We start from the raw sequence: 72,089 nt of genomic DNA, 5'->3' as shown, positions 1-72,089 counted from the left end.
AGCGTGGATAACCGCTTGTATTCCATCAGAGTGGGGAATATTGGTATATAGTGACGTGACGTCCATGGTGACAAGCAGACAGCCACTGGGAATCTCAAGGTCTAATATTTCAGAGAGAAAGTGGTTGGTATCTCGTATGTATGAAGGAAAGTTAGGGGGAATTTTGTTGATTAAGTTGTCGACATAGAGGGAAATATTTTCGGTAACCGTGTCTATGCCAGATACGATTGGGCGACCAGGGACATGTGCCTTGTGAATTTTGGGCAAAAGGTAGAACCTGCCTGCTATTGGGCTGAGTGGTATCAGAGAACGCACCGTTGTTTTGTCTATTTCTTTGGCCTCCAGTAGTGCTTCGAGGTTTTCCTTGACAATTTCTTTATATTCAAAAGTTGGATCAGATTGAAGAATTTTGTAAAAGGATGTTTCGGATAATTGTCGGTCTGCTTCTTTGATGTAATCATCTCGATTCATTATCACTATTGCTCCACCTTTATCAGCGGGCTTGATTACAATTTCGTGGCGACATGCCAACTTCTCAAGTGATTCTTTCTCTTTAATTGAAAGGTTGGGTCTAAAAGGCGTCTGCTTTTTATAGGCTTCAAGCACGTCGTGTTGTACTGCTCTAATATATAGATCTAGACATTTATCGCGCTGAGTCGGTGGCGTCCAGGGCTTGGAGCTGGGTAAAGAGCCGACATTGTCCCTGTTAGGGCGCCCATGAAAGAATTCACGCAATCTCATGTTGCGAGCGAAATTGTCTAAATCTTTAAGAAGCTGGAATTCGCTGAAACCTCCCGTTGCTGGACAAAAACTTAGGCCTTTGGATAGTGTGCGAACTTCGATCTCTGTCAGCACAACACTGGACAAGTTCACTAAATTACTGGTGGGGACGTCACTCTTCTCGGTCATTTTAGAGGATGATGGCATAGGAGGGGGTAATTGAAATTGCTTCGGAGGAGGGACCATGTCGCGAGACATTTTTTTAAACTTCATCGTGGCTATTGAAGACTTTTTCTTGAGTTCAAAGACAGCTAGAGAATCAGATTCATGTTTGGTGAGAAGAGGCACCAAAGTGGATTCTTGCTCATGCACAGATTTAACTTCCGATTTGTAGTGATCTAGAACAATACTGGTTAATTCTAGAGATGCAGAAGTTAGGACATTTTTCCATCAAGCTTGGTTATGAGGGGACAATTCAGACGTAGCGGGTTCTAATTTCAACATGAGACCTTTCGGAACAGCAGATTCATTCAAATAGTGGGTGAGTGAGGTTACGTGCAATTTAAAGCGAATGCGTTTTTCTGCCAATTTTCTAGCATTTTGGAAGTTCCTAGACACGGTTAAAGGAGCAGATTTACCAGTGTCTAAGGTGGGAAGTCAATTTTGGCGGTTGCTTGTTGAGGGCTCAGCATCGCTGCTCCGAAGGTTGTAGCGGCGGGGGCTTGGCTGGGGTATGTGCGGAGCCGACGGCTGGGGTAGACGGCCCATGGCTGGAGCCGATGGCGTGTGTCTCTGTGGAACCGATGGCGTCCTATTATGTCGGGGGGAGTCCTGGGTTGTCTGGCTCCGTGGATCAGCTGAAGCGAAGCTGCACCACGTAGTATCATCGCTGGGTCTTCGAAGACACAGGCGCCGGATATGACTGGCCATGATGGCGACTCCCTCAAAACTGTCGTGAAGTCCGTCGGCAGCTGGTACCCGTGCCGCCGGGAGCCACTCCAAGCCATGGTCCAGGTAGAATGTAGTCCGGGAACGGCGGCAGAAGTTACGGAGCAGTTGATTGAAGCGGCAAGCTTCCTGATTGCAGTAGGTCACCAGGGAACGGTTTCGGCCGCCACGACGGCGATCAGTGCTCCTAGGGAGAATTAGGCTGGCGTACACGCGCGACACTTGGGGCCGCTTCCTGGTGATCGCGTCAAGCAGGGAGCGGTATTCTTCGAACACGGCCGTCGCTTTTTTTGAAGGAAGGTCATTGGTGCCCACATTTAGAATAACAGTCTTGGCACTGTCTGGGTTGGAGTCTAGAAGGTAGTGCACATCGCTGACGCATGCACCACACTGTGTCACGAAGGCAGGGGTTCCTATGCGGTTGGGATCAAAATGCCGGAAGAGGTGCTTCGTTTGCGAGTCGCCGATGATTACTGTTATATATATACAGGGTGTCCCAGCTATCATGCACCAAGTTTTAAAAAAAGAGTAATGGCGTAACTCGAAGAAAACCTAGCGGATAATGTTTGCAGTACTGTGAAGACGCGGTGACTAATTTTTTCGTTAATGATACTTAACTAAATATTTGTAATTAATTATCTACCTCAATAATTACTGTCCTATTTACAGAAGTGTCAATGAGGCATTTGTAGGTATCGATGAGGGGCATTTTAATGCGGTATTTTCAGCGACGAAATAATTGCTTACTCATTTATTCTGACTGATAAAGAAAACCCGCCAAATATGAAAAATACCACGTGAGGGCGCATCCCCGCGCATTGTAAAGCAGCGTCCCCAAATAAGCTGATTGAAAGCAACTGCTTCTATTGTTACCCGCCTGAAGAGACAGCGCATCACCTTGATAAGCGCGTGTGCAGATAAGGCACAAACTCGGTGGCGATTTCTTCTTTCTTTGTTTTGTTTATTTCATTCTGGCTAACCCAGAGGCAGCCTGTTTGAGGGCGTTGCTTTACGATGCGCGCGGACGCGCCGTCACGTGGTATTTTTCATATTTCGTGGGTTTTCTTTATCAGTCAGAATAAATGTGTGCGCAATTAGTTCGTCGCTGAAAATACCGCAGTTAGATGCTTCTCGTGGGTACCTACAAGTGCCTCATTGACACTTTAGTGATTAGGACAGTACTTCGCGAGTTAGATAATTAATTCAAATTATCTATAAGTCTCATTAACGAAAAAAATGCTGTCCGGTTCTCCACAGTACTGCAAACATCATCCACTAGGTTTTCTTCGAGTTACGCCATTACTCTTTTTTAAAATCTTGGTGCATGATAGCTGGGACACCCTGTATATATATATATATATATATATACATATATATATATATATATTACTTTTATCTCTTATTCATTAGTGTTTTTCTCGGCTGTGTGTCGTTACTTACCTTATTTTCTCGCGCTGTGTGTGAGGTTTTTTTGCCATACTGCTTTTGCATATATATATATATATATATATATATATATATATATATATATATATATATATTTTGTAAGGGGGATTATAGCTGGGGACCGGCAACAAGACGCTTGGAAAGAGGCAGAGACCAGAGACGGGTAAGGCAGCGCAGACCGATGTCTCGGTACGTTCTCTTAGAGCGAGCCACGCGATGCTGACCGTGCCTCTTCTTCTCTCGCGCAGCACCTTGCACCTGCCATCATCATGAGGCCCATAATAGTCCTTCCTCCGGTACATACCCCGTCGGTTGTACAGGGGAATTGGCGCACACTAACCGCAAGGTAGGTCGTCGTGTCGGAAACTACTATCTCCAGTACAATCACCCCCCGCCAAAAAGAGGAGCCATCCTGGCGACTTAAGGGGAAGAAACCACGAAGGGATCGTAGTAGGGCTTCAAACGTTCAACGTGCACTATTTCACGACCTCGACGACGAAGGTCTCAGGTGGGAGTCACGGGCTCGACGAGGTAGTTCAAGGGCGATGTTTGTTCGAGAATCCTATATGGGCCGTGGTATTTAGCAAGGAATTTCCCCGAAAGACCAGGATTGGGGCATTGCACACGAAGCCATGCAAGGGATCCAGGTTCAAACGTTGGTGCAGCGGCGGAGCTGTCATGTCGAGACTTCAGGCGTCCTTGGTCGTCTGATGTGAACTTGCGAGCGAGCTGTCGACATTCCTCAGCGTACCTCGACGTCTCGGAAACTGGGGCACATTCAGAGGCGTCGGGGCGATAGGGCAGAATAGTGTCGATCAGGCAAGACGGCTCACGTCCATATAGAAGAAAAAACGGTGAAAACTTGTGGTCGCTTGCGTGGCGGTGTTATATGCGTACGTGACGAAAGGTAGCACCATGTCCCAATTGGAATGGTCGGATTGATATGTACATGGAGAGCATATCACCAAGGGTGCGGTTGAACCTTTCAGTAAGGCCATTTGTCTGGGGGTGGTATGAAGTCGTGGTTCTGTGGACAATCTGGCATTGCTTTAGCAGCGCCTCCACGACGTCAGAGAGAAATACGCGGCCTCGGTCGCTGAGCAGCTCTCGGGGCGCACCGTGGCGTAAGACGAAACGCCGGAGTAGAAAAATGGCGGCGGCGCGTGCAGTTGCGGTGGCCAGGGCGGCTGTTTCGGCGTATCGAGTGAGGTGATCCACCGCGACGATGATCCAACGGTTGCGTGATGGAGTGCTTGGAAGGGGTCTGTAGAGGTCAATCCCAATCCCGTCGAAAGGCCGTTCCGGGCATGGTAGCGGCCGCAGCTCTCCAGTGGGGTGTCGTGAAGGGGTCTTACGACGCTGGCAGTCAGTGCAGGAGCGAATGTACTTCGCGACGAACGTGTACATGCCTCGCCAGTAGTAGCGTAGGCGTAGGCGCTGATATGTCTTTAGTGTGCCAGCATGCCCACACTGGGCGTCAGCATGAAACAATGCGCATATCTGGGAGCGCAAGGGACGCGGTATTACTAGCAACCATTTGCGGCCTTCTGCGGAATAGTTACGCCGGTATAGGAGCTCCTCCCGAATGGCAAAATGCGCTGCTTGGCGCCGCAGTGTGCGAGATGCGGAAGGCGTGTGTAGGGTTTGCAAGGAAATCTAGTACCGAAGCTATCCAAGGGTCCTTCCGCTGCTCGGTTGCCATGTCGTCAATTTGTAGCGACGACACCTCGATGTGCGACACCAGCGCTGACGTAGTAGCTTCCGGTGGCAATGGCGAACGAGAAAGGGCGTCTGCGTCGGTGTGTCTTCTTCCTGAGCGGTAAACAACACGAACGTCGTACTCGTGGAGTCGAAGTGACCAGCGGGCAAGACGTCCGGACGGGTCCTTCAGCGATGCCAACCAGCATAAAGCATGGTGGTCCGTGACTACTTCGAAAGGGCGGCCATAGAGGTAGGGTCGAAATTTACTAATTGCCCAAACGATTGCAAGGCACTCTTTTTCTGTGACGGAGTAGTTGTACTCGGCTTTTGTCAGAGTGCGACTTGCGTACGCCACGACATACTCGTCAAAACCAGCCTTGCGTTGAGCCAGGACAGCGCCGAGACCGGTACCACTGGCGTCCGTGTGAAGTTCAGTGGGCGCGGTAGGATCGAAATGGCGCAATATCGGCGGTCATGTGAGAAGCCTTCGTAAGGTCTCGAACGCTCTCTCGGAAGCCGTTGACCAGTTTAAAACTTCTTTGGCGTCACCGATAAGCTGCGTCAATGGTGCGATGATAGACGCGAAGTTCCGGACAAATCGCCGAAAGTAGGTGCAAAGCCCAATAACGCTTCGAAGCTCCTTCATTGTGGTGGGTTTAGGGAACTCACGGACCGCACGCAGCTTGGCTGGATCTGGTAGGATGCCGTCTTTAGATACCACATGACCTAATATAGTAAGTCTGCGGGCAGCAAAACGGCATTTCTTGAGGTTCATTTGCAGGCCAGCCGAAGTAAGGCACGTAAGGACTTGGTCTCGCTGGAGGTGGGTCGTAAAGTCCGGTGAAAACACGACAATGTCGTCCAAGTAGCATAAACAGATACGCCACTTCAGCCCACGCAGAACATTGTCCATCATTCGTTCGAATGTCGCTGGCGCATTACACAGTCCAAAGGGCATGACGTTGAATTCGTAGAGCCCATCCGGTGTCACAAACACTGTTTTCGGTCGGTCAGCCTCAGCCATGGGTACTTGCCAGTAACCCGAGCGCAGATCTAATGAAGAAAAGAACTCGGCACCTTGCAAGCAGTCCAGCGCGTCATCTATTCGAGGTAGCGGGTACACGTCCTTCCGTGTAATCTTGTTTAGACGTCTATAGTCCACGCAAAATCTAATAGACCCATCCTTCTTGCTGACGAGCACGACTGGAGAAGCCCAGGGACTCGTGGAGGGTCTAATAACGTCCTGGGACAGCATATCGCCTACATGCTCCTCGATAACGCGGCGTTCCTTGGGTGACACGCGGTATGGTCGCTGGCGCAGTGGTGCGTGGTTCCCGGTATCAACCTGATGACAGACAGTTGACGTGCGCCCTAGGGTTGTTTGGTGGGAGTCGAAGGACGTGCGGAATCGTTGTAGAAGAACCACGAGCTCGTCTGTTTGCTCCGCGGTGAGGCCAGTATCTATGGAAGGCAGAAAAACTGCCGGATCAAAAGTGGTGTCGGGGCTTAGCGCGTCGAGATGGCCTGTGGCTGACTCGTTCGGGATGTCGACAACGAGGTGTGGCGCAACAACTTCGACGTACCCAAGACATTCGCCGCGAAGCACTCGAGAAGGACAAGGAGACGGGTTAGAAATTGACATGATGCTCGAACCGCATTTGATGTCCAGGACAGAGAACGGCAAGAGTAGGTTTGTGCGCGACGAAAACAGACTGGATGGTGTGAAGAGAACGGTGGCGTCCGGAACATCAGGTGACGATACAGGTACAAGAACGGAAGAGGATGGGGGAATGGAAGCATCTTCGGCAGCAACCAATTTCACGCTTCTAGTTTCCGCCGCACCATCATTAGGTGAAAACAGTTCAACTTCTGCACGGAAGCAGTCGATGACAGCGCGGTTATGTGACAAAAAATCCCACCCGAGGATGACGTCGTGAGAGCATGAGCGTAGGACGACCAGTTCAACGATGTGGGGAATGGCTTGAATGGTAACGCGAGCAGTGCACATGGCTAGCGGTTGAACGGGCTGTGCGTTGGCAGTACGAAGAGTAAATCCTGAAAGCGGCGTCATCACTTTGCGAATTTTGCGGCAAAAAGTCTCATGAATCACAGATACGGCTGCTCCAGTGTCAATAAGCGCGAATGCCGGGGTACCATCCACAATCACATCAATGACATTAGAAGGCGAAATATGAGGACTTAGCACGTTCGACAGTTTCGCAGCTCGTGCCTCAGGAACTGCGGCTGCTAGTTTCCCTCGGCTGCAGGGTTCACTCGGGGGCGCATCGGGGAAATGGAACGGAGGCGTGGGGAAGGAGAACGGCGGCCAGAATAGGGAAACCCGTCGGGTGAATACGAAGCAGGCGTTGAGCCAGAAGGAACGGACGCTGAGTGGGTCGGAGAGCCAAAGGCGGGCGCTCGAGGAACGTCAGTCGTCTGAAGCGGTCGGCGTCGTCTTAAACGTGCGACATGTCCGGGAACGTTACACGCGAAACATATGGGGCGATTATCGGGCGTGCGCCATGGGTTAGGGGCTTGAGCTGCCGCACGAGGATATGGGAGCACCCGCTGACTTGTGGCGTACTGCAGCGGCTGAAATATTGCGGGCGGTGGCTGCGCACAAATCGTAGCATACGTGTAAGGCCCTGGCACCGGGGTAGCAAAGGGTGCCGCCATGGTGGAAGGAATAGGTGCTGCCATAGCCGAAAAGAGAGTCGCCGCCACAGGTGCGGCTGGGGGCGCAGCCATGGGCGAGTCGAGGTGAGCAGCAACGGCCGGGACCAGGTGCGCACTCGAGGATGTAGGCTGGTGGTCTAACGGCAGCGCTTCGGCAACTCGGTCTTGAATTACGCGGCGTACTGTCGTAGGTAACGGGCATGAGGGCGTGGATGCCAATGGCTGAAGGTTAAGTGGACGCGCAACCTCCTCGCGCACGAATTGTTCAATGTGGTCCCCCGTACAAAATGCTCTGCTGCATTTTGTACGGGGGGCCATCTCTTCTGAAGCCATCCGCATCATCCAGAAAAACCCGCCTCAAAAGATGGTGGAGTTGGTGTGGGCCCCGGCTCACACTGGCCTGCCGGGAAACGAACTTGCCCATACCATTGCCCGCGATCTCACACTCCAGGCTGGCGTGAGCATCGTCCACCGACATGGCGCGCGCTCCTCCAAAGAACGCCTCATCACGTTCAACGACATCGTGGAGCACTACCGACTCTCTCGTCGTACTTTATCCCCCGCCCATTCCTCCCTCACACCTCACCAAACCCGCTATTGGCGACTCTTGCAGACAGACTCTTTCCCATGCAGAGCTCGTCTGCACCACATCCACCCCTCATCATCCCCGTCTCCCAACTGTCCCCAATGCGGCCAACGTGCCACTCTGGAGCATTCCATGTGGGTTGCCCTTACGACCCCTTCCATCAAATCTCCAGCAGCGAGCTATGGAGAGAGGCGTTGGGTAGCTCTAGCCAGGAGATTCAAGAGGCCCTGGTACGCAGAGCTACCGAAGTCGCGGCTGGCCTCCGCCCAGCCGCCACCAACCCACAGTAACCATGGTTCAAATAAAAGTTTCTCTCTCTCTCTCAATGTGTGGAAGAGGAGGCGCAAGATCAGATGAGACTGCAAGTGCTGAAAGTGAGGCCCGATGCCGTTCGTCATTCGGGAAGCACTGGCGGGTAGAAATGCGCTGCTTCCTGAGCTCGTCGTAGCTAAGACACCATTTGATTATGTCTCCAACCGACTGGGGGTCCTTGCTGAGCAACATCTGAAACGCGCCGTCTTCGATGCCTTTCAAGACGTGCTTGATCTTCTCGGGCTCGGGCATAGCAGGACTTACGCGCCTACAGAGGTCGACGACATCCTCAATATAGCTCGTTTAAGTTTTGTCGGCATGCTGCACGCGCCCACGTAAGCTCTGTTCAGCCTTAAGCTTGCGGACGGCGGGGCGACCGAACACTTCTAAGAATCTCGTTTTGAAGGCAGACCAGGTTGTCATGTCGGCATCGTTGTTGAGGAACCACCGTTCGGCTATTTGAGTAAGGCTATAGCCGACGTTAGCACGCTTCGTCGGGTCAGCCCAGCGGTTGTAGGCACTCACTCTTTCGAAGGATGACAGCCAGTCTTCTGCGTCATGGTCGTCGGCGCCGGAGAACTTGGCAGGGTCGCGTCGAGGAAGAGATCCGGAGCACATGATGGGTTCATGCTGCGGAGGCGCCATTTCACGATGGATTTGTTGTAATACTGGTCGAATTATGCGCTTGCTCCGTAGTTCCAGGCTGGTAAGGCAAAGGGGAACTGCACCTCCACCACACTGTAAGGGGGATTATAGCTGGGGACCGGCAAGACGCTTGGAAAAAGGCAGAGACCAGAGACGGGTAAGGCCGCGCAGACCGATGTCTCGGTACGTTCTCTTAGAGCGAGCCACGCGATGCTGACCGTACCTCTTCTTCTCTCGCGCAGCACCTTGCACCTGCCATCATCATGCGGCCCATAGTAGTCCTTCCTCCGGTACATACCCCGTCGGTTGTACAGGGGAGATTGGCGCACACTAACCGCAAGGTGTGTCGTCGTGCCGGAGACTACTATCTCCAGTACAATATATATATATATTCTGGAAAGATAAAAACTCACACAGAGCGCGAAAAATTAAGGTTAGTAGAGACAGAGACACATGAGAAAGACGTAGAAAAAAAATAAGTTTACTGACGTTTCAGGGAGAGGACTCCCTTTCTCGAGAGTACAAAATACGTTCGTTTCAGGGTTATATATATATACGGAAAATGTAGCAAGGGCAAGGGCAAGTTAAGAGGATGGAGAGTTTGTACAAATGGATCATAGCTGGTGGGTAGCAAAAGGATCATGAAACATGGTTGGTGGGTTGCAAAAAAAATGAAGAGAGTGCGGGAAAAATTATAAAAAGGATAATGAGAACACACAGTCACGCGGTACGAACATAGAAATAAACATTAACACGGTAATCTTCCTTTTCCCTGGGAATATGGGTGAAAGAGGGGTCAAAACAAGATATCCCCATGCACGTGTTTGACTTGGGCAAAAAGATTAGTCACGCGGAAGGAAGAAGGCCCAAGGAAGATGTTCAAATGTACACAAAGGGCGAACGTTGCCCATACACACCCGTTCTAATAATTCGGGTAGCGTCATACGTGGATTCTGTGGGAGTTAAGGGTCGCGCCCAAAATAGTAGGACAGGCAGTTTCGACAGGAAATGGGTTCTCGGAACAGCGCAAAGGGACGAGGACAAGGCGCAGACGGGACACTGCGCTGCTACTCGGCCACGCCTCACCCCCCCCCCTCCGCGCTGTTCCGAGAATGCTATACGAGCACGCCCAAGCTTACACTTAAGGAAATGGGTGTACAGTGGTATACAAAAAGCGGTATTAGCTTGAACGTGTATATATATATGTATATATATATGATGATGGTTGGATGTTTATGGCGCAAGGCCAACTGGGGCAAAGAGCGCCAAAATAATAGTCATATATGGGGGGTGAAACCTTAAACACTAAGTAAAGTCAGTAAAAACAAAAGCGAAATCACAATACGACAATGAGCATGGCTGGTGTATAGGGCCAGGATTCATGATGCGTGATAGAAAATGAGGTTTAAAAACTTGACGCCTGACAAATACTCAAACACACGTTTCACAGAAACAATGGCATCGTCACCTAGAAAAAACGATGGATGTAGGGGTATATGTCGTCTGTAGAGTTCTCTGAAGTGTTTGTGTCGTGTTGTGTGAAGTGCCTTGCTTGTTATTAGAATGTGGACTACGGATAGGGCCTCTCCGCACCTGCTGCACTGGGGTCTAGAAGATCCCCTCAGCAGATACAAGTGCGTTGCATGGGTGTCCCTATCCGCAGCCTACCCAAGGCGACTTCCGTGTGTCTGTTGCGTGAGTCAGCTGTGTACCGTCCCAAGTGTGGCTTTATTACATGTAGTTTGTTGTCTGTCTGTTCGTCCCAGTGTGTTTGCCATGTTCTGCGCAGGTGTTGTCTTATGTGTGACTTGAGGTCTGTGTAGGGTACGGTTGTTATTTCTACAGTGTTCCTGAGTGCAGCAGCAGCGGTCCTCTCGTCTGCCAACTCATTTCCAGCGATCCCTGCGTGTCCTGGAACCCAGCAGAGGAGCAGCTGATGCTTCTTTGCATACACAGACCTGATAGTGTTAAATACAAGATTAACTATGTGGTTTCGAAGGGGGTGTATGCGATGACAGTGCGCGAACAACACTCAAGGAATCTGTGTAGATGATAGACTTCGGAATTTGATTTTCAAGTATGTGTCGTACAATCAGCAAAATCCCATAGGCTTCTGCTGAAAAAATTGTCGTGTGAACGCTCATGGTTTTGGCTGCACTGCAATTCGGACCATGAGCACCGCAGGAGACCATAGTCGAGGTTTTAGACGCGTCACTGTAAAATTCTGCAAGTGGGTATTTAAACTGCACAGACAGAAAGTGATGCAGTATTGCAGCTCGCGGTACCCAATTTTTGTCAAGTTACATAAAAGAAAGGTCGGAAGACACAGGACGAACTTTCCAAGTAGGTAAAATGTCTGAAAATGTTGATCTGTACACATCTAAAAACGAAGCGCTCAGATCCGAGGCTCGCTCTCTCACTCTAAGTTAAAAGGGCAGAGGAACGGATGGGCGATTTACAAAGAGCAGAGATGTTGATGTATCGTTAAAGACAGGATAAAAAGGATGATTATTCAGCGATGAAATTTTAAAAGCATAAAGCAAGTCCATGTATGTTCGTTGGTTCTCAAGGCTCCACTTATTACACTCAACATAAAGACTCTCAGCAGAGCTAGTGCGAAAAGCACCCGACGAAAGACGAAGGCCCAAGTGTAGCACTGGGTCAAGAATTCGCAAGGCTGTCTTAGTCGCCCACCCATACACCACACTGGCATAGTCCAAACGAGACCCAATCAAAGCACTATACAAGCGAAGCAAGAGTTCTTTGTTGGAACCATAGGATTGGTGGGAGAGAACCTTAAGTATATTCATTGTTTTGAGACATTTATTTTTAGGTTCCTTGATGTGGGGAATGAATGTGAGTTTGTGATCAAACACCACACCTAAGAGCTTGTGCTCCTTGTAAACAGGAAGCGACACGCCATTAAGACGAATGTCTGGGTCTGGATGGACCGCACGCTTCCTGGAGAACACAACGCAGGAACTTATTGCAGGATTCAATTTAAAACCATTCTTGTCAGCCCAGCCGGCAAGTTTCTTGACACCAAGCTGGACTTGACGTTCGCAGATTGACATATTGCATGATTTATAGGATATCTGGACATCATCTACATACATTGAATAAGAGATTGTGGGTGGTAGTGCCTTACCAAGAGAGTTCATTTTTACTATGAAGAGAGTGCAGCTTAACACACCAACTTGTGGCACGCCATTTTCTTGCACGTGAACCCTTGAGAGTGTACCACCGACTCTCACTCAAAACGTTCTTTCTGAGGTAACTGACAAGAGTGTTTAACATGTTATCCGAGACACCGAATGACTTTAGGTCACTGAGGATCCCTTACCGCCAAGCGGTGTCGTAGGCCTTCTCGAGGTCGAAAAACACAGTTACACAATACTGTTTATGAACGAAGGCATCCTTTATATACAATTCAAGAGATACGAGTTGATCGTTCGTGGATCGCCCCGACCTGAAGCCTGCCTGGCAGCTCTCGAGAAGACCGTTGTATTCAAGGAAGTACACGAGCCTGCGATTTATCATCTTCTCGAGAAGCTTGCACAGGCAGCTCGTCAGGGCAATAGGATGGTAACTTGAGGGGGACGACGGGTCCTTTACCTCCTTCAGGAAAGCTACAACCATAGCCTCCTTCTTAGAGTTTGGAATGTGCCCCGAAAGCCATATCTTGTTATATAGGTGTAAGAGTGTTAGAAGAGTGTCTGCGTGTAGGTATTGTATCATTGTTTATGTGATGTTGTCTGGGCCTGGAGCTGAGGGTTTACACGTGCTCAGAGCAGCCCTCAGCTCATGCAGTGAAAACTCCGAGTTATAAGAAGATGTTGAGCTATTGTTATCTAGTATAGGCTTCTTTTCGGCCGTTTGTTTGTGTTTCATGAAAGTGTTTGTGTAGTGTGCTGAACTGGACACTTGTTGGAAGTATTGTGCGAGTGTGTCAGCCTGGTTTTCGAGTGTGTCCCCTGTAGTGCTGACCAGAGGCAGGCTGTCTGTTTGTTGTCCTTTGAGTTTGCGTATTCTCGTCCATACTTTCCGTGTGTCTGTGTACGAGTTTATGGAAGTTATGAAGGAACGCCAACTCTCTCGTTTTGCCTCACGGCGCACACGTTTTCCTAACGCCTTGGCCCGTTTGAACAAAATGACGTTACCCGACGTGGTGTACTGACGAAGGAAACCCCACGCCTTGTTCTGGGCCTCTCGCGCCCGCCTACAGTCCTCATTCCACCACGGCCTCCGCTGGTTGCGCGGGGCTACAGAGGCGTGGGGAATGGACCTTTCGGCGGCGTCGACGATGTGCGCCGTGAACAGTTGAGTAGCTTCTTCAACGTGTAGGTGTGTTATGGACATGTAGTGTAGTTTGGATGTCTCGGTAAATGTATTCCAGCCAGCTCTTACTTCATTGAACCTGTTTTGGGAAGATGGACTGCATGGGCCTTTACCTATATACGTTAGTGAGGTGGGGAAGTGGTCACTACCGTATGGATTAGTGCCCACACCCCGCTCGAGAAGAGGAAAGGGAAGTGCGGAGCCAATAGCCAAGTCAAGATATGAGTATGTGTTGTGACCTGTGTTATGGTAGGTAGGCTGTTTCTTGTTGAAAAGGCATGCTCCTGAAGATGTAAGGAATTTCTCTATCAGGCGACCTCGGGCATCCGTGCGAGAAGAGCCCCAAACAGAGTTGTGAGCATTAAGGTCGCCTGTAAGGATGTATGGTTCGGGCAGCTGGTCGACCAGCGCCTCAAAGTCGGAGCTCGAAAGTGCAAGATCAGGAGGGATGTAAATGGAGGATACCGTTATCAACGTATAAATATTATTGTGCGGATGGCTAAAGCCTCAAGAATAGTGTTCAAGGTGACAGGGTGGCATGCTAAGGATTTGCCGGCGATTATGGCCACACCGCCAGAAGAGTGTGTGTAGCCCACCCTGTCCTTTCTGTATACCAGGTAACTATTCAAGAAATTTGTGTTCTTGGAATTCAGGTGTGTTTCCTGAACACACATTACACTTGGCTGATTAGCATGCAGAATCTCATACACGTCGTCAAGATTATTTAGAAGGCCTCTGCAGTTCCATTGAACGATATTTTCTCTTCCCATTATGATGTATTAGAGCTACTGGAGTGTGACTATTTATGTAGGGTCTTTCGGGGCTTGGACTTTTGGACGGGGTTTCTTTACCTCCTCCTGAGGTTTAGACGGAGGAACGCGCTCCTTCCGCTGCAAAGCAGACAGGAAGGGTCCCATATCCAAGTCATCATCTGATTTGGAAGCGGCACCCGGCGTACCGGACCCCCCGGACCTGGCACCCTTTGTATTGCCCTTCGTTTTGGCCGCGACCGCCGAGGGCGTCAGGAGCGCCCCGGGTGGCACAGGCGGTGCGGCGGAGGTGGGAACTGCTGCGGTTTCCTCCAGCTCCATCTCCTCCGAGCTCTCGCATGTGCTTCGGGCCGGTGGAGAGGAGGAAACAGAGGTCGCAGCAGCATCCCCAACGGACGTGGATGCCACCACAGCCGCTGCTGACTGAGCAGGAGGTGCGGTGGCGGGTTGGGCCACCAGAGGCAACCCAGGGGGGGGGGGTGGAACCGGGACCAAGTCCGACTCTTGGTACTGGGTCCCTGCCGAAACAAGACGCCGCTCCGCCCCCCGGCGAGCTGCGTCGGCGTACCTCCCCAAGGAGAAAGAGGTGAACCTCTTTCGCGCCTCGGGGAAGGAGATGTTCTCAGTTACTTTCACGTGGATGATCTTCTTTTCCTGGTGAAACTTCTCACAGCTACGTGAGTATGCCGCGTGCGGCCCCTGACAGTTTGCGCAGGTGAAGGTGGTGGAATCACATTTTTCAGTGGGGTGGTCGTGTGCGGCGCATTTTGCGCAGGTCTGTTTGCCGCGGCAAGAAGTCATAGCGTGACCGAACCGCTGGCGCCTGTAGCAGCGGCGCGGGTTAGGTATGTACGGACGTACACCACACCTAATGAAACCAGCATTGATGTGCTCAGGAAGTTTTGAACTGCTGAATGTTAAGATTATGTGCTTTGTGGTTATTTCTACATTGTCGTGACGGATGATGATTCTCGTGACAGCTGTTACGCCCTGATCCTTCAGGCTTTCAAGAAGGTCGGCCTCTGTTTCACATAGGAGATCTGGTTGAGATTTCACCCCCTGCGAGCTGTTGAGGTTGCGGTGGGGTGTGACAGTGATGTCCACATCTGCCATGCGGGTTTGGGTCAGGAGATTTGTGGCTTGCTGCTGCTTCTTGACTTCAACCAACACTTCCCTGTTCGTAGTTTTTTTTCCTCGAAAGATTTGCCAATGATCCCTTCAAGGAACTTGGAGACGAGGAATACAGACTGAGAGGAGACGGGTTTGAATTTGTCTATTGATTCAAGGACCAAAAAAGGGGGATAGTGGTCATGTTTCGGAACGTTGATAGTTGGTAGGGGTGGAAAGGAAACTTCGGTGCGGCCCCTTTTAGGGGGCCGATCACGTCTGGGGGGGTTTCGAATAATGCCATATGATACATTGGAAAGCAGGGAGACGCGGGTACTTTCTTCTTTGACCTTACTTTGGTAGTGAAAGAGGTTCCGAAGCTCCCTGCCTGGTAGACAGACAGGGAGCCCATCGGCCGGAGCTTGACCAAGGCTCCGACGGCCACCGTTTACCGCTTCTACCCTTCACCTTTAAACACCTCGCCACGGTTGGACACGGCTTATGTTGGGAGCTCGCGGTCCGCGGTGTCGCTGCTCACCGTCACCATGAATACTCAAGGTGCCCCATGCGGGGTATAAATATATATTGCCGCGAATCATACATTGGGTTTGTTCATTTGTGTTTTGCTTTTACCGCCGGGCTGCGCCAGTCTGTGTTATCTCTGCGCCAAGGGAAGCGCGTGTTCCATTGTTTCTTTCTGCGCCGCATGTGTTATCTGTTGTGATAGGGAGAGCATTCCGAACTAATGTGAACAGCCCAGAATAATCTTCTTGGATCTACTATGTTCTCGATGTGAATCGACGTTTCGAGAACCACGCGCACCGAAAGATAAAAAGCCTGCAGTGCGGATGCCGGAGCATTCGATTCGACGACACTCGCCTGTGCAAGTCACTTTGTTGACCGCCGCTTCGCCGCCTCTGTATTCTTTTGAGTTGTTAGAGAAGCACAATTTCGCTCCAATAAACTTCTTTCTCCTTCAAGACAACTGCGTCGTCCTTGGCTTCGTGACATCTGGTAGAGGTGCGGGGTACGCACCCTTGATGACGACCTCTGCAAGCCGCCAGCCCAGTCCAACTAGAGCCAGCCTCCAACTGCAGGGATTGCCACTCGAGCTCGGTCTTCTGCCAGAAGGGCCAAGAGAAGGAATGCGGCAACCAGCACCATGGTGCAAGAACGAGCGTCGCCAATCGTCCTGCAGCAGCTCCGGGAACCACCATCGTTCCGCGGATCCCCTAGAGATGATTCTGAGGACTGGTTGGAGAAAGTGGAGCGCGTCCGCATCTTTAACAGGTGGGATGACGAAGAAACCTACCGCCATATTTTCTTCTATCTAGAAGATACGGCCCGAACGTGGTTTGAGAACCGTGAAAGCTTCCTAACCAACTGGACCCTCTTTAAGAGCGAATTTCTCAAAACATTCGCTACCGTCGTGCGAAAAGAACGAGCCGCCCTCTTGTTGGAAACTCGAACGCAGCACCCTAATGAAGAGGTCATGATCTTCGTCGAGGAGATGAAGATGCTATTCCGACGAGCTGACCCCAAAATGACCGAAGAGAAGCAGGTGCGCTTCCTGATGCGGGGAGTTAAACAAGGGCTCTTCGCTGGACTCATTCGCAACCCTCCCAGAACCGTCGCTGAATTCCTGACCGAGGCTTCGTTGATCGAGAGGACCCTGGACATGCGTTCGAGGCAATACGATCGACAACTGAACGCGTTTTTGGCGAACCCCGTCAACGCCCCTGGATTGGTGGTGGAAGATTTGCGGGAAACGATCCGCGCCGTCGTTCGCGAAGAACTAAGGAAGCTCTTCCCAACCACGCCGCAACCCCAGATCACCTCCATGACCGACGTGATTCGAGAAGTCCAACTCACACTCGGGACTTCTACGCCGTCGGAAACACCCCGCGATAAACAAGCAATGAACTACTCCGCGGCTGTTCGTCGACCCGGCCCTGCTCCAACACGTGGTCAAGAGGCCCCGTCGAACCGCCGCCCACTGTCACCCGCCCGACCCCCGGTAGCCCGAAACGAGATGCCGACGAAGACGGACCTATGGCGAACTCCCGATAATCGTCCTCTGTGCTACCGCTGCGGAGAGGCCGACCACATCTACCGCCGCTGCCCATACAAGAGACTCGGACTGCGTGGTTTCTCCGTTGACGCACCTCGCCCTCTCCCTGGCCAACGACCACGTGAGATAGACGAGTATTTATCTGAAACCAGCCGTGGCCCAGCGCGTTTCAACCGTTCGCCGTCGCCCTACCCATCCCAATCGCCGAACCGCCGTAGCAACGCTGACTTCGCCCGTGGAAGGTCTCCCAGCCCACGCTGGGGAAACTAAAAGCAGCAGCTTCTGGATGTGAAGTTGCTTAACGGCGAAAAACCGGAAACCCTCAAACGACGCAAGGACGCGCCGAAGACAGTTATGCACGACATGCCCTCATAACGACGACCCGACCTAACCCTGACGAGACTCCCGAACACGACGACAGCTATACGGCGCGACACGTACCCAACCTGACCGACACACCCGCTGAGAAGACGACGACAACGACGACGCACAGTGCCAGACCGTCAACAGGCACAAGCTGAGATGCGACGCCCCGACGCACCCGGAACTCGAGGAATGCGGCATCCGACTTCAAGGTGTCTGTCGACGGCTTTGATGTAGTCGCCCTTGTAGACAGGGGAGCCGACTACTCCGTAATGAGCGGACCATTTTCTTCTAAGCTGAAGAAAGTTATGACCAGATGGGACGGTCCATACACACGCACAGCAGGAGGCCACCTCGTGACGCCGAGTGGAACGTGCACATCGCGCGTCACCATAGACGGCACCACGTACCCTGCGGCGTTCGTCGCTTTGCCCAACTGCTCCCGCGACGTAATTCTCGGAATTAACTTTTTGACATACAACGGCGCAATAATCGATCTCCAGACGAAGTCGATAACTTTTTCCTCCGATCACTTCATGACGGTGGAATCGAACCCCGAACACCGTGCAGCTGTAGGGATCGCCGATGATCACGTCACCCTGCCACCCCGCGCAAGCTTGATGATCACCGTCTACTGTGAAGGGGCTGCTCCCGATGTCGACGCTATCGTGGAGAGTGGCCAAAGGTTACTTCTCGACCGCTGTATGTCTGTCGCAAGAGGCATTGCGCGGTTTAAGCAACGGAAATCCAACGTTTTGGTCACCAATTTCACCGAGGAGTACCAGCATTTAAACAAGGGCGCTGCAATTGCGTTCGTCGAAGAAACGCAACATGCAAGTAACGTGACAGCAGTCGCCTACTTTGGACGCGCACCCGACGATACCTTCATGCTTCCGCACCCCTTCGTCGTGAATCCGCTACTACCGCAAGAAGAAAGGAACAAGTTATTGGCTTTGCTGCGTCGCTACAGCGAGTGTTTTTCGTCGAACTCAAAGTTACGTCAAACACCTCTGGCGAAGCACTGGATAACAACCGAGGATGGAGCCCGACCTACCCGACAGTCACCGTACCGCGTCTCTTCACACGAGCGCGAAGCCACGCGAACGGAAGTCGACGACATGCTCAACGACGACATTATACAGCCATCGAAAAGTCCGTGGGCTGCGCCGGTCGTACTCGTGAAGAAAAAAGACGGCAAACTGAGGTTCTGCGTTGACTACCGGGGATTGAACAAGATTACCAAAAAGGACGTGTACCCCCTGCCACGAATCGACGACGCCCTCGACCACTTTTGCCACGCGAAGTATTTCTCATCGATGGATCTGAAAACAGGTTACTGGAAAATTGAAGTGGACGAGAGAGATCGAGAGAAGACTGCATTCTTAACCCCGGACGGCCTATACGAGTTCAATGTGATGCTGTTCGGGCTATGCATGGTACCAGCAACGTTCCAAAGAGTCATGGACACTGTGCTAGCTGGCCTGAAGTGGCACCCCTGCCTCGTATACCTCGACGACGTTGTGGTATTCTCCCGGACTTTCGACGAACACCTCGCAAGGTTAGTCTGTACTCGAGGCCATTCATATGTCGGGGTTGACGCTGAAGCCTGAAAAGTACCGTTTCGCATACGAGGAACTCAAGTTCATGGGCCACATCGTCAACGCCGTGGGAGTCCTACCTGACCCAGCAAAAACATCAGCCATTGCGAACTTCCCAAGGCAGAAAGACAAGAAGGGCGTGCGAAAATTTCTCGAGCTGTGCGCGTACTACCGGCGTTTCGTCGCAAACTTCGCACGCATGGCAGAGCCGCTTATGCACTTGACGAAATGTAGCACCCCTTTTAGCTGGGAAGACAACCAAGAAAAGGCGTTCTGCGAGCTGCAAAAACGCCTGCAAAGCCTGCCCGTGCTCGCTCATTTCGACGAAAACCCACCACCAGAAGACTCTGATGAAGACAGCGCGTTCTTCGGGGTCGTGACGGACAGCGACCTAGCCGCCAAGCAGCATGCCGACCCCGTCTTACGTGTCATAATCGAGTACCTCAAGGGATGCAACGTTGCCGTTCCTAGGACCTTTAAACGCAGCTTACCAGCATTCAACCAGAGAAACTCCGTCCTCGTGAAGAATTTCAGCCCTGGAACAAGGGCGAATTACCTTCTCGTCATCCCCGCGGACCTTCGTGATGACATTTTGGAAGCGTTCCACGACGACCCGTCTTCTGGACATCTCGGCACAGCCGGCACTATTGGAAAAATCAAGGCCAGGTACTACTGACCCGGCCTTACCTCTGGCGTCACCCGCTACGTCCGGAGCTGCCGTGACTGCCAGCGACAAAAAACGCCGCCGACAAGACCCGCCGCACTTCTGCAACCAATCGCCGTCCCATCGAGACCATTTCAACAGATTGGAATGGACCTTTTAGGCCCGTTCCCTACGTTACGATCACTGAACAAGTGGATTGTCGTAGCGAGAGACTACATGACGCGCTACGCAGAGACCACCGCTCTTCCGAGTGGAACTGCACAAGAAGTGGCGAAGTTCTTTATAGTCCAAGTTGTGCAGCGAAATGGATCCCCGGAAGTCCTAATCACAGACCGCGGAATGGCATTTACTGCGGAGCTGATGCAAGGAGTATTACGCTACAGCAACACGACGGCGTACCACCACGACGGCGTACCACCACCAAACTAACGGACTAACAGAACGTCTGAACAAGACAATCGTAGATATGCTGTCAATGTACGTTGACGTTGAACATAAGACTTGAGACGAAGTGTTCCCGTATGTCACGTTTGCGTACAACACGGCTATCCAGGAGACGACGCAGCTGACGCCGTTCGAGCTTGTCTACGGTAGAAGGCCGGCTACGATGCTCGACGCCATGCTTCCGCACGTAGAAGACAACGACCTCAACGCCGACGTCCACGGATATCTTCAACGTGCGGAGGAGGCCCGCCAGCTCGCTGGAGTTCGTATAACGGACCACCCGCTGGTGGATGCGGGCCGCTACAACCTTCGATGTCGAGACGCCGAGTACCAACCAGGGGATCGTGTGTGGGTTTGGACTCCCATCCTACGACGCGGACTCAGGGAGAAGGTCCTGCGACGGTATTTCCAACCCTACCAGACTCTACGACGTGTTGGCCAACGTACCTACGAAGTGATCCCCGATGGTGACTCCGGCACATCACGACAACCCACGCGGCCTGACGTCGTCCACGTGGTTCCCTTAAAACATTTCTACGGACGATGACGAACTTTTATTTTCATTTGCTCGGACTGTCTCTTATATTAGCATCGGGTCCATGCACTCTTAAAGGGGGGGTAATGCCGCGAACCATACATTGGGTTTGTTTATTTGTGTTTTGCTTTTACCGCCCGGCTGCGCCGGTCTGTGTTATCTCTGCGCCTAGGAAAGCGCGTTTTCCATTCTTTTTTTCTGTGCCACCTGTGTTATCTGTTGTAATAGGGAGAGCATTCCGATCTAACGTGAACGGCCCATAATAATCTTCTTGGATCTGCTATGTTCTCGATGCGAATCGACGTTTCGAGAACCATGCGCGCCGAAAGATAAAAAGCCTGCAGTGCGGACGCCCGGGCATTCGATAAGACGACACTTGCGTTTGTAATGAACGCCAAAAGTCTGGAATAATTTTCGTTGATCTACATTGTTCGGGATGCAAATATACGGCTCCTGAACCACGGGTGTCCAAAGATAAAGGCGTGCAGAGCAGACGCCGCGGTATTCGATTCATCAATGCACGCCCACTCACGCCTTTTTGGTGAGTGCTGCATTTCTGCCTTCCTATTTTTTTAGTTATTAGGGAGCACAAGTTCGCTCCAGTAAACATGCTTTTTTTGAAGACATTTGCGTCGTTTTTGGCTTTGCGTCGAGGATACGAAACCTTGGAGTGCGTGCAGTGATCGCTCGTCAACGACGACAAAGAGAACGGTGGGTGCTCGGTTACGCCAGACGTTTGATGCGACACCACCTCGGAAATACATTTACATCATCACACCACGTCTCTTCGTCGCCATAAAACCATATATATTGTTGCGTTGATTGTGGACGCGATTGATGTAATCATCATAGGCGCTCGTGCAAGGACAATTCTCCGTTGGGGATATTCGGCTTGGTGCACGCCCGACGACGCGAAGGCAGAAGTATCGCTTGGCGCACGGGCCGATCGAGTATCGCGTCGGACACAGCTTGCTTGGCACGAAGAACATCGGCTTCTCCGCAGGTCTAACTGCTCGTTAGTGGTCCAATAAACCACGCTTCAGTTTGGTGGAGTGTGCGGGTTCGTTCCCAGCGTGACTCTACCTTCGCATCGCAAGACTCCGATACCACATCCTGGAGTTACGAAGCAGGCGGCTACAGCCCATGATGCAGCTGAACACCGACCGGGACATGGCACCGCAGCCCATCATGTGTTCGGGTGTGCTTCGCCAGCGCGACCCCCCTAACTTCGATTGAACGGATGACAACGACGTGGAGGAGTGGCTGTCGCAGTACGAACGAGTAAGCGCGCACAACAGATGGGACGATCGCATGAAGCTTAATGACGTTGTGTTCCATTTGGACCACCTAGCCAAGAAGTGGTTCCACAACAACGCCGACACCATGGCTACCTGCGCTGAGTTCAAAAATCGTATTGTCGAGGTCTTCGGCCGTCCCGCCGTAAGGAAGCTTCTTGCTGAGCAGCGTCTCCGCACACGAGCACAGCGTGCTGGAGAGACCTCCACAAGCTATATCGAGGATGTTGTGGACCTCTGCAACCGTGTTGATTCAGCTATGGCGGAAGCAGAGAAAATTAAGCACCTGATGAAAGGAATCGATGATGATGCTTTCCAGATGCTGTTAGCGAAAGATCTGCGAACCGTTGCTGACATCATCACCCACTGCCGAAGCTACGAAGAACTCCGCAGACAGAGGGCGCTTACCCGGAACTCTTCTGCACAGGGAGAGCCACTGTCGAGCTTGACAGAGCCGGGGCCGATGCATCCTTGATGCGGCAGCTTCAGCAGTTTGTTCGCGAAGAAGTCGCTTGGCAAGTGTCCCTTCTTACCGTGGAGCCTGGATCAACGATGCAACCGTCTGTTCCTGGCCCATCTCCACGATACGCAGTGCCTCCGCAGTCTACCGAAGTGACTCCTTCCGTTGTCTCGCCGACGCTTCCAGCGCTTCGCCACATGATCAAGGAACAGGTGGCTGAGGCACTGCCACCCACTCTATATTATGCACCCCTCACGTATGCCGAAGCTATGGGGAGACCGGTACAGCCAGCTGGGACGTCTTTTCGGGCCATGCCACCAACCCCGCCACGCTCTGCGGTACACAGAAATCCGCCACCGGTGAATCCGTGGCGCACGGCTGATAATCGCCCCATCTGTTTCGCCTGACGACTTCCAGGCCATGTGGCCCGTTACTGCCGCCGCAGCGTGCCCGGGATGAATGATGACGTTGGAAACCACAGATTTGGCTTTGGCTCTCCACACGGGTCTCCGCAGCTAATGACAGACGTGTCACCAAGGTCGCCGTTGCCTGCCTCCGGTTACAACGATTTTAGCCGTCGTGACGCCGATAGCCGCCGTTCAAGCTCCCCACGTCGCCGTTCACTATCGCCGATGCGACGTCGTTCAAGCCCAACTGAACAGGAAAACTAGCCGCCGCAGTTCCGGAGGCAAGAGCTGCGCGACTTTCGAACTGCAAAAGGCCTACAAATGTAATCGACGTGTCTGTTGAAGGTGTATGTACAGTCGCACTAGTCGATACAGGCGCAGCCGTCTCCGTTATTACCGCCGATATTTGCCGCTCGCTTAGAAAAGTTACGACGCCACTGCCGCAATTTTCGTTATGTACCGCAACTGCGCAACCTGTAAAACCTTTGGCAGCCTGCACGGCGCGTGTCACGATCCAAGACGTCGTGTACCCCGTTGAGTTCCTCGTGCTGCCATCCTGCTCCCATGACGTCATTTTAGGCTGGGACTTTTTATCTCGCCATCGCGCAATAATCGACTGTGCGCGTTCGCAAGTAGAATTTGATTCTCCCTTGGACGCGCCTTACGACGACCTTCAGTCCGCTGCCCCAGCAAAGCTCACCGTGGCTCACGACACGGACATCCCTCCCCGCTCGGCTGCTCTCGTACCGCTCTGCTGCTGTTCAATTCCCGACGCACCTGTTCTTTTTACGCCGTCGCCCTTATTTCTCCATAGAAAATCGCTGTCCCTGCCATTCGCCCTACTGACAGTTCATGCTGGCACGAGCGCCATAGTCGTCACCAACGAGTCCTTGGAGCCCCTTCGTCTCCTGCACGGTGAGGTCCTTGGCTGCGTCGAAGTTGTTCGGCCACACCTTGTCACCGCCGTACCAGCCGACTTTCCGTCATGGGTTCCAGTGGCTGGACTGAGTCCTGCCCCGTCAACACCAGACCTGTCGCCTCCGGACATTGGCGCTTCGATCGATCCTACACTCAGATCGGACCAACGAGTGAGGCTCCTCGCTCTGCTATATCGGTTCCGCTCTTCTTTTGACGGCGCAAAGGCACCGCTGGGCTGAACATCTGCAGTTGCCCACTCCATCGACACCGGCTCGCATGCACCCCTGCGCCAACGACCGTACCGTGTGTCGCCGAAGGAGCGCAGCACTATTGACGAACAGGTGAACGATATGCTCAAGCGGGGAGTAATTCGGCCCTCCAACAGTCCCTGGGCGTCTCCCGTGGTGCTTGTCACAAAAAAGGACGGCTCCATCCGCTTTTGCGTAGATTATCGCCGGCTGAACAGCAAAACGCGGAAGGATGTCTATCCTTTACCACGGATCGACGATGCCCTTGACAGTTTACAAGGCGCCGAGTTTTTTTCTTCCCTTGATCTGCGGTCTGGATATTGGCAGGTACCCATGGCGGAGGCCGATCGCGCGAAAACGGCGTTCATCACTCCTGACGGCCTGTATGAATTTAACGTCATGCCGTTTGGCCTGTGCAACGCTCCTGCCACGTTCGAGAGGATGATGGACACTATTTTGCGGGGCCTGAAGTGGAAAACGTGTCTTTGTTATCTCGATGACATAGTCGTTTTTTCTCCCGACTTCGACACTCATTTGAGGCGCCTGGAGCAGGTTTTGACTTGCCTTGCCAATGCCAAATTGCAACTCAACATGAAGAAATGCCACTTTGCGGCGCGAAAGTTGACCATACTGGGCCACGTTGTGTCGAAGGAGGGAATTCTTCCTGACGCCACCAAACTTCGTGCGGTCACCGAGTTCCCTAAACCGACCACCATGAAGGCTCTACGGAGCTTTATTGGTCTATGTTCTTATTTCCGCCCCTTCATTCGCAATTTTGCCGCCATAATTGCGCCCTTGATGGCGCTTCTCGGCAAGGAAAGCGGTATTGGCGCTTGGACGAGGGATTGCGATGAAGCCTTCGCGAAGTTACGGCGACTTCTCACTTTCCCGCCTATCCTGCGACACTTTGACCCGACCGCGCCAAAAGAAATCCACACGGATGCCAGCGGCGCCGGAATCGGTGCAGTGCTTGCCCAACGCAAAGCTGGTTTTGACGATTATGTCGTCGCTTATGCCAGTCGTACGCTCACCAAAGCTGAGGTTAATTATTCGGTCACGGAAAAGGAGTGCTTGGCCATCGTATGGGCGCTTACAAAATTTCGGCCATATTTGTACGGTCGTCCTTTTGACGTTGTGACGGACCACCACGCATTGTGTTGGTTGTCGTCGCTCAAGGACCCGTCTGGCCGCCTTGGTCGCTGGGCTCTACGCCTTCAAGAGCATGACATACGTGTGCTGTACCGCTCCGGCCGGAAGCATTCAGACGCTGACGCTCTGTCCCGCTCCCCCCTACCGGCGGAAGACTCGTGTTCCGTTTCTGTTGATGACGCCCTGTCGTCCCTAGACATCACGGACATGCCGGCCGAGCAGCGCAAGGACCCTTGGATTGCCTCGCTTATTGCCTTCCTCTCAGGCGTGCCCTCTGCTCAAGAGTCGCGTGAGCTGCGCCGACAAGCTGCCCACTTTGCACTCCGCGACGATATGCTCTTCAGGCGCAACTACCAATCGGGAGGTCACAAATGGTTACTGGTGATACCTCGCCATTTGCGCATGGGCATACGCGCATCCTTCCACGCTGACCCCAGCTGCGCGCACGCCGGTGTGTTAAAAGCGTATGAGCGGCTTCGCCTACGGTATTACTGGCGGGGAATGTACACGTTCGTCGGCAAGTACATCCGGTCATGCATCAACTGTCAGCGGCGCAAATCCCCTCGTACTCCTGCGGCGGGCCCGCTGCAGCCATTGCCGTGCCCCGAAAGACCGTTCGACCGCATTGGGATAGACCTTTACGGTCCCCTACCCTGCACTGCCGCTGGCAACCGTTGGGTCATTCTCGCGGTGGATCACCTAACGCGCTATGCAGAAACCGCTGCTCTAGCAACTGCCACGGCACGTGACGTCGCGTCCTTCCTGTTACGCGGCTTCATACTTCGCCATGCTGCTCCTCGAGAGCTGCTCAGTGACCGAGGTCGCGTCTTCCTCTCGGGAGTCATCGAAGCCCTCCTGCGGGAATGTCGAATTATTCACCGAACTACGTCGTCTTACCACCCGCAAACCAATGGACTCACAGAACGATTTAACCGCACTTTGGGTGATATGCTTTCGATGTACGTGGCGCCGGACCATTCTGACTGGGACGTGATACTTCCTTTTGTCACGTACGCCTACAACACGGCCACGCAGACGACGACGGGATTCTCACCTTTTTTCCTGCTCTACGGACGGGAGCCGGCATGCACTCTTGACACAATTTTGCACTATCGCCCAGATCAGACCGAGTTCGCACCCATTTCGGAAATAGTCAAGCATGCCGAAGAGTGCCGTCAGCTCGCCCGCTCGCTCACATCTGAACACCAGCAACACCGGAAGCATAATCTCGACGCTTCCACCGCGGTTCCAACCTATAGGCCTGATTCACTTGTCTGGCTTTGGGTCCCATGCCCTACACCTGGTCTCTCACCGAAGTTTGTTGCAAAATATCATGGACCCTACAGAGTCGTCAAGCAAACTTCACCAGTGAACTACCTCGTCGAACCGGTTGCTCCCGCACCCGACCGTCGACACCGTGGACGCGAAATAGTTCACGCCAACCGGCTGAAAGAGTATTACGATCCTGTGGTCTTCTCGTCACCTTGAGTCGCCAGGATGGCTCCTTTTCCACCGGGGGCGGATATTGTAGCATTGATTGTGGACGCGATTGATGTAATCATCATAGGCGCTCGTGCAAGGACAATTCCCCGCTGGGGATATTCGGCTTGGTGCACGCCCGACGACGAGAAGGCAGAAGTATCGCTTGGCGCACGGGCCGATCGAGTATCGCGTCGGACACAGCTTGCTTGGCACGAAGAACCTCGGCTTCTCCGCAGGTCTAACTGCTCGTTAGTGGTCCAATAAACCACGCTTCAATATATATATATATATATATATATATATATATATATATATATAGTAAATAAAGTGTCGGATACACAGCAAGAACAATAAAAAACAACGTTTACTTACGTGGCTGCAACGGGACTTGCCTTCAACCGAGTACAGTTATATGATTTTGCTGTCACAAACATTTGAAACACACTTCTTATATAGCTTTGCAGAAAACTGTGAGAAGGAGCGTAATATGTTTCGGAAATGGAGACTATGCTTGCAGTCGGGCTGTGACTATGGTACAACAACAACAAACAACAACAAAAAATGGAAACAGCGAGAGATAAAAGGATCATATTAACAAAGCACCGCTCAAGGTTGCACCACTACGGGGCAACGTACATGGCGTGGGCTTCAAATTCAGCCAGTGCGGAAAACTGGACAATCGCGGTTTCAAAAAGAAGGGAAGAGTATACAGTAAGGTATTCATTGGGTGGGGAGACTGGTTGGGGCGGAAGCGAAGATGGGTGTACCCCCTCTTCCCCCCACCTTGCGGATGGAGAGAATAGTTATAGGGCACGATAAGAGCATTGCACCGGAGCTGGCAACTGAACAGGAAATAGGTATGGGTATAGATCACAAAGGGTTTGACATTCCAAGCGATAGTGGGAACGCCACCTCCTTCCGAAGGACAAATGACATTGTTGATCCACATGAGGCTAATAAAGCTGCTGTATTTGGAGAGTTTCTGCAAAATCGGATGGGAAACTCAAAGGTAGGAAATTAACATTGTTATAAAAATTATGAGGCCGCCAATTTCAGTCGAGGGATAAGCACGTTCGTTTGCCGTAACTTTCATTGATACCAAGCGTCGCTGACCCAAACTTATAATTGAGATAAGATTCCCGAACAACGCGGAAGTGGTGGGTTTTGAAAGCGGATTCTAAAATTGTTGCCTTAGAATGTTCAAATGCATGCCCGAGACTGCTCACATGTCTTGACAGGGGCAAATAAGAGCAGCTTTTTGCACGAGAACGGTGATTATTGAGCTGTTTTCGGAAGGGCGTTTCAGTTTGGCCGATATGTGGTTGCCTACAAACAGTGCATTCTAGAAGGTATACGACATTAGCAGAGTCCCAGTTAAAGTTAACTTTTATATTTACGAAGTAGTCTGAAGCCGTGCTGGTGGCGCGCTGTGAAGTGGTCATGTGTCGGCATACTTTACAGCAGGGTTTATTACAGGGCATGCAGGCATTAGTTTCCGGTGGTTGACACGAGAGTTAGAAGAACGTCGCCTGATTTCTTATTGCGCCGGTAGACAACGCGTGGTGGATGAGGGAATATGCTTTTTAAGCATCCACTTTGCATTATGGTATTGTGATGTTTTTTTTAGCGCGGGTGACACTTTTGGAGCGGAGGATGAGTGGTTTACAACTCGGTTATTTTCCGGGTTACCGTTCAGGGCTTTTTTCTTACAGATTTTGTTACGGTCTAATTGGTTGCCTCCTACAATAGCGTCGTCGATAACTTGTTCGGGGTATTTCTTATTGAAGAGGGCGGTCTTGAATTCTCGACAGTTTGAGTCTATGTCATCCTGGATTGAGAAAATTCTCCTAAATCGGTAGGCGTGGCTGTAAGAAATTGCTGTCTGGCAGTGTCTTACATGGCTACTTTGAAAGTGCAAATATTTGCGCCTGCCTGTCGGTTTTCGATACAGTTTAGTTTGAGTCCCACCTTGGGAGGTATTAATGGTGACGTCAATATTTTACACTGTGTTCGAAAAGGAATGAGCAAGGGAAATACTAGGATGGGCTAGGTTAAATGCCTTAATGAAGGCAAGGAGCTCCGCGTCACCGTGTTGCCAGATCATGAATATGTGATCAATATACCTTTTGTAGTATAGTGGCTTTAAATTTTGGGTGTCAAGAAAGTTTGATTCGAGGTGAGCCATTAAGATATTGGCGTAGTTACGTCCGATTCAAATTCCCATTGACGTTCAGCTGACTGGCACGTAATGAACTACATCGAACTCAAAATTGTTAATTTCAAGAATATTCCTAAGGAAAGTTTGGAGAGCAGAAGAATCGATAGGTTTGTCGCATTAAAACTTCTCATACGCAAGGGCTACAGCGGCGATACCATCTTCATGAGGGATGTTAGTATACAATGACGCAACATGGAGGGTGACTAGGAGAAAGTGATCAGGAAATTTAATTTTTGAGGTGTCTGAGAGAAAGTCATTGGTATCCTTAATGAAGGAGGGAAAGCTGGGCGGATTGTCCAAAATGAGATTATCAACGTAGCGCGAGAGGCTTCTGGTAACAGTGTCAATGCCAGAAACAATGGGGCGCCCTGGGTTGTTCACCTTCTGAATCATTGGAACGAGATAGAATTTACCGGCTATTGGGCTTAAAGGGATCAGGTAACAAGCCGTGGTTTCATTTGTTGTTTTATTTTAAACAAGCTCAGCAAGTTTATTCTTTGAAATTTCTTATATTCTTGAGCGGGATTTTTTGGTAATGTTTTATAGAACGTCGATACCGATAGTTGTTTATTGGCCTCGTTAACATAGTCGGTTTTGTCGAGAATTACGATGGCGCCTCCCTTGTCGGCAGGTTTAATAATTCGGTCGGGACAGCTTGCGAGTTCCTCCAGGGCTTTCTTTTCGTGGGTAGTCATGGTGCGGTGGAAATAAATTTGTGTTTGGTATGCTTTTCGCACATCGCGTTGGACAGCTTTGATGTACATTTTGTGGCAACTATCACGCTGTGTGGGTGGGGTCCACTGCTTATAGCTAGGTAGGGTGCTGCGGGCTTCGTTTGTCGTAGGGTGATCGTAGGAGTATTTTCGTAGCCTCATGTTTCTAGCAAAATTATCCAAGTCCTTAAAAAAATGAAATTCATGAAAACCACCAGTAGCCGGGCAAAAGTTTAGGCCCTTTGACAAGACGTTCATCTGAGCTGGGGAGAGGGTTATACTTGAAAGATTCATTACATTCCTGGTACGACGTTCTTTTGTGATATATATATATATATATATATATATATATATATATATATATATATATATATATATATATATTTGTATATATATATATATATATATATATATATATATATATATATATATATATATATATATATATATATATATATATATATATATATATATATATATATATATATATGTCGCGACGGCGACAGAGAGATGAGAAGACACACGTCTGCACGCTACAGCGCCGTGGGCCCAAACTGGAGGCCCCGCTTTATTCCACGCTCGTGCCCAGCGCGCACCGCAAGCGCGTGGTCAGCACTCGCCACTCGTGGCTCAGCCTCAGCGTCATCGTTCCTGGAGCGTGCCCGTTTGCGGCAGCAGACGACGCAAGCTGCTGGGGCGCCGCCACATAGCCCCCCCCTCTTCATACGGAGTGCAGGCAAAACGGACAGTCTTTGCGCTGGGATGTTCGCGGGTGGGGCTGCGAACGGAGGGGAGAGTGGTGGTGTTCAGGGTGGAATGGTGGATGGTGGTGTCGAAGGCAGGTGGTGATGATCTGATGAACGACGTCATGCTTCACTGGCTTTGTCCAGTCTGGAGGGGCAGTCAGGGAAGGAAACTCGGTGGTGGTGATGATCTGATGAACGACGTCATGCTTCACTGGCTTTGTCCAGTCTGGAGGGGCAGTCAGGGAAGGAAACTCGTTCAGCAATTCCCGGTACGGAGAAGGTAGGTCGCAAAGAAGCGTGAATGCGAACGGATGGACTGGAGACGATTTGCCGATGACAGAAAGGCCGGTTGTGGCGTCCAGGATTCTTTTTCGGGCCATGTCAACCAGGAGGCCGAAGTGCGAAAGGAAATCGGCTCCTAGAATGGCGTGACTCACGTTGGCCACGAGGAAAATCCAGCGGAACGCACGGCGTAGGCCGATGTTTACCATCAGGAATTTTTTTCGGTTCACGGGAATGGTGGACTTGTTAATACTAGCTTGGAGATGGCACAGTGGTTCTTGAGTGCGGTCACAGGAATTAGTGGGGAGCACACTCACTTCAGCACCAGTGTCAACTAGGAAACGTTGACCACTGGTTGCATCTGTGATGTAGAAGAGGCGACTGTCGCTGGCTTGAGAATCGGTCGCCTCTTCTACGTTGCAGCGGAGCCATGTACCCAGAATGGACCATCCCCGCGACGCCAGCGGTCCTTCTGTGTCCTCCGCTGCCTCTTCACCTGGCATCTCCGCCGTCGCTTGCCGTTTGCCCCCCTTCAGCGCTAAGCACCCCGACGTGTGGTTGCTTCAAGCCGAGGCAAGCTTCCGAGTGAGTCACATCACGTCCGGGTCGCCAATGTCGCGACGGCGACAGAGAGATGAGAAGACACACGACTGCACGCTACAGCGCCGTGGGCCCAAACTGGAGGCCCCGCTTTATTCCACGCTCGTGCCCAGCGCGCACCGCAAGCGCGTGGTCAGCACTCGCCACTCGTGGCTCAGCCCCAGCGTCATCGTTCCTGGAGCGTGCCCGTTTGCGGCAGCAGACGACGCAAGCTGCTGGGGCGCTGCCACATATATATATATATATATATATATATATATATATATATATATATATATATATATATATATATATATAGCGATGAATAAGTTCCGGGATTCGGTTTCAAAAATACACGAGAGGGTAGACACACGTATGAAAACGATGATCGAACTAACGTTTCGACCGGGGTCCGGTCTTCGTCTGACGAAGACCGGACCCCGGTCGAAACGTTAGTTCGATCATCGTTTTCATACGTGTGTCTACCCTCTCGTGTATATATATATATATATATATATATATTTATATATATATATATATATATATATACATATATATAGGTCGGGTTTCTTCTTTCATGGGTGAGTTCAGCAGTGACCATAGCCAGGAACGATAACGTGTTGTCCCTTTTGTTGTAATATTTATTTCCCAATGGTTTCGGAATCAGGGGTTCTTTTAGAATGTACATAAATCTTCTATACACCCGCTGCATATGTGGGACTCATTTCTTCTAACCTCGTCAAGAAAGGAGAACCCTAGGCGAAGGTGAGGCAGAGGAAGAAGTAGAACAACATTTCCTAAGAATACATCAGTGCCAAGGCATGGTGTAGAAAGAAAAATGATAAAATGAAGAGACATATGCCAGCTGGAAGCAGTCCCAATTCTGACGTTGACAGAGAGGAACAGGACACACAAAGGACAGCCAATGCATGTCTACAGGAACGACCACGCGTTGAGTTGATATAGAAATAGTGAAAACTTCTAAGCCCGAGGGGAATAGTGCTAAAGATAATGGTAAAAAGAACGAAAGCAATTACGAAAAGACACTTACGATTTGAGAAAGGTCTTAGACCTACAGAAAAATGTCACATTGCGCACAGTGCACTTCGGAAAGCTCAATAGAAAAAGGCGAACATGTAAAAAATCATGAAGGAGGACGGGAGGGCGGAGGCGCTGAAGGGGGTACTAGGGTGGACATAGACGCGTACACTTCCCCGCCAAGCTGCTACTGCCCGGCCCCCTTGCACTCCCCTCGGGAGGAAAAGGACATAGTATTGAAACGCCGCCCGGAGAGGGCGGTACCGAAAAAGGCACCATTGCGCCAGACACTGGCTTTGCGTTACCACAGCCGACGGACCGCCGTGGCGTCCCCAACCTCGCATTACTCTCAGAGAAGGCCGAAAATGGGACAAAGATAAGTATGACAAACACCTAAAAGAAAGACGGAGAAAAAATCATGAGAAAACGCCACACATCTTCCCACGAATTATCAGCTGGCATAGCTCGCCCCAGACATAGTACTCACTCAACGTAAGGTTTTGAATGTGTTAGCTGACCACGCCACTGAGTTCTGAAAAAAAAGAAAAGTGAAGGGGTCTGAGGTATCAATTAAGAGGGAAAGTTAGTTGAGTTAGTTGCTTCAGGCACGAAAGGTTTCTTGGGGTATCATTGATTTGTGCGCGAGTGATTAGAAGTTGTGCATGAAAAACAATTCCTTGTTTTAAACGATCAAGGTTACTTCGAAAGCGTAATTGCAGCAGCACGACCTTGACGTCTTGGAGTCTGTAGTTGGGAAGTCCGAGGTGCAGTGAAAGTGGTAAATTTGGTTTTGATGCCACGCCTCACGACCTGTGTTTGGCAAACCGCAAACAAAAAAGTGTTCCTCTTTGAACTGTGAGGACAAACCTCGCTGCGCAGTTTTTCACAAAAATGACAACCCATTGCGTTGTCTGGTGGGCCAGTCTTAGCCACCACTATTAGGCACCTAAGGTTTTTTTCCTCGCCAGTACACGACTCTGGGCACTGTTTCCAATGTCCTGCACAACCGATTTCTCTGTTTTATATGTTGAAATGTTTGCTAAGTATGTTATTATCTCGGGGAGCCACTGCTGAGTAGGTCAGTGCAAGGTTGGTTTGAGATGTGCTGTGAGTTCGTTGTATGCACGGCCCTGAGATAGCTGCAGTGCGATTTGGGCTTCGTGCTCGCTCTATTGTGTCTTCAAGAACATTTATGGGGTAGTTCTCTTCCAGAAGAATGACTTTGAGTTCTTACGTATGATCATGATAGTTGATTTTTATTGGCGCAAGGCCGACTATGGGCAAAGAGCGCCAAAGAAGAAGTTACTGAATTGTGATGAGAACGTACATACTAAAACATGTGACTAAAAGTAAAAGTGATGCAAAACAAAAAACAATGGAGATGGCAGGTGTATAGGGCCAGGATGATCACACGTGATATGACAAGAGCTGCAGAAAGTTCACCTCAGCTAAAAACTTAAAAACACGCTGACTAGAAAACATGGGTTCGTCGGCTAAAAAATATGATGGGTGCAAAAGAATGTGTCGTCTGTAACATTCAGGGAATTGTTTGTGTCGTGTTGTGTCAAGTGCCTTGCATGTGATTAGTATGTGGACTACGGATAGGCCCTTTCCACACCTGCTACACGTGGGTCCCGAAGTTCCAGTAAGCAGGTGGGAGTGCGTCGCATGTGTGTGGCCTATCCGCAGCCTAGCCAGGGCGACTTCAGTGTATCTGTTGTGTGAGTCAGTTATGTAGCGTCCCAGTTGTGGTTTTATTACGTGTAGTTTGTTGTCTGTTTGTTGACTCCAGTGTAATTGCCATGTGTTACGAAGCTGTCGTCTGATGTGTGTCTTTAGGTCGGTGTAAGGTACGGTTGTTATGTCAACTGTGGTCATGAGAGCAGCAGCACCGGCCATTTGATCAGCGGTCTCATTGCCAGGTATCCCACAGTGACCTGGTACCCAGCATATGGTTATTTCAAGATTTGAGGCATATGCAGACATTAGTACCTTGAAAAGAGAATTTATCACATAGTTTTTAGATGACCTTCCTAATGACAGTGCCTGTACAACGCTTTGAGAGTCTGTGTACACAATTGACTTAAGAATTTTATGTTTGACGATGTGGGTTGAAACGAGTAAAATGCCATATGCTTCTGCCATGTAAATACTGTTATGATAATTCATTCTTTTTCTTACTCTAAAATTTGGTCCGTGCGCTGCACAAGATACTGTAGAACCAGTTTTCGGCGCATCACTATAGCATTCTGCGCACCTGTACTTGTCCTGCAGTAACAGGAAGTGCTGCAGAATTGCATCCTGGGTACCCTATTTTTTTCTACAAGAGTGAATGACAGGTCGCATGATACAGAACGAAGATGCCATGGTGCGATGAAATTATGAATGGGTGTCTTGTGCGTGTCTGAAAGGGGGACATTGAGTGCACAAGCCTCCTCCCTAACTCTGAGAGAGAACGGTAAGAGAATAGATGGCCTGTTTAAAAAGAGTTGTTAATGTGATGTATCGTTCATGGTGGGATTAAAAGGATGGTTGGTCAGAGACACGATCTTGGATGCATACAACAGGTCAACATACTCCCGCTGATGCCCTAGGCGCCATTTGTCGCACTCCACATAAAGACTTTCATCAGGGCTAGTGCGGAATGCGCCACATGAGAGGCGAAGGCCAAGATGCAGCACTGGGTCGAGCATTTTCAGTGCTGTTTTTGTAGCAGACCCATACACGACACTGCCATAATCGAGCCGAGACCCCGCCAAGGCCGTGTAAAGGCGCAGCAGGAGTTGTTTGTCGGCCCCATAAGATTGATGTGAGAGGACCTTAAGAATATTCATTGTTTATAAGCATTTGCATTTGAGCTGTCTGATATGCGGGATGAATGTAAGCTTTTCGTCGAGAAAAATGCCTAAAAACTTGTGTTCCTTGTTCACAGGAATCGACACGCTGTTAAGAGTAATGTCTGGGTCTATGTGGACCCCGCGCTTCCTAGAGAACACAACGCAGGAGCTTTTTACAGGATTCAATTTAAAACCATTCTTGTCTGCCCAGCCGGCAAGCTTCTTGACGCCGAGCTGGACTTGACGTTCGCAGATGGACATATTACATGATTTAAAAGATATCTGGACGTCATCTACATACATGGAGTACGAAATTGTAGGCGGCAGTGCGTTCCCAAGGGAGTTCAGTTTTACTATGAAGAGAGTGCAGCTTAGAACTCCGCCTTGCGGCACGCCATTTTCTTGCACGTGTACCTTTGACAGTGCAGAGCCAACTCTGACGCGAAAGGTTCTCTCCGACAAAGAGCTAGCAAGGGTGTTAAACATATTACCAGAAACACCGAATGACTTCAGGTCAGTAAGGATCCCGTAACGCCAAGCGGTGTCATATGCCTTTTCTAGGTCGAAAAACACAGTTAAACAGAACTGTTTATGAATGAAGGCATCCTTAATATATGACTCTAGTGCCACAAGTTGATCATTCGTGGATCGCCCCGCCCTGAAGCCTGCCTGGCAGCTCTTGAAAAGGCCGTTATACTCTAAAAGTACACGAGCCTCCGGTTTATCATCTTCTCGAGACGCTTGCACAGGCAGCTGGTCAGGGCAATGGGTCGATAGCTAGCAGGAGAAGAAAGGTCCTTCCCTTCTTTCAAGAATGCTACAACTATGGCATCCCTCCAAGGCTTTGGAATGTGCCCCGATAGCTATATCCTGTTGAAAAGGTGAAGAAGTGTTACAAGAGTGTCTGTGTGTAAGTTCTGTATCATTGTATACGTAATGTTGTCTGGGCCTGGAGCTGAGGGTTTACACGTGCTCAGAGCCCCCCTCAGCTCATGAAGCGTGAACTCGGAGTTATAAAAGGTGGCTGACCTGTCATTGTCATGTAAAGGCTTCTTTTCGGCCACGAGTTTGTGTTTCATGTAGGTGTTTGTGTAGTGTTCTGAACTGGAAACGTGTTGGAAGTGTTGTGCGAGTGTGTCAGCCTGGTCTTCGAGTGTGTCCCCTGCTGTACTGACCAGAGGCAGGCTGTGTGTTTGATGTCCCTTGAGTTTGCGTATTCGTGTCGATAATTTGCGTGTGTCTGTGTAGGAGTTAATTGATGTTATGAATGTACGCCAACTCTCCCGTTTTGCCTCACGGCGCACACGTTTTCCGAACGCCTTGGCCCGTTTGAACAAGAGGAGGTTACTCGACGTATGGTACCGGCGAAGGATACCCCACGCCTTGTTCTGGGCCTCTCGCGCCCGCCTACAGTCCTCATTCCACCACGGCCTCCGCTGGTTGCGCGGGGCTACAGAGGCGTGGGGAATGGACCTTTCGGCGGTGTCGACGATGTGCGCCCTGAACAGTTGAGTAGCTTCTTCAACGTGTAGGTGTGTTATGGACATGTAGTGTAGTTTGGGTGTCTCTGTAAATGTATTCCAGTTAGCTCTTGCTTCATTAAACCTTTTATGGGAAGATGGACTGCTGGGGCCTGTACCTATATGCGTTAATGAAGTGGGGAAATGGTGACTACCATATGGGTCTGTGCCCACACCCCATTGAAGACATGGAAAGAGAATTGCAGAACCAATAGCCAAGTCAAGATGTGAGTATGCGTTGTGTCCTATGTTATGGTATGTAGACTGTTTCTTGTTGAAAAGGCATGCGCCAGAGGATGTTAAAAACTTCTCTATCAGGCGACCTCGGGCATACGTGCGAGAAGAGCTCCAAAGAGAGTTGTGAGCATTAAGGTCGCCTGTAAGGATGTATGGTTCGGGCAGCTGGTCAACCCGCGCCTCGAAGTCAGAGCTCGTAAGTGCTACATCAGGAGGAATGTATATGGAGCATATCGTTATCAACCTATTAAATAATATTGTGCACACGGCTAGAGACTCAAGGACGGTGTTCAAGGTGACAGGGTGGCATGCTAAGGATTTGCGGGCAATTATGGCCACACCACCAGAAGAGTGTGTGCAGCCATCCCTGTCTTTCCTGTATACCAGGTAACTATTCAAGAAATTTGTGTGTTTGGAATTCAGATGTGTTTCCTGGACACACATTAAACTTGGCTGGTTGGCATGCAGAATCTCATGCACGTCGTCAAGATTATTCAGAAAGCCTCTGCAGTTCCATTGAACTATGTTTTCTCTTCCCATTATGATGTGTTAGAGCTACTGGAGTGTGATTATTTATGTAGGGTCTTTCGGGGCTTGCACTCTTGGGAGGGGCTTTTTTGCCTTCTCTACTTACCTGGACGGCGCGGCCCATTCCTTCCGTTGCGATGAAAGCCGGAAGGGCTCGACGTCCATGTCGTCATCTGAAGGCAAGGGGGTGCCCAGCGGACTGGGCCCCCTTGACGTGCTACCCTTTCGGGTGTTCTTTGCCTGCGCTGCCAGTGCCGAAGGCGTGGGGAGCACCACAGGTGGCACAGACAGTGAGGGCGGGAAGGGGGTCACTGCGACTGCCTCCGTCTTCATCTCCGTGCCCTTGCGTGTGCTTTGGGCCGGTGGAGAGGAAGCAGTGGATGCAGCGGCATCCCCAAAAAACGTTGTTGCAACCACAGCCGCTGCTGGGTGAGCGAGCGGTGCGGAGGCGGGTTGGGCTGCCATAGGCAACCCAGGGGGGAGGGGGTGGAGGCGGGACCAAGTCCGACTCGCGGTACTGGGTCCCCGCCGAAACCAAACGCCGCTCCGCCCCCCGGCGAGCTGCGTCGGCGTACCTGCCCAGAGGAAAGGAGGCGAACCTCTTTCGCGCCTCTGGGAAGGTGATTTTTTCGGTTATCTTAAGGTTAATGATTTTTTTTTCACGATGAAACTTTTCACAAGCGCGATAGGATGCTGCGTGTGGACCCTGGCAATTCGGGCAGGTTAAGTTGGTTGCAGTGCAGTTGTCGGAGAGATGATCGTGCTGGGCGCATTTGACACATGTTGTTCTGCCTCGACAGGAGTTGTTACCATGCCCGAACCTCTGGCACTTGAAACAGCGCCTTGGGTTCGGGATGTACGGCCGGACAGAACAACGGATGAAACCTGCGTTGACATGCTCGGGCAGTGTGCAGCGGTCGAAAGTCAGGATCAGATGTTTGGTGGCTATTTCTTTGTTCTCTCTCCTGATGACGATGCGCCTTACTGCTGTCACGCCATTTTTTTAGGCCTTTGAGCAGATCAGTCTCTGTCTCGGTTAGGAGATCTGCCTCAGGGATCATACCTTGACAACTGTTGAGGCTGCGGTGGTGTGTGACCCTGATCTCCAGATCTGCCATGCCGGTTTGTTGCAGGAGGATTGCGGATTGCTGCTGGGTTTTAACTTCAACTAGCACTTCACCAGTTCTCAGCTTTTTGGCGTCATATGTGTTGCCGATGATACCTTCAAGGTATTTAGAAACAAGAAATACAGATTGAGAGGCAACCGGCTTCTATTTGTCCACAGATTCAATGATCAAAAAACGAGGGTAGTTATCTGGCTTTGGGAGCGAGATAGAAGGCAAAGAAGGAAAAGATACTTCGGTGCGGCCCTTTTAAGGGGGCCGATCACGTCTGGGGGGGTTTCGATTTATCCATATGGCATAGGAAAAGCAGGGAGACGGGGGTACTTTCTTCTTTGACCTTACCCTGGTAGTCAAAGAGGTCCCGGAGCTCCCTGCCGGGTGAACAGACAGGGAGCCCATCCGCCGGAGCTTGACCTGGGCTCCGACAGCCACCGTTTGTGGTTTCTAACCCTCCACCTATAAAGACATCGCCACGGTTGGATCCAGCTGATGTTTGGGGGCTCGGGGTCCGCGGTATCGCCAGTACCGTCACCAAGATTGCTCAAGGTGCCCCGTGAGGGGGGTTCTTACGTATGCTTGTCAAAGTCACAGCCGTTCGAGCAAATTTTGAGGTATCTATTGGCCTGATAGTACGGAAGGCAAGTCTTACAGTGGTGGGGATGGCTGCTATGAAAATGGAGGTATGTCTGCTGGTCTGTTGGCTTTTTGTATAGTGTTGCAGAAATGCGGTTGTTGTTTACAGACGCTGTAACATCTAGGAGAATAACGACCTCGTCAGATATCTCACGGGTGAAGCTGATTGAAGGGGGAACTGCTATAAAATTCCTAATAAATCTTACGAGGCTTGTTGTTCCAGACCTCTACACAAGAAATAGACCGTCTAGAAACCTTCTGTAAAAATGGTTTTATAGTGCCGTTCTCCAGAAATTGAATTTCCAACGACGCAGTGAAAATGTTTGCAGAATTTGGGGCCATTCTGGTAACCATTGCTTTTCCAGCGAGTTGAATGGGATACCTTTTGTCAAATTCAAAGATATATAGATTCCATACTGGGCTGAGAAGGGCAGAATGTGTGTTACCGATGTCTTCCGAGGACTGGCACTATATACATCCATCCATACACGTATATATATTACTTTGGAAAAGGTAGCAGCCTCAGACCTCTGCCAACGTTTCCACAAGAAGACTTGTCTTTTTTAAGGCATCAGGGTTCATCTCTGGCACACTGTTTTATAGATAGAGATTGAGTTTGATAGGAAGGGTCCGTTGACCCAATCCGCTGCCCTCCTTTGAGAGAGAAAGATAGTGACAAGGTTGACAGTCAAGAAAACCTCAGAAATAATAAGCGGGAATGCAGTAGGTCATACAAACAGATGAAGAATTTTGAATCGGCAGTATATATATATATATATATATATATATATACAAGAGAAGAAAAACTTCGAACAAGGTAAAAGCACGATTGTGGCCTACGTTTCAGCAAAGAGAACTTGCTTTCCTCGGGCCCTGAGGAAAGCAAGTTCTCTTTGCTGAAACGTAGGCCACAATCGTGCTTTTACCTTGTTCGAAGTTTTTCTTCTCTTGTGTTCTCTACCATCTTCAAAGTTCTACTACTCCCTATATATATATATATATATATAAATATATTGTTGTGACTTCCTCGTCTTCACCACTTCCAGCAGACGACGCTGATCATCATCATTTTCATCATGCTCTTCACGAGCTGCCGCATGCTATCGTGGCTGCGTTGGCTCGCGCCACTTCTTCTTCTTGTTTTCCATTAAAGCCTCATCGGATCACGACGTGTCGCTCCCCTTCCTGAGAATCGCGCCGCAGCTGGAGGACCCAGAGGTCCAACACATGGTGCCGAGAACCTGGGACTTCTAGACGACGCCAAGCCCATCGACGCACGGACCCGCGAAAGCCCAGAAAAAGACGCGGCGGCTGCGATCTTGGCGAGTTCCCAGCTGCGTGCGACCGAATGGAACGACAGCTTCGACGACGACGCAGCCTACGGGCGTAACTGGATGGCCTTCTAAGGGATGCGGAAGGCCACATAAGTGGAAACAGAGAGGCGACGGCAGGAGCGGTGAGTGTACTGCTCGAACGAATCAATGCATTTTATGGCCATATAGAGAAGTTGGACGAGGCGATCTTTGAAGAGACACCGGGGGATCTAGTAGACAGCGAGACAACAGACACGGGACAATACCGCGACAAGGTTGTCAGTGCTACCGCGAACCTTCGTCTCAAGCTGCAAGAATCCCGGTCTTCAACGCCACGTCCGACGACCGTCCACCCATCACCGACTGGCAAATGCAAGCTTTTTCAGCTAGAGCTCCTCACATTTGACGGGAACCGCAGATCGTGGCAGCGATTCTGGACACAGTTTTCGGCAGCCGTCCACAACAAGGACGAGCTCAGCACGGCTGACAAGTTTACCTACTTGAGCAGCCTCGTGACTGGAGCAGCTGCATCAGCCATAGCCGGACTGCAAGCTACCGATTGCTGCTACAAGGACGCCATCGAGATCCTGAAACAGCGCTTCGGAGATGACCGCATCATCTTGCAAGATCATCTGCGAGGCCTCCTGGACTTGAAGCCGGTGTCATCGTCATCCGACGTCCGACAACTGAGGCAACTTGCAACTTTACGATCGGGTCCAGGTGACATTCGCAGCCTCAAGGCGCTTGGCACGAGCTCCACGACATACTGCACCATGCTTCGGGAAATCCTGCTAAGGGTTCTACCGACAGACATGGTCTTGCGGTTCCACGAGGGGCGCAAGACGCCAGTTTGCCCAGATGGCGCTTCATCGAACCCACACGGCGACTCATCCGGTTTAACGGCCTCCCCCGACAAGGAGCTTCAAGTGCTTCTGGAATTCTTCGACCACCAGCTTATGTGTCGAGAGGCTGTTGCTGAACGCGCGGAACAGAAACTTCATCGCACCCCAGAGAAAGAAGCACGAAAACGAAACCACCCATGTGATGTTCCCACGGCAGCTGCTCTGCGAAGATCAGTGAACCCGCCGCAGCAATGCTTCTTTTGCCACTCTGGAGCACACTCTTCCGAAGCCTGTGATGCCAAAGAACTCAGCCTTTCGTGCAAAAAGAAGATGCTCGCTAAAGCTGGACGATGCTTTCGTTGTCTCAAGAAGGGTCACTTGGCGAGAGATTGCAGAAGCCAGCTAAAATGTGGCAAGTGCACGAGAAGGCACGCAAGATCTGTGTGCCCTGCAGACAGCAGTAACAACGACATGGAGGACGTGACGTCTACACCGGTCAACCTGGTCGCGAAACAAGCAGGCTCCGTCGTGCTGCTGCAGACACTCTCAGCCACAATAGCAGGCGCGAAAACGTCAGGACGCTACCGAGTTCTGTTCGATGGAGGAAGCCAGCGGAGCTTCATTACTGCCAGTGCTTCTGAAAAACTTGGTTGCAAACCGCTGGGCGAGGAAACGTTGACCGTAGGCGTGTTCGGTGGTCAAAAAACGCGGAAAACAATGAAGAAGGTGCGAGTTCTCCTTTTCGCTGCAGACAACAAACATCCAATCCGCATCGAATCCCTGGGAGTGGACACGATTTGCAGCGAAAACATCCCTGTACCAGAAGAAAGAGTTCTAAGGGAGATGAATAATATGCACATCGATACAAAGGCTCTTTCGGTACAAGGAGTGGAGGATAAACAGATTGCGGTCCTCATTGGGTCAGATTATTATTGGGAGATTGTGACCGGTGCAGTGAGGCGTGTGCATGGAAAGTTGAAGGCCGTAGAGACCAAACTAGGATGGACAGTTCAAGGTCCACTGCCTGCTGCAGCCGACATCATTCAGTGTGCCAGTGCTGTCGTGCTTCGGTCGTCCGTGGAAGATCAAAGGGTCTCGAAACTCGTGACTGATTTCAGGGACCTTGAAAGCGTCGGAGTCAACACCCAAGACGGACGAGTGACGAACAGCGATTCGGTGCTGCCTAAGTCAGAGCGCATCTCCCCGATTAAAGTAAACCGGACATCGGAACAACCACACCAACCACTATCGAAGATTGATCGGATACCTTTTCGAGCTACGGCGAGTCCTCTCTTCATAACTGCGACTTTGAAGCACCACTTTCTGCCCGCCGAAAACCGCTACCCACAAGCAAACCGACCACCGCCATACTGGATGTGTATGAACGATTCGCTCATAGGAGACAAAATTGATGAAGAAGCGATGGAGAACAAGGAAACAGAGATCATCCAACAAGCTTCCACGAACTTTTGTGAACCAGCCAGTAATGACCCTATTGTAGACGCCTCCCTAGAACAAGGAATGCCTCCGCCGGAAAAACCCCTCTGCTCGCATCCCGGAACCCTAAAAGTGCTGAGGCCTCGGTGCAACAAGCAGCTGGACACCTCTTCGTTCAAGAAACGGGACATCGGTCACGTCATCGTGGAGCACCAATGCACCATCGAGGCGTAAAGCCTACTGTAAATCTGCGTGAACGAGTTTCTCCAACATCATCCCAGTGGAGAAAGCGTGCAGAAAAAAAGGTGAAAGCTCGAGACAGAAGGTTTTATACCGAGCCGAAAGTGAAACTTACAAATTTACGGGTGGCAGACAATGAACACAGGAGAAGAAACTAAAATGCCGGGACGTTTAGTGAGGAAAAGAAAAGAATGCAAAAACTTCCCTCCACCGAAGGATGGAGACTTGCAAACAAAGTTCACCCTGCTCAGCAGGTTCCCATGCCTCAGAAACCGTTACGACTCCCACTTTCATCGAGCGAGCGACTTCAAGGATCGATTGGTTAGGCAGTGGAAACACCACTGGCGAAGAAAACGTTGTTTGGACGTTACGGAACTGTTACCAGCTGCTGCACATCCGACCAAACTTAGGGAAAAAGACAACACAGTGCTATTCGTTGGAAGACCGCACCCGACATAGCTCTGTCGTTGAGCAAAAACTCATCGGTGGACGCAATGTGCATCGTTAGGGTGTACTCAACTTTTGCCCAGCGACACCACAGTGAAGAGATCCGTACAGCTACTCCACCCTTTGGAAGCCACCTAGCGTCATCTGTCGGCGGGGGAGACTGTTGTGACTTCCTCGTCTTCACCCCTTCCAGCAGACGACGCTGATCATCATCATTTTCATCATGCTCTTCACGAGCTGCCGCATGCTATCGTGGCTGCGTTGGCTCGCGCCACTTCTTCTTCTTGTTTTCCATTAAAGCATCATCGGATCACGACGTGTCGCTCCCCTTCCTGAGAATCGCGCCGCAGCTGCAGGACCCAGAGGTCCAACACACACACACACACACACACACACACACACACACACACACACACACACACATCTATATATATATATATATATATATATATATATATAACTTGGAACCCTTGCGATATTCACCGGGAATACAGCATTAGGCATGTTCGTTCATATACCTCATCCAAAGACTATGACCGTTCACTCTGCTCTGTACCTGGTCACCTAATTTCTTTTTCTTTTTTTTCATTCCTTAGTGTCTAGCCTAATACTCGCCCTCATACCTCCAACCTTTGCTTTTGGAATTCAATTTTATTTATTTAATTTCTCCTTTTTTTTACTCCGCGTGGTCTTGGGCCCCGTACGTCACTCTAACTTTATCTTTTCGTTTTTGAGTTTCAGGACAGGCCTGTACCAGGAATGTTGCCGTGGGTGACACGTGCCATTTCAGTTGCCGTGTCATTGCTATTTCTTTTGTGTGTGGGTTTATGTGGTTTCCCTCCCTGTTTTTTCTCCTTTTTTTCTTGACCTAGTTAGTTTTCCCCCGTCTCTATCTTTTCTTTTGACCTGAGGCTTGCAGATTGTTTCTGGTAAGGACCCCACCCTCACTGCCTGGTCTTCTTCCGGCGGTTCTGAGATCCTTTTCCTGTACCCCGTGGCGGGTCAATAAGCACCCTCTCATCCTTGCTGTCCAAAAATTCCACGAATATCAACCACCAGCTGACTTCCGTGTGACCTACTTCGCGGCTTAAACTAGACAACCTTCTTGGTCCCTCCCCCGACACACTCCGGAACCAATCAGCTTGCTCAATTTCCCTTCCAGCTTTCCCTCTCCTTTCACCTGGAGTCCTACCCCTATATAAACCCTGCCTGCCAGGCGAGAGATTGCCCTGAGGAAAGCAAGATCTCTTTGCTGAAATGTAGGCCACAATCGTGCTTTTACCTTGTACGAAGTTTTTCTTCTCTTATATATATATATATATATATAAATATATAAAATATATATATATATATATATATATATATATATATATATATATATATATATATATATATATATATATATATATATATATATATATATATATGTTTAAATATATATATATATATATATATATATACTTATATATATATATATATATATATATATATATAAAAAGAGAGTTGTGGATTTGGTTTCAAAAATACAGCGTAGGAACGTTAACGTGCCTCCAGCCCTGATATGCCGGCGTCATTGCAGTATCCCTATTGGAACCAAAGAAGCAGAGCCACAATTTTCAATGCGGCTTTACCGCTTTATTTGTTTCATTGCGCCAACGGAACCGATATGAAATGTTTCCAGAAATGATGACATCTTTTTTTTATATATATACATACTGCTCCTGATGTGTTTGCGTATAAAGTGCTAAGCTGTAATCCCCGAACGTTATCATTTTCTTTCACCAGTGTAGTTAAAAGAAAAGGATAACGAAAATGATAAAGAGAAGAATTAATTATTTATTTTTTTGTCTGTGTTTGGTTCTTCTCTCTCTTTTTTCCAAGTTTGTACCGCGGGACTGTGTGTTCTTATTATCCCTTTTATAATTTATTTTCCCGCTCTCTCTTCATTCTTTTGCTACTCACCAGCCATGATCCATTTGTACAAACTCTCCATCCTGTTACCTTGCCCTCGCCCTTGCTACATTTTCTGTATATATATAGCTCTGAAGCGAACCTATTTTGTACTCTGAAGAAAGGGAGTCCTCTCCCTGAAACGTCAGAAAACTTATTTCTATTTTCTACATCGGTTCCGTTTGTCTCTGTCTCTACTAACTATATTTATATATTTATATATAAATATACCTATAAATTTAAATATATTAATTGACGTGAACCATACATTGGTTTTGTTTATTTGTGTTTTGCTTTTACCGCCCGGCTGCGCTGGTCTGTGTTACTCTGCGCCAAGGGAAGCGCGTGTTCCATTCTTTCTTTCTATGCCGCATGTGTTATCTGTTGTGATAGGGAGAGCATTCCGATCTAACGTGAACATCCCAGAATAATCTTCTTGGATCTACTATGTTCTCCATGTGAATCGACGTATCGAGAACCACGCGCGCCGCAAGATAAAAAGCCTGCAGTGCGGACGCCGGAGCATTCGATTCCTTGACGCTCGCCGACGCAAGTCACTTTGTTGACCGCTGCTTCGCCACCTCTGTATTCTTTTGAGTTGTTAGGGGAGCACAAGTTCACTCCAATAAACTTGTTTCTCCTTCAAGACAACTGCGTGGTCCTTGGCTTCGTGACATCTATTGAAGGTGCTGGGTACGCACCCTTCATGCCCTCTACAACCTCTGGAAGCTGCCAAGCCAGTCCAACAAGAGCCAGCCTCCGCGTCCAAGATTTACCACCCGAGTTCGGTCTACTACCGGAGAAGACGAAGAAGAAAGACCTTGCAACCAGCACCATGCTCAACCAAGCCAATCCTCCCGTCGTTCTGCAGCAGCCACCAGAACCGCCATCATTCTGTGGAGCCCCCGCAGAAGACCCAGAAGAATGGTTGGAGAAACTGGAGCGCGTCCGCAAATTCAACAGGTGGGACGACGCAGAAACGTTCCGGAACGTTTTCTTTTACTTGGAAGATTCGGCCCGCACTTGGTTCGAGAACCACGAGAGCTCCTTGACAAACTGGGCTCAGTTCAAAAGCGAGTTCACTAAGACCTTCACTACCGTGGTCAGAAAAGAACGCGCAGCGCTTTTAATTGAAACTCGAACGCAGCACCGCAACGAAAGGGTCGTGATCTTTGTTGGGCAGATAAAGAGGTTGTTTCGACGTGCGGAACCGGAGATGAAATAAGAAGAAACTAAGGTTTCTCATGCGAGGAGTAAAGCAGGAGCTTTTTGCTTGTCTTGTGCGCAATCCTCCGAAGAAAGTGGCCGAATTCGCGTCTGAGGCGGCCGCGATGGAGAAGACCCTGGAAGTTGGAACAAGGGAGTACGATCGCCCGGTCAACGTGCTGGTTTCCGAGACAATCGGTGCCGGGGCTGCAAACTCTGACACACTGAGTGAGACCATCCGAGCAGTGGTCAGGGAGGAGCGTCGGAAGCTTTTTTCGACGACGCCGCAACCTCAAGTGGCTCCCCTGACTGACGTCTTCCGCGAAGAGGTTCAACACGTTTTGGGCACTTCTATGGCATCCGAGGCACCCCGCGAGCCACAGGCGATGACCTACTCCGCGGCTGTTCGTCGAACCCGCACTGCTCCAACCCGTCTACAAGAAGCTCCACCATACCGCCGTCCACTCTCGCCGCCGTACCCACTCTCGCCGCCGTCCCCACTGTCACCGCCGTCGACCGTACCGCCGTTCACAGCCCAAACCCAGACGCCGAGGAAGACTGACGTTTGGCGAACGCCAGATCATCGTCCGCTGTGCTACCATTGCGGAGAGGCCGATCACATCTATCGTCGCTGCCCGTACAGGAGACTCGGAGTGCGTGGTTTCTCCGACGACGCCCCACGCCCCCGACCCGGCCAGCGCCCTACTGAGATCGACGAATACCTGTCCAACACCACCCGAGGACCAGCCCGCTCACACCGATCGCCGTCGTCCTACCCATACCAGTCGCCTAACCGCCGTAGCAATGCTGATTTCGCACGTGGAAGGTCCCCCAGCCCACGCAGGGGAAACTAAAAGCAGCAACTTCTGGAGGTGAAGTTGCTCTACGGCGAAAAACTAGAAACCCTCCAACGACGCAAGGACGCGCCGAAGACAGTGATGCACGACATGCCCTCATCCCGACGACCCGACCTATCCCTGACGAGACTCCTGAACACGACGACAGCTACACGGAACGACGCGTACCCGACCTGACCAAGGCGTCCGTTGAGAAGACGACGCCCACGACGATGCACAGTGCCCGGCCGTCAACACGTACAAGCAGAGATACGACGCCCCGACGAACCCGGAACTCGAGGAAGACTGCATCCGACGTCAAGGTGTCCATCGACTGCTTTGACGTAGTCGCCCTCATAGACACGGGAGCTGACTATTCGGTAATGAGCGGACCATTTGCGTCTAAACGGAAGAAAGTTACGACCAGATGGCACGGTCCGCACATACGCACAGCAGGAGGCCACCTCGTGACGCCAAGTGGAATGTGCACATCGCGCGTCACCATAGACGGCACAACGTACCCTGCGGCGTTCGTCATTGTGGCTAACTGCTCCCGCGACGTAATTCTTGGAATGGACTTTTTGATGGACAACGGTGCAATTATCGATCTGCAGACCAAGTCAATAACTTTTTCTCCCAATCACTCCATGACGCCGGAACCGAACCCCGAACGATGTGCTGCTGTAAGGATTGCCGATGATCATGTCACCCAGCCACCCCGCCCAAGCTTGATGGTGGCAGTCTACTGTGAACATGCTGCTCCTGACGTCGACGCTATCGTAGACAATGATCAAAGGGTGCTTCTCGACCGTGGTGTGTCGGTCTCAAGAGGCAATGCGCGCTTCAAAGAACACCAATCCCACATATTGGTTACTAATTTCACCGAGGAGTACCAGCATTTAAACGAAGGCGCGGCAATTGCATTCCTCGAAGAAACGCAAAAAGCAAGTGGCGTGATCGCGGTCGCCGACTTTGAACGCACACCCGTAGAAACCTTCAAGCTCCCGCAGCCCTTCGACGTGAATCCGGCGCTACCGCAAGAACAACGGAACAAAGTATTGGCTTTGCTGCGTCGCTACAGCGAATGTTTTTCGTCGAGCGCAAAACAACGTCAGACCGCTCTAGCGAAGCACCGAATAATAACCGAAGATGGAGCCCTACCTACCCGACACTCGCCGTACCGCGTCTGTTCACACGAACGGGAAGCCATCCGGACTGAAGTCGACGGCATGCTCAGCGACGACATTATACAACCATTGAAAAGCCCCTGGGCTGCGCCCGTCATACTCGTAAAGAAAAAAGACGGCACATTAAGGTTTTGTGTTTCCTACCGGCGACTGAACAAAATCACGAAAAAGGACGTGTACCCCCTCCCCCGAATCGACGACGCCCTCGACCCCCTCTGCCACGCGAAGTACTTCTCATAGATGGACCTGAAGACCGGCTACTGGCAAATTGAAGTGGACGAGAGAGACCGAGAGAAGACTGCATTTATAACCCCAGACGGCCTATACGATTTCAAGGTGATGCCGTTGGGGCTGTGTACAGCACCAGCGACGTTTCAGAGTCATGGACACTGTGCTAGCTGGCCTTAAGTGGCACACCTGCCTCGTATACCTCGACGACGTAGTGGTATTCGCCCGGATTTTCGACGAACACCTTGCAAGGTTGGAGTCTGTACTCGAGGCCATTCGTACGTCGGGGTTGACGCTGAAGCCTGAAAAGTGCCGTTTCGCATGCGAGGAACAAAAGTTCATGGGCCACGTCGTCAACGGCGCGGGAGTCCTACCTGACCCGGCAAAAACTTCAGCCATTGCGAACTTTCCAAGGCCGAAATACAAGAAGGGCGTGCAAAGATTTCTCGGGCTCTGCGCATACTACCGGCGCTTTGTCGCAAACTTCGAACGCATTGCAGAGCCATTCAAGCGCTTGACGAAAGATTGCACCCCTTTCAGCTGGGAAAACGACCAAGAAAAAGCATTCTGCGAGCTGCAAAAACGCCTGCAAAGCCCGCCCGTGCTCGCTCATTTCGACGAAAATACCGAAAGGGAAATGCACACGGACACCAGTGATAATAGGCTTGGGTGCCGTCCTTGTCCAAAAGCAAAGCGGCTGCGAAAGGGTAATCACTTAGGCCAGACGTTGTCTGCCGAAGGAGGAGAAAAACTATTCTGCCTCTGAGAAAGAGTGCTTGGCTATTATATGGGCGATTTCAAAATTTCGCCCATACGTGTATGGAAGGCCATTCAAGGTTGTAACAGACCACTATGCGCTGTGTTGGCTCGCCAATTTGAAGGACCCCTCTGGCCATCTTGGGCGGTGGAGCTTGCGCCCTCAGGAGTTCAACCTTACAGTCGTTTATAAATCAAGCAGGAAACACTCCGACGCTGACTGCCTGTCCCGCGCCCCCGTCTACCCACCACCACAAGACTCTGATGAAGACAGCGCGTTCTTCGGGATCGTAACGAAGAGCGGCCTAGTCTCCCACCATTGTTCCGACCCCGAGTTACACGTCATAATCGAGTACCTCGAGGGATGCGACGTTGCCGTTCCTAGGACCTTCAAATGCAGCTTACCAGCATTCGGCCTGAGAAACTCCGTCCTCGTGAAGAAGAATTTCAGCCCCGGAACAAGAGCGAATTACCTTCTCGTCATCCCTGCGGACGTTCGTGACGAAATTTTGGAAGCGTGCCACGACGACCCATCTTCAGGACATCTCGGCACAGCCCGCACTATTGGAAAAATCAAGGCGAGGCCAAAACTGGCCCGGCTTAGCTCTGACGTCACCCACTACGTCCGGAGCTGCCGTGACTGCCAGCGAAGAAAAACGCCGCCGACAAGACCCGCCGGACTTCTGCAACCGATCAACGTCCCATCGAGACCATTTCAACAGATTAGAATGGACCTTTTAGGCCCTTTCCCTACGTCACGATCACAGAACAAGTGGATTGTCGTAGCGAAAGACTACATGACACGCTACGCAGAGACCCCCGCTCTTCCGAGGGGGACTGCACAAGAAGTGGCAAAGTTTTTTATAAGCCAAGTTGTGCTGCGACATGGAGCCCCGGAAGTCCTAATCACAGACCGCGGAACGGCATTCACTGCGGAGCTGATGCGAGAAGTATTACGCTACAGCAACACGGATCACCGAAGAACGACGGCCAACCACCCCCAAACGAAGGGACTAACAGAACGCCTGAACAAGACAATCGCAGATATGCTGTCAATGTACGTTGACGGTGGACATAAGACTTGGGATGAAGTGCTCCCGTATGTCACGTTTGCGTACAACCAGGCTATCCAGGAGACGACGCAGCTGACGCCGTTCGAGCTTGTCTATGGTAGAAGGCCGACTACAATGCTCGACGCCATGCTTCCGCACGTAGAAGGCGACGACCTCAACGCCGACGTCTACGGATATCTTCAACGTGCGGAGGAGGCCCGCCAGCTCGCTCGAGTTCGTATAACGGTCCAGCAGCTGTTGGATGCGGGCCGCTACAGGCTCCAGCGCCGAGACGCCGAGTACCAACCAGGGGATCGTGTGTGGGTTTGTACTCCCATCCGACGACGCGGTCTCAGTGAGAAGCTCCTGCGATGGTATTTCGGACCCTACCAGATTCTACGACGTGTTGGCCAACTTACCTTCGAGGTCATCCCCGATGGTGACTCCGGCAGATCACGACATCGCACGCGGTCTGAAGTCGTCCACGTGGTTAGCTTAAAACCTTTCTACGGACGATAACGAATCTTATTTTTATTTTCGGACTGTCGCTTATGTTGCATCGGGTCGATGCACTCTTAGAGGAGGGGTAATGCTGCGAACCATACATTGGGTTTGTTTATTTGTGTTTTGCTTTTACCGCCCGGCTGCGCCGATCTGTGTTATCTCTTCGCCAAGGGAAGCGCGTGTTCCATTCTTTCTTTCTGTGCCGCATGTGTTATCTGTTGTGATAGGGAGAGCATTCCGATCTAACGTGAACAGCCCAGAATAATCTTGGATCTACTATGTTCTCGATGGGAATCGACGTTTCGAAAACCACGCGCGCCGAAAGATAAAAAGCCTGCAGTGCGGACGCCGGAGCATTCAATTCTGCGACGCTCGCCGATGCAAGTCACTTTGTTGACCGCTGCTTCGCCGCATCTGTATTCTTTTGAGTTGTTAGGGGAGAAAAACTTCGCTCCAATAAACTTGTTTCTCCTTCAAGACAACTGCGTCGTTCTTGGCTCACAATAGGAAATGAGGGGCTCGTAGAATAAGACACAAAATAAAAATTGGCAGTCAAGAAAACCTCGGAAACTAAAGGGGAGGATGTCATTGAAACAGATAAAGAATTTGGAAAATACGAAAGTGGAGAAAAAAAGCACGCCACGTGGGATCCGAACCCACGACCTCCAGAATATAAGTCTGGTGCGATGACCACAACGCTACCGGCGGGGCTACTTTAGCCTCCACTTTCTGGGGTATTTATGTTCAGTTGTTTTTGTTCCCTGCGCTTGGGGGTCGCGGGTTTGGATCCCACCTGGCGGGCATTTTTTCTCCACCTTCTTATTTTCCAAATTCTTGATCTGTTTCAACGACATCCTCTCCTTTGCTTTCCGAGGCTTTTGTGACTGCCAATTCCTATTTTCTGTCCATTTATATACACACACACATATATATATATATATATATATATATATATATATACATATATATATATATATATATATATATATATATATATATATATATATATATATATATATATATATATATATATATATATATATATATATATATATAAGAACAGAAAGTTACGGACGAGAGACTCAGTAAGGACACATGTCAACGTTGCCGTCGTCATGGCCAGTGCCATTCGGCTTTTCCCGAAATATTTATTAGTGCCGAAAGACGTGTGTTTGTCATGTTTCCTTGTTCCAGTGACAAATAGGGGATAATATAGGTCAAGAAAAAATCCGCCGCTTTTTCCGGAAGCGGGAATCGAACCCACATATCCGCATAACGCATGCGGTGCACTGACCAATAAGTTATTCCCCAGCGGCTCCTCTCTCGACTTACTGCGGGGGTTTATATTTACAAGTGCTCTGAGGCCAGTCAACTAGCGTCGCCCCTAGACCACCGCGGAAGACGTAGAACGACTTTTTTTCCCAGCGGCCGCCACGTAAGACGTGGTCGGAGGTCGGGGTAGCAATTGGCATATCCGAACTGCTGGAGCCAGAGCCCTCGTAATGCTTGTGGCAGAACAGAAAGATACGGGACGAGGGGCTCAGTAAGGACACATATCAAAGTTGCAGTCGTCATTGTCAGTGCTATTTGGCTTTTTCCGAAATATTTATTAGTATCAAATGAAATGTGTTTGCCCTGTTTCTTTGATACAGTAATCAATAGGCGAAAATATTAGTAGAGAAAAAAATCCGCCTTTTTTCCGGAAACGGGAATCCAGCCCACATCGCCGAATAACGAGTGCGGTGCACTAAACATTAAGCTGTTCCGCAGCGGCTCCTCTCTCGACTTTACCGCGGGGGTTTATATTCACAAGTGCTCTGAGGCGGGTCAAATTGCGCCACCGCTCGACCACCGCGGGAGACGTAGAACGTCTTTTTTTCAGCGGCCGCACCGTAAGATATGTACGGAGGTCAGGATTAGGAATTGGTATATCCGAACTCCTGTAGCCAGAGCTCTCGTAATGCATGTAGCAGAACCAAAATATTCGGGACGAGGGACTCAGTAAGGACACATATCAAGATTGCAGTCGTCATTGCCAGTGCAATTCGGCTTTTTCCGAAATATTTATTAGTGCCGAATGACGTGTGTTTGTCATGTTTCTGTGGTACAGTGATAAATGCGCGATAATATAGGTCGAGAAGAAATCCGCCGTTTTTTCCGCAAGCGGAAATCGAACCCACATCTCCGCATAATCCTTGCGTTGCACTGACCAATAAGCAATTCCGCAGCGGCTCCTCTCCCGAATTTAACGCGGGGGTTTACATTATAAAGGAGAGTAAGATGAGGCAGTCGTCTTGAAGGACAAGCGTGTTAACTGGGACGAACTTCTGCTCCCCTAAGAACAGAAAAGTACACAGGCGGCGAAGCAGCAATCAACAAAGCGACGTGCGTCGGCGAGCATCGCAAAATCGAATACCCCGGCGTCTGCTCTGCAGGCTTTTTATCTTTCGGCGGGCGTGGTTCTCACACCATCGATTCACATCTAGAACATTGTAGATCCAATAAGGTTTTTCTAGGCTGTGCACGTTAGATCGGAATGCTATCCCTATCAGACGAAATAACACACGCGACAGAGAAAAAAAGAAGGTAACACGAGCTTCCCTTGGCACAGAGATAACACTGACTGGCGCACCTGAGCAGCAAAATAAAAACAATCACAAAAAAACCCAATGCATTGTTCGCGGCATTAACCCCCCTCAAAGAGTGCATCGACCCAATGCTAACACATGGGACAGGCCAAACAAATAAAAAAAATCCTTCCTCGTGCATGGAAAGGTTTTAAGTGAACCACGTGGACGACGTCGGGCCCCGTGTGTCGTGGTAATGTTCCGTAATCACCATCGGGGATCACCTCGTAGGTACGATTGCCAACACGTTTTAGAATTCAGTAGGGTTCGAAATAACACTGCAGAAGCTTCTCCATGAGTCCGCGTCTTTGGATTGGAGTCCAAACCCACACACCATCTTCTGGGCGGTACTCGGCGTGTCCGCGTCGAAGATTATAGCGTCTGGCATCCACCAGCTGCTGGTCCGTTATACAAACTCAAGCAAGCTGGCGGGCCTCCTAAACACATTGAAGGTAGCTTTGTATGTCGGCGTTGATGTCGTCTTCTACGTGCGGAAGCATGGCGTCGAGCATCGTAGTCGGCCGTATTTCGTAGAAAAGCACAAATGGTGTCATCTGCGTAGTTTCCTGCGTCGCTGTATTGTATGCAAACTTGACATACGGGAGGACTTCGTCCCAAGTCTTACGTTCTACGTCGACGAACATGGACAGCGTATCTTTAATCGTGTTGTTCTGATGTTTCGTTAGTCCGTTTGTTTGTGGGTGGTACGCCGTCGCCCTTCGGTGATCCGTGCTGCTGTAGCGTAAGATTTCTTACATCAGCTGCGCAGTGAAGGCCGTTCCGCGGTCTGTGATTAAGACTTCCTGGGCTCCATGTCACAGCACAACTTGGTTTATAAAGACATTTATGACTTCTTCTTCAGTACCCCTAGGGAGAGCGGTGGTCTCTGCGTAGCCCGTGATCAAGTCTGTCGCTACGATAATCCACTTGTTCTCTGATCGTGACGTAGAGAACGGGCCCAGATGGTACATTCTAATCTTTCGAAAAAGCCTCCACGGGACGGCGATCGGTTGCAGAAGTGCGGCGGATCTCGCCGATGGCGTTTTTCGTCGTTGACAGTCACGGCAACTCCGAACATAGAGGGTGACGTCGGATGTTAGGCGGGGCCAGAAGAACTTCGCCTTAATTTTTGCAGTAGTGCGAGCTGTGCCGAGATGTCCGGAAGACGGGTCGTCGTTTGACGCTAATTTCGTCGCGAAGGTCTGCGGGATGACATGTAGATAATTCGTTCTCGTTCCGGGGTTGAAATTCTTCACGAGGACGGAGTTTTTGAGGCTGAATGCTGGTAAGTTCCACTTAAACGCCCTAGGCACGGCGACGTTGCGTCCTTCAAGGTAGTCGATCATGACGCGCAATTCGGGGTCGGCACGCTGCTGGGCGGCTAGGTCGCTCTCCGTAAGGACTCCGATGAACGCGCTGTCTTCATGGGAGTCTTGTGGTAATGGGTCGATGGGGGCGCGGGACAGGCTGTCGGGGTCGGAGTGTTTCCTGCCGGATTTGTAGACGATTGTAACGTCGAACTCTTGCAGGCGCAAACTCCACCGCCAAAGACGGGCAGAGGGGTCATTCAAAATGGCGAGCCAACAAAGCGCATGGTGGTCTGTCACAACCATGAACGGTCTACCATGCATGTAAGGGCGAAATTTTCAAATGGCCCATTAGATAGCCAGGCACTCTTTCCGGAACAACAGTACTTTTTCTCCTCCTTCGACAGACCACGGCTTGCATAGGCGATTACATTTTTGTAACCGCTTTGCTTTTGGACGAGGACGGCACCCAAACCTGTATCGCTGGCGTCCGTGTGCATTTCCGTTTCGGCGTTTTCGTCGAAAAGAGTGAGCACGGGCGGGTTTTGCCGGCGCTGTTGCAGCTCGCAGAATGCTTTTTTGGGGCGTTTTCTTAGGCAAAAGGGGTGCTCTCTTTGCTCAGGCACGTGAGTTGCTCTGCAATGCGTGCGAAGCTTGCGATGAAGCACCGGTTACATGCGCACAGTCCGAGAAATCTTCGCACGCTCTTTTTGTCTTTCGGTCTTGGGAAGTTCGCTATGGCTGAAGTCTTTGTTGGGTCAGGCAAAACTCCCGCGGCGTTGACGACGTGTCCCGAAACCTTCAGGTCCTCGTAAGCGAAGCGGCACTTTTCGGGCTTCAGCGTTCACCCCGACGTACGGATGGCCTCGAGTAGAGATTCTAACCTTGCAAGGTGTTCGTCGAAAGTACGGGTGATTACCACAACGTCGTCGAGGTAAACGATGCAGGTGTGCCACTTCAGGCCAGCTAGCACCGTGTCCATGACTTTTTCAAACGTTACTGGCACCGTGCACAGCCCAAACGGCATCACCTTGAACTTGTATAGGCCATCTGGTGTTGTAAATGCGGTCTTCTTTCGGTCTCTCTCGTCCACTGAAATTTGCCAGTAGCCGGTCTTCAGATCCATCAATGAGAAGTACTTCGCATGGCAGAGGTGGTCGAGGGCGTCGTCGATTTGTTGCGGAGGTATACTTCCTTTTTGGTGACTTTGGTCAGTCGCGGTAGTCAACGCAAAACCTTAATGTGCCGTCATTTTTCTTCACCAGTACGAGCGGCGCAGCCCAGGGGCTTTTCGATGGCTGTATAATGTCGTCGCTGAGCATGTTGTCGACTTGGGTCCGGATGGCTTTCCGCTCGTGTGAAGAGACGCGGTACGGTGACTGTCGTGTAGGTCGGGCTCCATCTTGGGTTATTATTCGGCGCTTCCCTTGAGGTGTCTGACGTAACTTTGAGTTCGACGAAAAACACTCGCTGTAGCTATACAGCAATGACAATAATTTGTTCCTTTCTTCTTGCGGTAGCGCCGGATTCAAGTCAAAGGGATGCGGAAACTTGAAGGTATCTTCGGGTACGCGTTCAATGTCGGCGACTGCGACCACGTCACTTGCTTGTTGTGTTTCTCTGAGGAACGCAATTGCAGCGCCATTGTTTAAATGCTGGTACTCCTCGGTGAAATGTTTGACCAAAACGTTGAATTTATTTATTTATTTATTTATTTATTTATTTATTTATTTATTTATTTATTTATTTATTTATTTATTTATTTATTTATTTATTTATCTATTTATTTATTTATTTATTTATTTACATAATACTGCAGGCCCAGTGAAGGGCCCAAGCAGGAGGGACATAATTACGAAGCTCGTAATATGGACAACAGAAGATCAAGAACATGAAAAGCGCGAAGATTAAGGACATTACTCAAATAATGAATAAAAAAGAAATTTCACACTTTATCAATACAGGTCAAGATACAATATGGTCAATTGAGTCAATGCTATTTACAAATGATGCTGGTAATTGATTCTATTCGGTTGCAGTGCGCGGGAAGAAGGAGAATTTGAAAATGTTAGTTCTAGCATTCAAAGGCGTTAGGGAGTCGGCATGCCGGTGTCGTGTTCTGCGAGAGGTGAGGGGTTGGATATATTGTTCTGGTCTCATTGAAAATTTATTATTCTTAGGAAGGTAAAGAAATTTTAATTTTTGTATTTTGCGTCTGAATTGTAAGGTTGGGATGTTATGGTCTCTCATGAGTTGGGTTGGTGAATCGCTCGAGCGGTAAACCGTTGCGTTGCTTAAACCGCGCAATGCCTATTGCGGCAGACACACCCCGGTCGAGAAGCAACCTTTGGTCACTCTCCACGATAGCGTCGACGTCAGAAGCACGTACTTCATAGTAGACGGTGAGCATCTTGCTTGCGCGGGGTGGCAGGGTGACATGATCATCGGCGATCCTTACAGCTGCACGGTGTTCATGGTTCGGTTCCGGCGTCAGGGAATTATCGGAGGAAAAAGTTGACTTGGTCTGCAGATCAATCATTGCGGAGTTGTCCGTCAAAAAGTTCATTCCGAGAATTACGTCGAGGGAGTAGTTAGGCAAGATGACGTACGAGGCAGGGTACGTCGTTCCGTCTATGGTGACGGGGGATGTGCACGTTCCACTTGGCGTCACGAGGTGTCCTCCTGCTGTGCGTATGTGCGGACCGTCCCATCTGGTCATAACTTTCTTCAGCTTAGATGCAAATGGGCCGCTCATTATTGAGTAGTCGGCTCGCGCTTCTACGAGGGCGACTACGTCAAAGCCGTAGGTAGACACCTTGACATCGGATGCCGCCTTCCTCGACTTCCGGGTTCGTCGGGGCGTCGTATCTCGGCTTGTGTGAGTTGACGGTCGGGCACTGTGCGTCGTCGTTGCCGTCGTCTTCTCAGCGGACGTCTCGGGTACGTGTCGCGCCGTGTAGCTGCCGTCGTGTTCGGGAGTCTAGTCAGGGTTAGGGCAGGTCGTCGAGATAAGGGTATGTCGTGAACCACTGTCGTCCACGAGTCGTTGTGTCTTTGGAGGCTCGTCATTTTTTCGCGATCGCGCAGTCTTACCTCCAGAAGTTGCTGCTCTTAGCTTCCCCGCGTGGGCTTGGGGACCTTCAACGTTAGGAGTCAGCAGTGCTGCGGTGGTTTGGTGACTGATACGGGTTGGGCGACGGTGAATGGTTGGATCGGGCTGGTCCTCGGTTTTTGTTGGAGAGGTATTCTTCGATCTCAGCAGGGCGCTGGCCGTATCGGGGGCGCGGGGCGTCGACAGAGATACCGCGCAAACCGAGCGTCTTGTAGGGACAGCGAGGGTCCATGTGGTCGGCCTGTCTGCAGTGATAGCACAGTAGGCGATTATCGGGCGTTCGGCACACGTCGGTCTTCCTTGGCGTCTGGTATTGGTCTACAGGGCGTCGGGCGGGCGGCATTGGGCGGCGGTAAGGCTCGGCCTCCTCACGAGGGGTTGGAGCAGGGCGGGGTTGACGAAGAGTTGTGGAGTAGGTCATTGCTTGGGGCTGACGGGGTGCTTCTGGAGGCGTAGAAGTCCCCAGCGCCTGTTGAACCTCTTCTCGGATGACGTCAGTCAGGGAAGCCACTTGAGGTTGCGGCATCGTTGGAAAAAGCTTCTGAAGTCCTCCTTGACCATTGCTCGGATGGTCTCGCACAATGTGCGGGAGCTTACAGTTCCGGCACCGGTGGTCTCCGAGAACAGCGTGTTGACAGGGCGGTCGTACTGCCTCGTTCCAATTTCTAGCGTCTTCTCCATCGCGGCCCCCTAAGACGCAGAATCAGCCACCGTATTCGGCGGGTTACGGACTAGACAAGCAAAAAGCTCTTGCTTCACCCCTCGCATTAGAAACCTGAGCTTCTTCGGTCATTTCGGGGTCCGCACGGCGATGAGGTCACTTCATCTCCCCAACAAAGATCACGACAGCTTCGTTGGGGTGCTGCGTTGGAGTTTCAAGCGAAAGCGCAGCTCGCTCTTTTCTCACCATGGTAGTGAAGGTCTTAAGGAACTCCCTTTTCAGTTGAGTCCAGTCGGTCAAGGAGTTCTCATGGTTCTCGAACCAAGTTCGAGCACCACCTTCTAAGTAAAAGAAGACATACCTGAAAGTTTCTTCGTCGTCCCACCTGTTGAAGATGCGGACGCGCTCCAGCTTCTCCAACCAATCAACGGGATCTTCATCGGGGGCTCCTCGGAATGATAGCGGTTCCCGGGGCTGCTGCAGGACGATTGGAGATGTTCTTTCTTGCACCATGGTGTTGGTTGCAGCGTTCCTTCTCTTGGGCCCTTCTGGCACAAGAACGAACTCGGGTAGCAATACTTGCAGTCGGCGGCTTTTTCTGGTTGGACTGGCTTGGCGGCTTCTAGATATCGTAGGGAGCATAAAGGGTGAGTACCCAGCACCACCACCAGATGTCACAGAGCCAAAGATGAGCCAGTCATCTTGAATGAAAAGCACGTTGATTGGAGCGAACAAGGGCTCCACTGACAACTCAAAAGTACACAGGTGGCGAAGCAGCAATCAATAAAGTAACGTGCGTCGGCGAGCGTCGCAGAATCGACTACCCCGGCGTCTGCTCTGAGGCTTTATATCTTTCGGCGCGCGTGGTTCTCGAACCAACGATTCACATCACGTTCTAGATCCAAGAAGGTTATTCTAGGCTGTGCACGTTAGATCGCAATGCTCTCCCTATCAGAAGAGATAACACATGCGGCACAGAAAGAAAGAATGTAACAGGAGCTCAACTTGGCACAGAGATAACACCGACCGGCACAGCCGGACAGCAAAAGAAAAACTTAAACAAACAAACCCAATGCATGGTTCGCGGCAAAAAGTACAAGTGCTGTAAGGCCCGTCAAATAGCGCCGCACCTCGAGCACCGTGGGAGACGTAGAACCTCTCTTTTCCCAGCGGCCGCCTCGTAAGACGTGGCCGGAGGTCTGGGTTAGCAATTGGCATATCCGTACTGCTGGACCCAGAGCCCTAGGAATGCATTTAGCAGAACAGAAAGATACGGGACGAGGGACTCAGTAAGGACACATATCAAGGTTGCAGTCGTCATTACGAGTGCTATTTGGTTTTTTCCGAAATATTTATCAGTATCGAATGACGTCTGTTTGTCCTGCTTCTTTGATACAGTAATCAATGGGCGAAAATATAGAAAAAGAAAAAATCCGCGGTTTTTTTTTCCGGAAGGGGGAATCGAGCCTACATCTGCGCATAACGCGTGCTGTGCACTGACCGTTATGCTATTCCGCGGGGGTTCCTTTCTTGAGTTTACCGCGGGGGTTTATATTTACAAGTTCTTTGAGATTGGTAAAATCGCGCCGCCCCTCTACCACTGCGGGAGACGTAGAACGACTTTTTTTTCAGCGGCCGCTACGTAAGATGTGGTAGAAGATCGGGGTTCGCAATGGGCATATCCGATCATCTTGAGCCAGAGCCCTCGTAATGCATTTTGCAGAACAGAAAGATACGGGACGAGGGACTCGGTAAGGACACATATCAAGGTTTCAGTCGTCTTTGCCAGTGCAATTCATGTTTTTCCGAAATATTTATTAGTGCCGAATGACGTGTGTTTGTCATGTTTCTTTGATACAGTGATAAACAAGGGAATATATAGGTCGCGAAAAAATCCGCCGTTTTTTCGGCAGCGGGAATCGAACCCCCACATCTCCGCATGACGCGCGCCGTGCACTGACCATTATGCGATTCCGGAGGGGCCCCTTTCTCGAGTTTACCGCGGGGGTTTTTATTTACAAGTTCTCAGAGGCTGGTAAAATCGCGCCGCCCCTGTACCACCGCGGGAGACGTAGAACATCTTTTTTTCCCAGCGGCCGCCACGTAAGACGTAGTCGGAGGTCGGGTTTAGCAATTAGCATATTGGAACGTCTGGAGCCAGAGCTCTCGTATTGCAGGTAGCAGAAGAGAATGATACGGGGCGAGGAACTCAGTAAGCACACATATCAAGGTTGCAGTCGTCGTTGCCAGTCCTGTTCGAATTGTTCCGAAATATTTGATAGTGCCGAATGACGCGTGTTTGTCGAATTTCGTGATACCCGTGATAAATAAGTGAAAATATAAGTCGAGAAACAATCCGCTGTTTTTTCCGTAAGCGGGAACCGAACCCATATCTCCGCATAACGTTAGCAGCAAGAAAACTTCAAGAAGCAAAGGGGAGGATGTAGTAACATTGACAAACATTGACCTTGCATTGACATAAATACCCCAGAAAATCGCCCCACCGGTAGCGTAGTGTTCACCGCACCAGACCGAAATTCTGGAGGTTGAGGGTTCGGATCCCGCCTGGTGGGCATTTTTTCTCCGCTTTCTTTCTTTCCAAATTGTTGATCTCTTTCAATGAACAACCACATCATCCTATTTGCTTTCCGAGGTTTTCTTGACTGCAAACGCTTATTTCTGTGTTATTTCTACGAGCCCCTTATTTCCCATTCTGATTCAGTACATGCATAGCGAGGGCCTCTGTTCTGGTGGTCTTGGTGCCATAGGGAGCTTAAGAGGGTTTAACTCTGGTTGACCACTCTCGACATGTCGTAGACACTCGAGTCACGGCCCGGGGATAAAAAGAAGGTCCCCTTCACCCTGAGAAGTCGGAGTGGCGCTGGCTACCACACCCAAGCACAGAAAAAAATTACATTGACATAAATACCCCAGAAAGCGGACGGGAAAATTGCCCCACCGATTGCGTGGTGGTCATCGCACCAGATCGGTACCCAGGGGGCCGTGGGTTCGGATCCGACCTGGCGTCCATTTTTTCTCCGCTTTTTGTCTTTCCTTACAAATTCTTGATCTCCTTCAATGACCTACCACATCCTCCCCTTTGCTTTCCGAGGTTTTCTTGACTGCCAACCCTTATTTCTGTGTTTTTTCTTCGAGCCCCTCATTTTCTATTCTGATTCTCTCTCTCTCTCTTTATATATATATATATATATTTATATATATATATATATATATATATATAAATTATAAATATATATATATATATATATATATATATATATATATATACATATATTTATATATGTATATATAGTTTATAAATATATATATATGTATATATATTTCTCTATCTGACTGAAAACTTCTTCATCTCACCTGAACGTCACGTGGCCTCTGTGATTATATCGCGATGTTCGCAGTAAGTTGACCGCAGCAAAAGCAATCAGTAGTTAAAATACAATTCGTTTTTCCCCCAAACAATTACCCCTACCTCCCCTAAAGGAACCCCTCGTGTGATGCGACGCTGAAGGGGGTTCTGCTGCGAGAGAGCAAGCGCACGCGCGGACGACCGTCGACTGAGAGACCTGTTTCCTCCTTAGCGCCATCTGTGTTTCCTCCTCACACAGATGGCGCTAAGCCCAATTAGCAGCTTAAGAGCCGCCATTTTCTGAACGTATGGGCTTCTATGGAAGCTGCGCTACCAGTTAAATTTACCTTTTTACAACTTGCTCAGCTACTCCGCGAATACATCGTCTGCCACCCACGCCTTAGCGTTGCGCCTGTACCGCACGGGAACATGCAGTCCTAAAGCAACGCGGATACCTCGACTTTCCGATGGTGAAAGGCCCGTGCCAGTTGCTGCCATGCATGTAAGGGCACGGTAGTGGTGTGACGCGCACTTTGGTATGCGTGTCGCTAGTGCATGTGTCGCCTTACGGAGCGTGCGCGTTATCCGGCAACATCTAGTAAAATAACGCAGTTTCATCTGTGTCATAGCTTTAAATAACTTCTCCCTTTTTTTTAAATCCACGCATCAACATATTGGTCACTTGCGAACGACACTTCCCCTACAATCGACTTAAAAATAATGCCATGCCACTTTGACCCGATGTTGCGAGCCAGCGCCTGGGTAAGTCCGGAAATTCCAATATGAATGCAAAGTCTCTAGCTTTGCCTAGCATCATTGGGCTGCTTATTGGTATGTTGCGAGTCCGTGCATCGACTAACCACTTCAGTAGCGCGTCCTCCACGTCCACATAGACTACCTTCCACGGGAGCTTCCTGTCCGTGGGATTGGTGTCGCCAATACCTCTGTTGTCCTTGTTTTTCACAATCGTCAAAATTGCGGATTTTGACATGCCATACATATTTACTAACCCGCGGTTTTTCACGCATTGGAAGAGTTTGATCAAAATGGCTTGCTTTGCTGATATGTCCAGCAATTTTTGTTTCAGAGGTCCACTAGTTTGAGAGGTCCACTTTACGCGTAGTTCGCCCGGTTTGCCTGCGAGGAGCTTCGGCAAACCGACCTGCGCCGGCAGAGCTGGGCAGAGGCCGTCATTTGAACCGACATCGCTGCCCGGGCGTTTTCTCGAACCGATAGGCAGGGCTCAAAGACGTTCGTTGTACGCGGGATTTTATGCGACTGAAACAACGTCTATTTTGGCGGCCATGCGGGTTTTCTTCGTTATAAGCGAAGGTTAGTTTTAAATGGTGCGGTTATAAGTGGGCTAGACGATGTATATACATATAAGGTTCCGCCCAGACGGAGGAGAGCGCTGCGGGATATCCTTCCGTCCAGACGGAATACAACTGAGAGCTTCGAGTTCCGGCCAGCCGGACCCGGCGTGAAATTTGTACGGTTCCGTCCAGACAAAAGCAAACCGGCTGATTAGACGCTATGTACAGTCTTCAGATTTGGTTCAGAAAGGTTCTTTGATAGTTATCCTCCTCGCCGGTGTCTTAGTGATGAGCTCCAATCCTCACTTGCAAATGAGGTAATTGAAATTTATTATAACGGTATTAGGTATACTGAACCAAATGAAATTGCCAGTGCTTTCCACACACATTACCGCACGTTATTTCGGGGGTCCAGTATTAATACTCGGCATTTAGAGTTCCATTCTCTCACTGGATTACTTCCCAGGTTTACACATGAGGAGCGCATGATGGTGTCAGGGCCTATTACACTGGAGGAGGTTAAGGCTGCTATCTCCGCGCTTAAGACTAACAAGACCCCGGGTACAGATGGCCTTGGTGGGGAGTTCTATCAGACGTTTTCTTGTATCCTGGCTCCAGTTCTCTTAAACGTATTTACGGCTGCCTATGCTCATAATATCATTCCACCAACCTTTTATTCCGCACACACTGTGCTAATTCCCTAAACTGCGGATGCAGAGAAGCTGAAGTATGTAGAAGGTTACAGACAAATCTTCCTCTGCAACGTTGACTACAAAATATTTGCAAAATTTTAACTAGGCGCCTCGAATTGTTAATCACTATTTTAGTGGGGTCCCTCCAAACGTGCGGTATTCGGGGCAGGAGTATTCAAACAAATATTCATATTGCTCGTTCTGTCTTCGAGTGCATATCCGATTTGGTAGATCAGGTGGCCCTAATACAAATTGACCTTGCAAAACCGCTTGATTGGGTTTCTCACGATTTCTTATTCGCACTTCTGGCAGCGGTCAACTTAGGCGATGTGTTACATGAAAACTTCAAGCTGTGCTATAATCCGTGCAGTACGCAGCTTATCGTCAATTGTATTCTGTCTAAGCCGATTGCGATAAAGTCGTCTGTCAGACAAGGCTGCCAGTCTTACCCTTGCGGTTCGCATTGCACCTCGAGCCTCTTTGTTTCAGCATTCAGCACAGTCAAAGAGTTAAAGCTTTTGGCTTACAATCGTGCGTGGTTAAGGTGCTTGCTTATGTAGATAATATAGCGTATTTTTGCGCTCACAAAGGGAGTGTACAGGAAGCACATACAGTACCTCAGCGGTTCTGCGATGTGCCTGTAGCGGATATTAATATGGAAAAAACTAAGGGATTTTGTATTCGACAATGGGGAACAAAACCATCCAGATTCGCTGGTAATAATTATTAGGATAGCGCCCCACTTCAGTACCTCGGCGTGCCATTACATCAAATACGCAACACAGGGCCTCATCGGTCCTCAGCGCTCACGGAAGTTAAGCGCGCATCGCAGGCATGGAATGGGTGGGACCTCTCTGTGTTTGCACGTCCAAGAGTGTGTAATGTCTTCCTTGCCACAAAGCTCCTTGATGTGCTTCAAGTGCTTCACTGTGCGCAAACAGAAGTTCAGGCCCTACATAGAGTTTTTGCAACATTTGTATGGGGTTCTCAATGGGAACCTACGCGCAGGGACAACTTGTTTTTTCCTTTAAAGGCAGGGGGTGTTGGGCTCATGAATTTGTTTGTGCATGAACTTGTATCTCGTTTTTTTCTTCTACAAATTGGTTGATCAGCCACTTTTACTTACTGTACTTCAGCACCGCATAAGTTTCCACTTGCTTTCTTGCTTGTATGTGCGGGCGAAATTAATACGAAGTTTCCATGAGGGCGTGGAGTCTTTGAACTTTGTTCGCGCACGTTTTTTCTTGGAATATTTGTTCAGCCTGTCAAGAAAAACTATGAAGACCACTTTTATTGAAAGTCTATTCCCGGTGCCTATTATCGCAAGTCTTACCTAGGCCAACAGAAAAGCAGTGTTTTAAAACGCGTAATGAGTATGTGTATTCCAGCAAATGTAAAAACGTTTTTCTTCAATATACATTCGTCCACACTCCCAGTTGAGACATGGCTGCGAGAAGAGGGAATGTCTATTCCTTGGTTGGACAATTGTCGCCTCTGTAATCAACCAGAGACAATTGAGCATTTTTTGTGCTGTGCCGGGACGCTGTGTTCTTCTCGAACATTTTGCAGCGGACACTGAAAAAAGACATTCACATCACCCTGTACACGATTCGCTTCCTGCCATTTGAAGAAGTAAATCGCGTGCCATATGACGTTTTTGTTCTACTGGGATTGTTTAGCCTGTGGAAGTGCCGCATGACTGATCGGCATGCAGAACCCCCTAGGCCGCCCTAGTGCATTTTTCGGGAACAGGGGGCATTAGTGCGAAGCGTTTATGCTGCGCAGAGTGATCCACCGCAGTGGCTGCCTCTTTTGGATTCCTGCGTTTGCCCTCCCAAGTTTTGATCTTTGTTCCACTGATGTCCTTCCCCTTTGCTGTCTGGTAGTGTTTTTATTGTGTGTTAGGTGTCTTCTATTCTAAAGTTTTCAAAAATTTCCAAGCATTAAAAAAATTCAGAGTTGGTGTAGAGCTTCCGCCTCGAATAATGTCGCCATCATACCGGGTTCGATTCCCACCAGCTGTACTTCATTTTTTGCTTGGTTGGGCCAGCATTTTGTAACAGCCAACTTCGTGCCCACTTTAAAATTGACCCGGTGAGAGCAGTCGGCCTTCATTTTGCTCTCCACCGGCCGCTCCGCTACCACTCACTAGAGCCAAGGCCGACGTATCCATCGCCAGAGTTCCGATCATCTCTAGTTCGTAATGACGATCACTAATTAACGGTTAACCTGGCCAGTCAATGAGCGGAATCAGTTTACACAGGCCATAGGTCGGCGTACTCACTCGTGAGTGCACTCATTTGTACTCAAACTCAAGAGTGAGTACGATGATGAGTGAGTACACACCCAGAAAAAAAGTGAGTACCATGAGGAGTACAGCGGTAAGTCCACTACTCGTGAGTATAGTACTCATGAGTATGTGTACTCATTAGTACAGTATTCATGAGTATGAGTACTCATGAGTTTGAGTACTAATAAGTTTAAGTGTTAAGGACATATTAGTAGAGATTAAGAAGAACTGGACGTGGACAGGGTATGTAATGCGAAGGCAAGATAACCGCTGGTCATTACGGGTAACCGAGTGGATCCCTAGAGGAGGCAAGCGCTGCAGGGGCTGGCAGAAAGTTAGATGGGCAGATGAGATTAAGAAGTTTGCGGGGATAAATTGGTCACAGTTGGCACAGGACCGAGGTAATTGGAGAATAATTGGAGAGGCCTTTGTCCTGCAGTGGGTGTAGATAGGCTGATGATGATGATGATGATCATTATAGGTTAAGTACTCATAAGTACACAGTACTCATGAGTAGACAGTACTCATGAGTACACAGTACTCAAGACTACAATATTAATGAATACTGGTTTTGCGAGTGCTTGCACACCTGAGTGCTTGCACTCGTGAGTGCAGTAGTGCAAACAAGAATTATCATGAGCTGGAGTCCAGACGCGCGTGTACGAGTCGCCAACATTTAGCGGTGCCGCTGTGCAGCTTAACTGTCAAGTATGGTAAAATTAAACAATGAAAACTGCACCTCCCTCCTTTCGTGGCCCTGTTTCTCACTTTAAGCGTTTCTCGACGGTCGCTCGCAAAAAAAAAAGAAGTTGCTGCGAAGAGGGTAAAACGAGGGACTGAGGGCCCGGCGAGAAACACGGCCGCAGTTGCTCTGCTCCAATGGCACTTGTTGACGGCCGCCGTTATTTTTGTTGACGCGGCCTGTGAACGCATGGCAGCTTTATTGCGCTTGCTTCCTTCCAGTTGTTTTAGGGGAGAGGAGGTGGAGGCTGCTAACAATGCACGCCCTAGGTGGTACTGAAGTCCCTCTTTTCGGTCTTCAGAAGTTTCCGTAGACGCATGTCACGCTGTGTAGTGGTTTCGTGAGCGGAACCGCTCATTTCAACAGGCGCAGTTAATTTACGTAACTCGCGTCAAAGCGACTGCGTGGTTTGTAACGTTCGTCTCACCGAAATTGTCCGCACCATTCCACTCTGCGTATCAAGAGACAAGTTGGCTGATGTACGTGCGCCTACATGGTTTGATTAGGTTCCCATTTCGAAACATTTTGCTCAGGTTCGCTAGTGATATGGTCTCGTGTAGTACCAGTTACAAGTCAGCATATAGCCCCACCGTGCAAGCGCAGCGGTGGAATTTGTCCGAGCATTGGAAATAAAATATCCGGGTACACCTAAGCACTTTTGTGAGTTGTGAATTCGACATCATAATATCCAGTTGAACGCATGCGACGCTTTGTTTATCATCGCAAATTTTGTCGAAGAGCTCTGGCATTTTGCCGCTGGAGGGGCGTTTGGCTTCCGAATGGCTTTACTTTCGAGTGGCAACCCCATTCGTCGCTTCTCGTTCATTTCACCGTGTAATGAGGGTATCACGATCACGGTGGATTTCGGTGGTTGTGTAGAGAAGACTACGGGACATTCCCTGACAGCGCCATTGCCGTGCATTATCGTGGATCATCATCACTGCCGCGCTTTTAGCACACCTCATCTATCATCATCAGAAGGAGCTTGTGAAGAAGAGCTTCAGCTGGCTCGGCATCACCCCTTGTCTTCTGACTGCTTCCTCGGTGTTCCTGAGCACCTATAAACCCTTTAAAAGTTTGGTGGAGGTGCGGAGTCCTTGTCCCCACCCTGGAACTTTGCAGTCGTACCATCCCTACGGCCATGCCTGACCCGCCCGTGGTTCCTCCGGAACCAACCATCATCTGTTGTGGCGCGACCCGGCAACGGGATCCTGCCAAGTTCAGCGTAGTGGAAGACCAGAATGTCGAGGACTGGTTGTCGGCGTATGAACGCGTAAGCATGTAGAACAGGTAGGGTGATGTGATGAAATTCAACAACGTCGGCTTCTACTTAACTTTACTCGCCCAGACGTGGTTTAATAACAACGTCGCGGGCATAGACACCTAGTCCGAGTTCAACACGCGCTTTTTGAGAGCTTTTGGGCGTCCCGCCGCGCGCAAGCTGCTCGAAGAGCAAAGCTTGCGCACCCGTGCGCAGAAAACTGGTGAAACGTCTACCCGTTATATCGAGGACGTTCTGGACCTATGCAGGCGTGTCGATCCATCCATGGCCGAAGCTGATAAAATCAAGCACGTCATGAAAGGTCTCGACAACGATGCCTTTCAGATGCTCTTGGCGAGGCCATTCGTACGTCGGGATTCACGCTGAAGCCTGAAAAGTGCCGTTTTGCATACAAGGAACTCAAGTTCTTGGGCCACGTCGTCAACGCCGCGGGAGTCCTACCTGACCCGGCAAAAAACATCAGCCATTGCGAATTTCCCAAGGCCGAAAGACAAGAAGGGCGTGCGAAGATTTCTTGGGCTGTGCGCATACTACCGGCGCTTCGGCGCAAACTTCGCACGCATTGCAGAGCCGCTCACGCGCTTGACGAAAGATAGCAACCCTTTCAGCTGGGAAGACAACCAAGAAAAGGCATTCTGCGAGCTGCAAAAACACCTGCGAAGCCCGCCCGTGCTCGCTTATTTCGACGAAAACGCCAAAACGGAAATACACACGGACGCCAGTGATATTGGCTTGTGTGCCGTCCGTGTCCAAAGACAAAGCGGGTGCGAAAAGGTAATCGCCTATGCTAACCGTGGTGTATCGAAGGAGGAGAAAAACAACTCTGCCTCTGAGAAAGAGTGCTTGGCAATTATATGGGCGATTTCAAAATTTCGCACATATGTGTATGGAATTATAAAAGGGGAACAGCGCAAAGCGCTCGTGTTTGTCACCTCCTTCTTCTTGTGTCTTGTCTGAGTTTGCGCTGTTCCCCTTTTATAATCATGTACCAACTCGCCCAAGCCTTAACCCTTGTGTATGGAAGACCATTCAAGGTTGTGACAGACCACCATGCGCTGTTTTGGCTCGCCAATTTGAAGGACCCCTCTGGCCGTCTTGGGCGGTGGAGCTTGCGCCTGCGTGAGGTCGACGTTACAGTCATCTATAAATCCGGCAGGAAAAACTCCGACGCCGACTGCCGGTCCCGCGCCCTGTCGACCCACTACCACAAGACTCCGATGAAGACAGCGTGTTCTTCGGAATCATGACGGAGAGCGATCTAGCCGCCCAGCAGCGTGCCGACCCCGACTTGCGCGTAATGATCGACTACCTCGATGGACGAAAAATCGCCGTGCCTAGAGCGTTCAAGCGGAACTTACCAGCATTCAGCCTCAAAAACTCCGTCCTCGTGAAGAATTTCAGCCGCGGAAAGAGAACGAATCATCTACTTGTCATTCCCGCAGATCTTCGTGACGAAATTTTGGAAGCGTGCCACGACGACCCGTCTTCCGGACATCTCGGCACAGCCCGCGCTATTGGAAAAATCAAGGCGAGGTACTACTGTCCCGGCCTTACCTCTGACGTCACCCACTACGTCCGGAGCTGCCGTGACTGCCAGCGACGGAAAACGCCGCCGACAAGACCCGCCGGACTTCTGCAACTGATCGCCGTCCCGTCGAGGGCATTTGAACAGATTGGAATGGACCTTTTAGGCCCGTTCCCTACGTCACGACCACAGAACAAGTGGAATGTCGTAGCGACAGACTACATGACGCGCTATGCAGAGACTGCCGCTCTTCCGAGGGGGACTGCACAAGAAGTGGTCCTTGCATCAGCTTCGCTGATGCAATGAGTATTACGCTACAGCAACACGGATCACCGAAGAACGGCGGCGTACCACCCCCAAACGAACGCACTAACAGAACGTCTGAAAAAGACAGTCGCAGATATGCTGTCAATGTACGTTGACGTTGAACATAAGACTTGAGACGAAGTGCTCCAGTATGTCACGTTTGCGTACAACACGGCTATCCAGGAGAAGACGCAGCTGACGCCGTTCGAGCTTGCCTACGGTAGAAGGCCGACTACGATGCTCGACGCCATGCTTCCGCACGTAGAAGACGACGACCTCATCGCCGACGTCCACGGATATCTTCAACGTGCGGAGGAGGCCCGCCAGCTCGCTCGAGTTTGTATTTCGGTATTTCGGACCCTACCAGATTCTACGACGTGTTGGCAAACTTCCCTACGAAGTGATCCCCGATGGTGACTGCGGCACATCACGACAACGCACGCGGCCTTAAGTCGTCCACGTGGTTCGCTTAAAACCTTTCTACGGACGATGAAGAACTTTTATTTTCATTTGTTTGGACTGTCGCTTATGTTATCATCGGGTTGATGCACTCTTAGAGGGGGTAATGCCGCAAACCTTAAATTGGGTTTGTTTATTTGTGTTTTGCCAAGGACAACGGCGTCGTACTTCGCTTCGCGACAATATGTATATATAAATATATATATATATATATATATATATATATAAATAAATAAATATATATATATATATATATATACATATATATATATATATATATATATATATATATATATATATAGGGAGTAGTAGAACTTTGAAGATGGTAGAGAACACAAGAGAAGAAAAACTTCGAACAAGGTAAAAGCACGATTGTGGCCTACGTTTCAGCAAATAGGTGTGTCGGGGTAGAGATTGAGGGGCCAAGAAGGTTGTCTAGTTTAAGCCGCGAAGTAGGTCACACGGAAGTCAGCTGGTGGCTGATATTCGTGGAATGTTTGGACAGAAAGGATGAGAGGGTGCTTATTGACCCGCCGCGGGGTATAGGGAAAGGATCTCAGAACCGCCGGAAGCAGACCAGGCGGTGAGGGTGGGGTCCTTATCAGAAACTATCTGCAAGCCTCAGGTCAAAAGAAAAGAATGAGACGGGGGAAAACTAACTATGTCAAGAAAAAAGAAAAAAGGAGAAAAAATCACGGAGGGAAACCACATAAACCCACGCACAAAAGAAAAAGCAATCACCGGGCAACTGAAATGGCACGTGTCACCCACAGCAACATTCCAGGAACAGGCCTGTCCTGAAACTCAAAAACGAAAAGATAAAGTTAGAGTGACGTACGCGGCACAAGTCCACGTGGAGTAGAAAAAGAAAAATAAAAAAGGAGAAATTAAATAAATAAAATTGAATTCCAAAAGCAAGGTTCGAGGCATGAGAGCGGGTATTAGGCTAGACACTATGGAATGAAAAAAAAGAAAAAGAAATTAGGTGACCAGGTACAGAGCAGAGTGAACGGTCATAGTCTTTGGATGAGGTATATGCACGAAAATGCCTAATGCTGTTCTCCCGGTGA

General features: G+C 50.0%; 1 protein-coding gene across 1 annotated transcript; it reads left to right on the top strand.

Moving 5' to 3' along the window:
• The first annotated feature begins 16,411 nt into the window (after positions 1-16,411).
• Positions 16,412-43,164, top strand: LOC144163947 (uncharacterized). The gene is made up of 2 exons (XM_077694596.1): positions 16,412-17,474; positions 43,064-43,164. The coding sequence occupies exons 1-2, from the start codon at positions 16,412-16,414 to the stop codon at positions 43,162-43,164; spliced, it is 1,164 nt and encodes a 387-aa protein (XP_077550722.1).
• Positions 43,165-72,089: the final 28,925 nt, after the last annotated feature.

Source organism: Haemaphysalis longicornis, unplaced genomic scaffold, assembly GCF_048455015.1.
Source record: "Haemaphysalis longicornis isolate Haplotype H1 unplaced genomic scaffold, Haemaphysalis longicornis Haplotype H1 scaffold_13, whole genome shotgun sequence".
In the NCBI taxonomy this organism is placed as follows: domain Eukaryota; kingdom Metazoa; phylum Arthropoda; class Arachnida; order Ixodida; family Ixodidae; genus Haemaphysalis; species Haemaphysalis longicornis.
Note: the sequence above shows the minus strand (reverse complement) of the source record. Positions and strands in the feature narration are given on the sequence as shown.

What these genes read in the sequence shown, in the direction of transcription:
- LOC144163947 (XM_077694596.1), top strand. Translation starts at nt 16,412, where the DNA reads ATGGTGCAAGAACGAGCGTCGCCAATCGTCCTGCAGCAGCTCCGGGAA. An exon ending in GTATTTATCTGAAACCAGCC is followed by an intron (nt 17,475 to 43,063) that starts GTGGCCCAGCGC and finishes GAACCCTAAAAG; the next exon opens with TGCTGAGGCCTCGGTGCAAC.